Here is a 72,089-nt window from a genome sequence, read left to right as displayed (position 1 = left end):
ATGGCGGTTAAGGACCAGGAGAAGACGGCGTTCATCACTCCCTTTGGAGCCTTCTGCTATGTGTCCATGCCCTTTGGACTCAAGTGTGCACAGGCGACTTATCAGCGTTGCGTGCAGAACTGTCTTCATAAATAGATTGGGCGCAATGTTCACGCCTATGTGGACGATATTGTGGTTAAGTCCATAAAGGAGGAAACCCTGATAGATGATTTGAGAGAAACCTTTGATAATCTCCGGGTCTACAAGATGATGCTTAACCCGGCCAAGTGTGTCTTTGGTGTTCCTGCAGGCAAACTCTTGGGTTTTTTGGTTTCTGACAGAGGCATTGAAGCTAACCCAGAGAAGATCAAGGCCATCACCTCCCTGGCTAAACCGGCGTGTATAAATGACGTTCAGCGCTTGGCGGGTCGCATCGCTGCATTAAGCCGGTTTATAAGCCGTCTGGGTGAGAAGGCCATGCCATTATATCAGTTGATGAAAAAGACCGATAACTTTGTCTGGAATGATGCAGCTAATACTGCCTTCGAGGATTTGAAGAAGCAGCTGGCAGAGCCTCCAGTCCTTGCTGCTCCGGTTGATAAGGAGCCCTTATTATTATATGTAGCGGCGAACACACGAGCCGTCAGTGTGGCTATTGTGGTGGAGCGCAAGGAGGAGGGTAAGGAGCATCCGGTTCAGCGGCCGGTTTATTATGTCAGCGAGGTGCTCATTGAGTCCAAGCAGCGGTACCCGCATTGGCAGAAGCTTGTGTATGGTGTGTTCATGGCGAGCCGGAAACTTAAGCATTATTTTCAGGGTCATCCCATCACTATCATCAGTTCTGCCCCTCTTGGTGATATCATTCAAAACAGAGAGGCCACAGGGAGAATTGCTAAGTGGGCTATAGAACTTGGACCTCATGGTCTCAAATACGTGCCACGCACTGCTGTTAAATCTCAGGCCTTGGTGGATTTCATCAATGATTGGACAGAGTCACAGGTGCCCGAGCAGAAGCCGAATACCACATATTGGACTATTTACTTTGATGGGTCCAGGCAGTTGGAGGGCTCGGGGGCTGGAGTCGTGTTGGCTTCCCCTAAAGGTGACAAGTTCCATTATGTGCTACAGTTGCTGTTTCCTTGCACTAACAACGCTGCTGAGTACGAGGCCTTGCTCCATGGTCTTCGGATGGCTAAAGAGATGAGCTTAAGCCGGGTAAGGTGCTTCGGCGACTCAGACTTGGTGGCTCAACAAGTATCAGGAAAGTGGGATTCCAAGGACCCTCTCATGGCGGCTTATCGCCGCGAGGTTGATGCCATTGCTGGGCACTTTCAGGGTTACCAAGTGGAACACATCAATCGCAGGAAGAACGAGGCGGCGGATGCTTTAAGCCGGCTGGGCTCTCAGCGAAAGCCGGTGCCGCCTAACACTTTCCTGGACGTCCTGTATAGCCCTTCTGTTAAGTTGCCTACAGAGGAAGGCTTGGCTGTCCCTGACCCGGAGGCACGACTGGTGGCGGCTCTCCATATCATACCAGACTGGACAATGCCGTATCTGGCTTACATGACCCGGGGCGAGTTGCCTGAGGATGAAACTTTTGCCAGGCAAATAACCCGGCGGGCTAAGTCAATGATTGTTATCAATGGGGAATTGCATCACCGCAGTGTGACGGGAGCGTTTCAGCGTTGTGTTTCCCCTGAGGAAGGTCAAGAAATCTTGCGTGAGATCCATGAAGGGGATTGTGGCCATCACGCCGGCTCAAAGTCTCTTGTGGCCAAGGCTTTTCGTCATGGTTTCTATTGGTTGACGGCTCATGCTGATGCAGAGGACTTGGTCAGTAAGTGTGATGGTTGCCAAAGGTTCTCGCGACGGGCTCACATACCGGCTCAAGAGCTGAGGATGATCCCAATTACTTGGCCCTTTGCGGTCTGGGGGCTTGATATGGTTGGGCCTTTCAAAAGGTCCAAGGATAAGAAGACCCACCTTTTGGTGGCAGTTGACAAGTTTACCAAGTGGGTTGGAGCGGAGCCCGTTAGCAAGTGTGATGCAGCCACGGCGGTTCAGTTTATGAAAAAGGTGATCTTTCGCTTTGGTTTTCCGCACAGTATTATCACTGACAATGGCACCAATCTCTCCAAAGGCGCCATGGAAGAATTTTGTCACCGAGAGCATATCCGACTTGATGTTTCCTCAGTAGCTCATCCTCAATCCAATGGTCAAGCTGAGAGAGCTAATCAGGAGATTCTGAAGGGCATCAAGCCCCGGCTTTTGGTCCCTTTGCAACGGACGCCGGGTTGTTGGGTGGAGGAGTTGCCCTCCGTGTTATGGAGCATCAACACTACCCCTAACAGGTCTACAGGTTTTACACCTTTCTTCATGGTTTACGGGGCAGAAGCAGTCCTCCCCAGTGACATCCGTCATGACTCACCACAAGTGGCGGCTTATGTTGAGGCGGATAATGAGCAGGCGCGCCAAGATGCTCTTGACTTGCTGGACGAACAGCGTGATGCGGCAGCAGCCCGTTCAGCGATTTACCAACAAGACCTGCGCCGTTATCATAGCCGCCGGGTTAAATCCTGGGTCTTTCAGGAAGGGGATCTCGTGCTCCGGCTTATCCAAGATCAAACTGATACGCACAAACTATCCCCGCCTTGGGAAGGGCCCTTTGTGGTCAGCAAGAACTTGTACAACGGGTCATATTACCTCATTGACGTCCGGGAGCAAAAAGATTCACGTAAGTCGGAGGAAGAGACCCGTCGGCCGTGGAACATAGCTCAGCTTCGGCCTTACTACACTTGAGCCACCGGCTCTCATAATGTACATATTTCTCTCAGCCATGTATATATTATGATAAAGCAATAAAGCAGGACCTCTGTCCTTTTTCTCCTCCAAATGTGCATGTGTTTTGTTTGCAAGATCAACATGGTAACTTGAAGGAGGATCCGGCTTATGATCGTATTCGAATCTAGCCGCAGGTAATAAGGTCACTTGGGGGCTTCCTGTTCAAACATGGGTCGTATTCGAACCAAAGAGAACATAGCTGTCGATACCCATTTGATTGGCAAAGTGCCGAGCTCATTGGGAGGTTTTCTCTGATCATATTTGAATCATAGTTTAACCCCTTTGAGAACCGACGTGGATCGTATTCGAATCAGCGTCGTTAAACAATTCTTAAAATCACTTGGGGGCTTCCTGTTCAAACATGGGTCGTATTCGAACCAAAGAGAACATAGCTGTCGGTACCCTCTTGATTGGCATCGCCACACCCACTGGGCGCTATATGATCGTATCCGAATCTTAGCTTAACCCCTTTGGGCCGGGTCTCTGGTCGAATTCGAACCGGAAGCCCCCAAGTTCTTCTGCTTTATCACAAGTTTTCTCTGATTATGTCAAAGTGTGTACAGCCAGGTCTCGCTTGGCCGGTTTAAATTTTGATTTCTAGTGTTGGTTCAGCACAATAGGTGTCATTAAAACAGCTACACCGGAGTTAAGGTACCAACCTTATTACCCGGGTTATCTAAACCGGAAATGCGCTGGCAGGCCGCTAAGTGTGTTATCACGGCTATATTAAAGACATGATTAAGGGTCAATCTTTTTGATTCATAGCCGTGTTATATATCTAAAACCGACGATTTTCAGCGCGGTAAGCCGCCCAGAGACTTGTGATTTGTCCTTGTATGCAGGATAGTTCAAGGCAATTATTTGAGACTAAGGAGAATGAATGACCCGGGGAAATATCAAGATACAATTTCAATAGACTTCAGCATTCAATATGTGCGCGATGGCACGGCAAAGATAAACTGTTGCACCTACTCTATTACAAGACTCATTGAGTCCAAAAGGGTGGAGCATTGTTTGGTAAACCGGCTGCAGAAGTTAAGAAGCTTGCTGGGTGGAAGTCTCCGGCTCATCTCTTTCTTCTCCTCCGGCTGTCCCCAAGGTCTGGAAGGTCGACGACTTCCAGTCGATGCCGCTCAGCGCTTCGAATTGGGCTTCCTCGTCAATTAACCCGGCCGGGTCAATCTCCGGGGCAAAGGTGTGCTGACGAGCCGGCGGAATTAAACTCAGAGCTTCATAGCGAGGGGTTGGAATCCTTTGATTTTCCGCATTATAACCCGGCTGGTACTTGGTCAGATCCGTGTCGTTTCCAATAAGAGTTGCCACCGAGCGCACGATCTTCACGCAGGCGGCGAAGTCTTTTTGGTCGAAAGCCGTGCCATCCTCCGTCAGACTTGGATAGCCGAGGGCGATGTCTGCCGGGTCTAGCTCCGGCAGGAAAGCCTTGGCCCGGCTCAGCGCGGCGATCGCTCCGGATCTCGCAGAGGCCCGTCGCAGCTCTTGGATACGTTGCGGGAGGACGGCGAGCCGACGAAGAACCTCCGCCAAGTGAGTCGGAACCTCGTTGGATAAGGCTACCACAGCTAAGGCACGTTGTGACCCGATGTAGAGTTGCTCCACCAGGGTGTATACGGCCTTTAGCTTGGTTACCACACTCTGGTTGAGGTTGGCACTCCTGGAACCTGTTTCATAGAGCAGGACAAGCTGCCGACCAGGGTGAGTTAGGAGGCATTAAAATTTTAAACTGAATGAAAGCCGGCGGATGACTTACCGAAGATTGTAGCAACCATTTGAGACACTTGGTGCTTTAAGCCGGAGAGTTCAGCCGTCTTCTCTGACAGGGCCCTCTCCGCCTGTTCAGCCCGGTTCACCAATGCGGCATTTTCTTCGGCCCACGCTTTTCGTTCAGCGTCAAACTCTGTCTTCAGCTTCTCTTGTGAGGCGATGTTGGACACAAACTTGGCATTTGCCTTCCGGGTCTCCATCTCTTGCATCTTCAGCCGGTTCTTAAGATCGGCAAGGTCAGCCTCAAGCTTCTTGCCAACAGCCTGTATAAATGTCCGGGTTATGGCATGAACAGTTACTATACAAATTTCAAGTCCCAAGTGTTTTCCAAGCAAAGACACTTGGCACTTGGGGGCTAATGCATGTTCAACGTTTCTATTTACAACTTTCCGGTTCATGCGAATAAGCCGGAAGATAAGTCCCAAGTGTTTTCCAAGCAAATATACTTGGCACTTGGGGGCTAATTTGTATCGAAGGTTCTTATATACAAATTACCGGTTTAATTGGCTAAGCCGGAACTTCAGTCTACAACATATTCAATCATAAGTCGTTGACTTGAGGGCTAGCATGGTAAAAGTAACTAGGCAGTAAGTAAGAGGACAGAAGGATAATACCTCAGATTTCTGCTGGATCTGGGTCACCATGGCAACCTCTGCGTCCCGGCTCTTGTGCACTTGGTTGATGTAGCCGGAGACAAGCTCTCCGATGCTCAGGTTGGCATAGTCAGTTAGATCCAGACTAACCCGGTGGGGCTGCAGTACTTCCCCCTTGGCAGAGCACTTGGCCAGTGCCGTAGGCCTCCCCGGCTCAACAAATTCCGTCGGGGTGATTTCCACGTCCGGGTCATTTGTTGGCTGAGCCGAGCCGGAGGCCTCCGGGTCAGCAGAAGCTTCTACAGGTGCCTTGTCGATTGGAGCGGTGGCTTCGGGGGCGGAGGCAGCTGGCGGTTCTTGAACCGTCACCTCCGGTTCAGGCAAATCCGGCTCTCTGGACGACTTGGTTTTCTTCGCCCTCTTGGTGAGCTTTGCCTGGGCACTGAAAGAACAACAAAGGTTAGTACAAAAAGTATGAGCAAAGATCAGAACAACATGAGATGGTTATCATTACCCGGGCACGGTCTTGAAAGTTGGCAGATTCGACTGCATAGAATCGCCGGAAGAAGGGGAAGTCTCCTGATAATTTGAATCAGAGGAATTAAGCGGTTGGCGTATAACACCCGCAGAAGGATGAAAAGGGTACAATTTTGTGGTCACCTCGGTCCGGCGTTTCCTTGATGCATCAGGTAACCTGGAGGAGAGGTCAGTGTCCTTGTTGGTCCGGGTATGCCGCCGGCTTTCATGAACCTGTCGCTTCAAAATAAATTGAGGATCTTGGTAAGCTAAAGGATGGGAAAAGCTTACTTTCCGGGTTACTCTTCGGGTTTTCAGCCGTGGCAAGGGCTCCGAGTCGGAGGAAAGTATTGTTACCTCTTCAACCACCGGGTTACTGGCTCCGGTGTCCTCCTGTTGATAAACAGTATTGATAAGGCGGACAGAGCTAAAACAACAAATATAACAAGAGCTTACAAGTCTAGGAATTACCTCAGACTCGGAGCTGTCACTTAGCTGTAACAGCTCCGAAGCAGTGGGCCTACTTCCCTTCTTATGGGGGGCGGCTTTCTTGGCGGCTTTCTTCGCCTTTCTGGCCTTCTTGGCCGCGTCATGGTCATACTTGACCCGCCAGAACTTGTCGTCAGCCTGAAAAATACAATGATGATTTCTTGAAGATCCAGATGAAGGTTATCTATGGTCAAAGACAAAATGTTTAAAGCAGTGGCTTACCACTGGGGCTGGGTTGGTCTTGCAGAAGGGGGCTAGCCCGGTCCTCCCGCAGTCTGCCAGGCTCTCGTTCAAGAGAGCCTTGGTCATCTCCTCTGCAACATCTTCTGGAAGATCATTTCGGCTGTCTCTGGGGGTCATCCTTTCGTCCTGTGTACTCGCACATTAAGCCGGGGCGACGGCTTAATGGGATCACCCGCCAGGAAATCCAGACCCGGACCAGATCGATTCTGTTGAGACCATTGCCCAGGAGAGCCTTGATCTTGTTGATGGTGGGGAGCAGAGGTTGGCGCTCCGCTTGAGTCAGCTTGTCTGACAGTGGGTGAGTCGGCTCCAGACGCGAGGGGCGAAAGCCGGGCAACGGACTCTCATCAACCGGCGACGTGTCTTGGCAGTAAAACCACGTCAGATTCCAGTCCTTGGGGTGGCTGGGCGGCTCTGCGTAAGGGAAAAGGCAGTCCCTACGCCGCTGGATGGAGATGCCACCTAACTCCAGACTTGGCCTATTGGCGCACTCATTCTGACGGTTCAAGAAAAAAAGCTCTCTGAAGAGCAGCAGACTAGGTTCTTCTCCAAGGTAAACCTCGCAGAATACTTGGAAGTTGCAGATGTTGGAAACTGAGTTGGGTCCTATGTCCTGAGGCCGCAAGTCGAAGAAGTTTAAAACGTCTCTAAAAAACTTTGAGCCGGGCGGTGCGAAGCCCCGGCTCATGTGATCCGCAAAAATCACTACCTCCCCGTCCTTTGGCTGTGGTCTCTCTTCTGACGGGTCGGGGGCACGGTAGGACATGACATCCTTCTTGGGCAGATATCCAGACTTAACAAAATCTGCTAGTGTCTCACTGGTGACATTGGACCTCATCCAGTTGCAATCAAGTCAAAGATGTAATCAATTGACGATGGTCACGACACATTTGTCGAGAGATTTCATGAAGATGTAATCAATCGACGATGACATCAAGTCAAAGGAATGATGAAAGCGAAAGGTTATTGGAACCACGGGTAGTGTTGAGGATATAGACCTTAGAGTCACCCGCCAGGAGGGGCCGGGTTACTCATATGGTCGTTGCCAGAAGCCCGGAGCCAAGCTTGAAGACGATGGGCCAGAGATGGGCTTAAGACCCGGATATGGCTTAATGCCCGTAGTTACAATCATTATTATGGTAAAACTTGTAGTGTAAGCAAGAATAGTTAAGAGTCCGAGCCGGACACTCTTATGAGCCGGCCGGGACTCTGAGAGCTGCTGGGCGTCAGCCTCCCTATATAAAGGGACGACCCGGCAGCGGTTTAGGGACAGGAACAATCTCAACGAAAGCCAGGCATAGCAGTTAAAGCTCCCTGGTCATCGAAACCCTAATCAATACCACCGCAACTGGACGTAGGCTTTTACCTTCACCGTAAGGGGCCGAACCAGTATAAACCCTCGTATTCCTTGTCCCGCTTAACCCCTTCAAGCTTCCTAGTAGCGATGGCTCCACGACTAAGTCCTAGCTCGAGGACATCTGCTGTGACAATTCCACGACAGGTAGGACACAAACTCGAAATCAAGTTTTCTGTTCAAGGAGAAGTGATATGACGAGGAAGATCGACGCAAGATTAGCTCACTGTCGAAATTTGTGCGCTGGGAAGGACCAGGTAGCACAGTTAAAATCGGCACGATAATGACATAGCCGAGCAGGCTAGGGATGTCGTGATCGAGTACAAACTCGTAAGCAAAGGAGATTACTAAGAGTTGTTTAATCGTGATGCGGACTCGATTCAGTTATCGATGTCCTTGAGTGTTTAATAACTCGGAGCCCGTGAAAAATTGGAATCAATGAGAATGTAATACTTGATGGAGAACTCATAAGAGGTTATGTAGTTCCGTGATAATCTCGAGATACCAGGGGGGTAATACTCGACGACAGATTAAAATAGAGGTTGGATTGGGTATTGCTCTGCAGAAGTCAAGTGCTTAAACTTGCACGTGAAATGGTGTTTAAAGGAGAACATGGTCGAAACCACGATTGCAAAAGGCCGGATCCCAGATACAAGATGAACTTATACCAAGGTAATAATTAATTTAAGAGAAGCTTTTAATGATAAGATCTTCATCGTGTCCATGGGCATGAACACAAAGTTCAAGGTCGAGTCCCACTTCTGCAATGCATAACCTTTCATTCACTGCTCTATTAAAAATAATTTGAGTGCAAAGACCTACCTGGTGAATTACCAGAGGAGTATGAACCATGGAAAACTTTCGGGTTTACACAGATTAAGGAAGGCATAGGTTCAACCCATCAGGGCATCTTAGGAACATATACCACAAACTTCGGAGTAAATATTACAAGCTCGAAAGAAGAGCATTGTTCAAAAGCAGATGATACAATTTACCAAAGGCATTATATACCCATGGGAAGGCTCACAAGGTTATTCAATATGAAGGACACTGTCGGATAAAATCCAACAAAGGAACCGATGGTCCACAAGGGATCTGATGTGAGCATCGGTACTCAACCAAAGGAAGAAGAATGCAAGGAGATCTGATTATAGAAACAACTAACTAACTCAAAGTTCAAATGCAAAAGAATTATGATTTCCAAATCAGGGGGTCAGAAGCAACGCTCTGATCAAGGATGGATAAGTTGAGTAGGCTTAGGGGTACAATCGATGGCAATTTGATAGGTCGAGATCCAGCTCACGTTTAAAATGACGTCTGAGCCGGAAGGATGAATTCTAGGATCTGATTGAGGATTGCGAGCATTCGCAACAAATTGAATCAATAGACTCAAAATGATAATGACAAGAGATGCCAATAAGATTACGAGAATTATGGGATTAACCATAATGGAAGCAAACGAGAATTTCAAGAGCAATAGGCTCCTGAGGATTTTCGGACGATCGAATAGTATTTTGAAGACTATTGTGAAATACATGAATCAACTGGGGATGAGTCGATACTCGGTAGGTGCGAGTAATTATCCGTATGGGTATTTCTGCGGCAAGGAACTACAAGGCAGTGGTACAAGGGATTCTTAAAAGCCGGAGAGTAATTCGATGTATCTGGTAATAACAAGAGAAACTCAGAGTAATTGTATGAACAACAAGTGTATGTCGTTATCCATATGAATATATCGGTAGTAGGGAATTGAAAAGGCAGAGGGCACAAGGGTCTTGGGAATGATCGAAGAGTATCTTCAACATCTTCTGGTGCAGTCGGCGATCATCTGGCCGGAAGGGGCTCTCCGGGAGAAAGTATTTATGAGAACCTACAGTTAGTCCTTTTAGCAAAATCATTTAACCCGAATAGGAGAGAGTTCAGAGTCCCAGAGTAAAGGTCGAGGAATAAAAGATCCTACAACCACCCAATGGCGATGTGGGCCCGTAAGCCACACAACCATGTTAGTAAAAGTTTTGCAACGACTAGACTCAACTTCGGCCAAGGAGTTGAGAAGGGGGATTCCTACAGGTTGTCGGCTTTGATACCAACTTGTGACGCCCCCGATTTGACCGTACACTAATCATGCACGCAAATGTGTACGATCAAGATCAGGGACTCACAGGAAGATATCACAACACAACTCTACAACATAAATAAGTCATACAAGCATCATAATACAAACCAGGGGCCTCGAGGGCTTGAATACAAGTGCTCGATCATAGACGAGTCAGCGGAAGCAACAATATCTGAGTACAGACATAAGTTAAACAAGTTTGCCTTAAGAAGGCTAGCACAAAAGTAGCAACGATCGAAGAGGCAAGGCCTCCTGCCTGGGACCTCCTAACTACTCCTCGAAGCCGAACTCCATGTAGAATCATCCTCGGGATCTCTAGCTCCTGGACTCCAGCATCTGGTTGCGACAACCAGGTAGAAAGGAAAGGGGAAAAAGAGGGAGAAAAGCAACCGTGAGTACTCATCCAAAGTACTCGCAAGCAAGGAGCTACACTACATATGCATGGGTATATGTGTAAAGGGCCATATCGGTGGACTGAACTGCAGAATGCCAGAATAAGAGGGGGATAGCTAATCCTGTCGAAGACTACGCTTCTAGCCACCTCCATCTTGCAGCATGTAGGAGAGAGTAGATGGTAAGTTCACCAAGTAGCATCGTATAGCATAATCCTACCCGGCGATCCCCTCCTCGTCGCCCTGTTAGAGAGCGATCACCGGGTTGTATCTGGCACTTGGAAGGGTGTGTTTTATTAAGTATCCAGTTCTAGTTGTCATAAGGTCAAGGTACAACTCCGGGTCGTCCTTTTACCGAGGCACACGGCTATTCGAATAGATAAACTTCCCTGCAGGGGTGCACCACATAACCCAACACGCTCGATCCCATTTGGCCGGACACACTTTTCTGGGTCATGCCCGGCCTCGTAAGATCAACACGTTGCAGCCCTACCTAGGCACAACAGAGAGGTCAGCACGTCGGTCTAAATCCTATGCGCGCAGGGGTCTGGGCCCATCGCCCATTGCACACCTGCACGTTGCGTACGCGGCCGGAAGCAGACCTAGCCTAGTGGCGTTCCAGTCCAATCCGGTGCGCGTCGCGCGGTCGCTGACGTCAAGAAGAGCTTCGGCTAATACCGTGACGTCGAGTGCCCATAACTGTTCCCGCGTAGTTGGTTAGTGCGTATAGACCAAATGGCCAGACTCAGATCAAATACCAAGATCTCGTTAAGCGTGTTAAGTATCCGCGAACGCCGACCATGGCCAGGCCCACCTCTCTCCTAGGTGGTCTCAACCTGCCCTGTCGCTCCGCCAGAAAGCAACAGTCGGGGGCCGTCAGGAACCCAGGCCCGCCTCTACCGGGATGGAGCCACCTGTCCTTTCAGCCCCCTCATCAGAATCACTTGCGGGTACTCAACGAGCCGACCCGACTTTAGTCACCACATGTGTCATGTATATAAAGTATATAGTATATACCCGTGATCACCTCCCGCAGTGATCACGGCCCAGTAGTAGCATGGCAGATGGACAAGAATGTAGGGCCACTTATGGAAAAAACTAGCATCCTATTCTAAGCAGTAGGATAGCAGGTAAGGGTAACAACTGTAGCAACAATGACAGGCTATGCAGCAGAATAGGATTAACCGAAAGCAGTAACATGCTACACTCTTCTAATGCAAGCAGTATAGAGAAGAATAGGCGATATCTGGTGATCAAGGGGGGGGGGCTTGCCTGGTTGCTCTGGCAAGAAGGATGGGTCGTCAACAGCGTAGTCGGTCGGGGCACCAGCAGCGGCGCCGGTCTCGTAGTCTACCAGAGAAGAGGGGGAAGAAACAATAAATATAATGCAAACATAAGCATGATGATGGAAGACATGTCAATGCGCGGTGCTAGGTGTGCCCTAACACGGCAGGAGGTGGTACTGTGAAAGGGGGAAAACATCCGGGAAAGTATTCCCGGTGTTTCGCGTTTTCGGACACATGAACCGGAGGGGTAAAGTTGCGTGTTTGCTATGCTAGGGATGTGTGGCGGGCGTACGGGCTGCGTATCCAGATTCGTCTCGTCGTCCTGAGCAACTTTCATGTGCAAAGTTTTTCCATCCGAGCTACGGTTTAATTTATATTAATTTTAAAAGATTTAAATCATTTTTAGGATTTATTTAATTATTTTAAAACAACATTATCCAAAACAGTGCATGCTGACGTCAGCATGATGTCAGCAGTCAATAGAGGAGTTGACTGGTTAACTGACGTGTGGGTCCCGTTCGTCATTGACTGTTTAGTTAATTAGGATTTAGCTAACCTAATTACGGTTTAATTAAACTAACTAATTAATTAGGTTAACTAAACAGGATTAATTAAGTTAATTAACTTAGTTAATTAATTAATTAAATTTATTATTATTATTATTTATCTTTTTTTAGAAAAGGGGGCGTGGGGCCCCCGTGTCATAGGCCCAGGGGGCATATCGGGGCAGGCACGGGCATACGGGTGTGTGTGCCTGGGCGTGGCCAAACCCAACCGGGCGCCGTACAGGGGAGGGAGCCGGCCACGGCGAAGGTAGCAGGGCCCGCGGGTGGCTGGGCGCCGGCGGCCGGCGGGCGAGGCCAAGCGGGGGAGGAGCGGCGCGGGGCAGCAATGCCGGGGGCGGTCGGCACGACGGCGGCGGTTGGCTGCAGCGGGCAGTGCCAGCAAAGGCAGGCGCGAGAGGGGGGCGGCGCCTGCGGGCGCGCGCGGGGAAGGTCGGAGCGGGGCGGGCGAGCGGCCATGAGTGTGGCGGACGCGGCGGCCTGGCTGCCGGCGACAACGGGCGCGGCCACACGCGGGAGAGCACACGCGGGTGTCGCCAGGCGAGCAGGAAGTAGCGGCGGGCGCGGCTCGCGCGGTGGGACGCGGACGCGGGCAAGGACGAGGCAGGGCGCCGGCAGGGACGAGCAAGGGAGGCTGGCCGAACCACGAGTGGGCGCGGTGAGCGCGCATGCGCACGGCGGAGGAGGCTGGAGCGGGGTGAGCAGCGGCAATGGGATGTGCGGGCGAGCGGAGGTCGCCGGGGTGATCCGTGCGCGGGTGCGCACGGGCCGCGGCGAGCGCGTGGGAGACAGCGGAGAGAGTGGAGGGGCGCGGGGCGTGCTCACAGGGCCGGTAGGGGAGTGGCAGCGGGGCGCGAGGTGGTCGACGGGGACGACGGCGACGGCGCGACGGAGAGGAGGCAGACCATCGGGGAGGAGGAGGCAGTCCGGCGAGGTGCGTCGGCGACGGACGGCGTCGGGCGGCGGGGATCAAGCGGCACGGGCGCAGTTGGTCCTTTCCCCGATCTCGATCCAGATTGGGGGGGGAGGAGCGGGCGACGTGGGGGGAGTGGGAGTGGTCGTGGGTTAGGGTTCGGTGGTGGGGCAGGTTAGTAGCCCAGGGGGGTTCGGCGCGGGTGGGCTGGCTCAGTGGCCTGCTGGCTGGCTGGGCCGTTTGGCCCAGTTGGCCAGGGGGGTTCTTTCTCTCTTTTTTTTATCTTTTTCTTATTTTCTTTTCTGTTTTATTTATTTTAGTTAGCAAAACAGTTTTACAAAAATACAACCCCTACTCCTAAATTAGCATAATAACATAGGCCACCTACTCCAAAAAGTTTGGTGATTATATAAACTAGATTAACATTTGTTTAGTATTTAAAAGCATTTAAATAATTGTTTTGCTGCTGTTTTTACTTACCATAGTGCAGTTAAATACTTTACAAAAGTGTGGTTTCTTCACCAATATTTATTATGGACTATTTGGCTCACTCCGAACATTTTAGTTTTAATATTTGTAAACTTTTATTATTTGCTTTTATTTAAATTTTGAATTTGTTTCGGTTCTGAACTATCGAGAGTTTATCAACAGTAAACGGGGTGACGTGGCATCGTTAACGTGGGATTACTATAGCTTAATTATCCGGGCGTCACAATTATTTTCCCTACAATCTTCTGTTTTTGATGTCATGCAGAAGCTAGTCACTGCGAGTTTGATGCTTTTATTGAATGTCGATGCGGCATCTTTTTGTCCTGAATTCTTTTGTGCATGCGAAGTTGAAAGATGTTGAAAACATGAATTGGTGTAAATTCATTGCCGACTTCCTACATGATGCATTCTCAAATAAGATGTACCAGAAGGGTTGTCGCTTGCACCTAATGGTATTTTCCCTACTCTTCTGCAAATGCTCTTACCATGGATCATTCTTTCCTAAATCGCCCTTGCTGATGTTCATAAGGGGCAACCAAATTGTTTTGCATGTGGTATACCTGTTTGGCCATAATCTGTCAACCCTAGTCTGACAGAGCTTTAACTGATTTTTGCTTTTTTTTATGGCAACCATAGTCGATCGTGCATGGCAACTTTCATTTTTTTGTGACTTTACATGTCAAAGTGAAGTTTGTTGATCCATGGCAACTGTAGTTGGTGTCTACAAGGCAATTGCATTTTTCTGCAACACACATCGTGTTCACTTCCTCTATTCATTTGTTCCCTTTCGTTTTAATTAGTGATACATGGCAAACATACGCTCATGCCCATGGCAAATGTTTCTTCTTTCTTCTTCTTTTTTGAACTTGTGACTCAAGGGAGACTGTATTGCCAAGGACGTTTAAACCGTAGTCATTTTCCTTTTCTTTTTTCCCGCATTTTTATATGTTTTCTTTTCCTGCACAATACCGATCAGTGTCATATTCTGATTTACTTGCTCGCTTTATTGTGTAAACCAGCTCATGTACATCGATCGTCTTGATTTGTCCACTGTTGACTTTACTGAGATAGGAGGTCCACCGCCTCCACATAAGTTTGTTATCTCTGCCTGGACTTATGATGCTGTCAAGGCTGTGCTTGCTGCAGACAGGATATCTGATACAAATTATGGGAAACTGCAGGTTAGTTTTGTCTTCTTTCTTGCATGACATTCTTGAAGTTCACTGTAGGAAATAATATGAAAAACCCAAAACTGATCCATATTGGTTGTTCAGATTTTTTCTTTTCAAAGTGGTGAATATATAGCGTATACAACATGGCAAATACGTTTGGTTCTTCGTGGGAAATGCACAACACTTTACTTGGCATCCATATTCCATTTTCTTGCAGTCAATTTTGTTTGTGCATTCCATTCCACCACCTCACCGCTTTCATTATGGCTAACAAGTCATAAAGAACTTGGCAACCATGGTTGTCTCCACATGGCAACCATGTTTGTCTCCCTACGGCAACTCCGCCGTTCCCCCTCGAACTCTTTTTTCCTTGCAATCCATGATCGTAGTCACTGCTTCTTATTTCTTTTGACGTCTTAGTTGTTTTTGCTATTTTTCAGCTGATGGCCAAGCATGCCATAGACTACAGTGTGTTTGGTGGGCCACAAAACTTTGGCAAGTGAATGGATGTGCATTCAGCTCCATCTTGTCCCGCTGAGGTAATCAAGCATGTTTATTTGTTTTTTGAATGAAATTTTCTTGCATTTGATTTCTCTTTACGGTTTTTTTGCCTTCTTTTTCTTATGCACATGTTTCTAATGTGTTTGGGAGTTGTTACTTTTTGTTTTCTGATCAGGCGAGGGCACCTGTTGAGCACCTAGTCGGGCAGTTTGCTTCTAGCATGACCAGCTTGCTTGGGAAGTTGGTCGAGGGTTGGACATCACTTAATGGTTCTAATAGCGACGTGGTTGCGAGGCAGTTCACATCATTTGTTGGAGAACGGACACATCGACTGACTGGCTACCGTGGTCGGTACGACTACAACAACTCTCAGGAGCTCCCTGACACGCAAGAGGAGCTAGTCGGGGATGGTTTTGGTGGCGTGGATGCTGGTCTCAACAAGGACGGTGACCATGACATGGAGAATGTGCCACATGACACTGACCATGACGAACATCAGGAAGTTCTTGTAGGAGGTAAGAACGATAAGGCTGCACCGAAAGTTCCTCCACCAGAGGGAGGCATTGATCCAACTGTTGCGAGAGACATGGGGGTTCCGCTCTCAAAGAGGGGCAGGGCTCCAGAGGATGCTGGCTAGGGCTCTGTTGGCAAGAGGTGTAGGACCGATCCCGTTGCTGCTAGGAGGAGGTTTGATGTTTCTTTAGCGTTTTATTTGTTCTTCCTTTTTAACAGCCCGACTTTTTTTCATTGCTATGTACGCCATGATTTTGTGTCCCACACTTGGTTTTATTTTGCATTTTTTGCTCTCTTTTGCCATTTTTCTACGTGTAGTGAGGCGACGGCTGGTGGACGATCAGTTAAGAAGAAACAAGCACCCACGCCAACCCATGTTTTTGCCCAGTTGAACAAGGGGGCTCCCACTGCTGGTGCCACCACTTCCACTAGGTCGTCTCCTCACACATCGACGTCCAACACCAGGGATCCTGTCATGCTGGCAGACTTGAGGAAGACAAGCAAGAGGTGGGTTCTCCCTGTTTTTTATCTACTTATTTTTGTGATTGAGTTATCTTCATTATGTCGCGATACGAAAATGCATTCTCTATGAACTTTTTCATGGCAATTGCACATGTTGAGCTTGACAAGTTATTCATTGTACTAATGCTAAATTTGTTTGATGCATTCTAAATCATAAGCAACTTTTTACTGCACCCATTGTGGCAACTACTGTCTGCCGCTCATGGCAACTGTCTAACTTGCCACATGGCTACTCTTATCTGTCCCACATGGCAACTGCTATTTTCCGATCTAAATTTGCTGCATGGCAACTCCTGCTTCTTCTGCATGGCAACTGCTTACTAGACCACATGGCAAAACTTGTTCCACTCATATGGCAACTGGTACCTTCCACTCACTTCAACCGCTTGCATTTCATGTGTGTTCATCCATAACTTGTTTTCAAATGGCAACTCTGGCATATCACACATTTTCATTTTACGACTACCATGGCAATTATTTTGTTCCTGGCGCTCACCTTTTTGTTCTCTTCATGCGCTTTCTTGAATGGCTGTCTTATCGTTCGACACATTTTTTTGCAGGGTGAAGAAGACTACTGCAGGCTCGACCAATCACACTACCAAAGACCCACTTGAACGCATTCACTCCAAGTTGGTGACATCTGATAATGCAGATATTCATGAGCCGCGAGTTGACAAATCTGCCGCTGCACCGTCCACTGTTGCCGCTAGCTCTGATGCAAGCGGCCGCCCATCTCCGCCGGTCGCAGATGTCCAGACTACAACAGCAGACATCCGTACATCTGGGAGTGACGAGTCAGTATCTGCCAGGACTGCTGAGATAGTGCCTACCCTGGTGGCAATGAGAGATGTTTGTTTTGACCCATGCCACCCGATCAGCAAGTGTTGAAGTGGACGCTCCCGAGATCAACCTAAACAAGGAAGATTCCCGCTCATCTCATACGGATTCCAAGCGTGTGGCCGGTGGCGCCTATGTGTCCACAAAAGAAGGGGTTGCGGCCACATTTCAGTCTGATAGGACATGCACAGATGACTCTCATCGCACAACAGTTTCAGCGTCTGCCGGCGCAGAGGCTGCTACTGCAACCATTGTGCGAGCTAGCCTGCCACCTAGGCGTAGCCCCGGCAAGAATCCTGCACAGTTATCCAATGCACCAGAGGCAGTTAAGAGCATCAGAGGTGACTCTGGTTATGTGCCTGCTTCCACACTGTTCCCACCCTCTGCCAGAAGCAATGTAGTCAAGAAGACGGAAGTCCGCAATACAATAGATTCAGGTGGTAAGCGGTGCACCACTGAAGGAGGTGGACGTTCAGAGCAGACAGCGTCTTTTACCGTCGTGGAGAACACCAGCTTAAATCTGCCCACTTCTAAGCTCCCTATCAACATTGGTGTCCCCTACAGCCCAAACAGGAAGATAGGCAAGAAAGTTGTGATTGAGACCGCTGACAGCACGCCTCGCCATACTAATAAGCATGATGATCCTGCAGCAGACGAGGCAGACATGTTTGTTGATCTGTCGCCTCTAGATTCTGCTAAACAATTTGTTTGCAATCCGGCTGGTAGGCAGGAGAGACACCCCATGGCTTTCACCACACTAAGCTTTAGTCTTGGTATCGATCGCACTCAGGATGAACCAGTGCATGATCCTATGCTTGTTGCCTTTGCTTTCCCGGCAGGCACGGTCCCGATGATGGCGCAACCAATCGCTGATGGCAGGAAGGTTGTGAAGTTTGCAGAGCCTATAGTGCAAGGTAAACTTTTTTCTATTTATCATTTTGTTTCTACATTTTTTGTCTGACATTTGTCTTAAGCTTTGGTTTCTGAATTGTGATGGCAAATCTTATGGGATGCACATGTAGTTGGCATTTGCAAGTTACCTAATTTGGCCCTTGCTGTTCATATAACATGGCAACTGATTTATTATTTACGAGATGACAACCGTTGTTTTCTGTAGATGTTGTCGCATGGCGAGTGTAGTTAGTTGCACATGGCAATTGTAGTTGCTGCCACATGCCAACTTAAGTGCATTGTACATGGCAACTGCAATGCATTTGCGCATGGCTACTATAGTTGTTGCCACATGGCAACTGTAGTTCATTGCGCATGGCAACTGCAGTTGTTGCCATATGGCAACTAAAGTGCACTGCACATGGCAACTATATTTGTTGCCACATGGCAACTGCAGTGCATTGCGCATGGCAACTGCAGTGCATTGCGCATGGCAACTGCTTTGCATTGCACATGGCGACTGCAGTGCACTTTACACATGGCAAACCTTGTTTACGAATTAACATTTGACATTGATACTTTCTTACCAGCACTTACACTTCACAGTTTGAACTTTTTGCACAATAACTTGTTGTGCCCAAGTTTCTTATCCCACTGTTTTATTCTTCCAGCCACCCCTGAGGAGATTTCGCCGTCCCTCAAAGAAGCTTACCATAGGATTGAGCAGGAAGCATTAAACTACAGATCCTCCCGGAATCAGGGCCAATCAAGTTCTAACGTGCCTGCTGAGGCACTATCCGAGGATACCGTCAGAAGTGCAACCCTTGGATCTGTGAGGCAGAGGAGGGTAGTTCATGCACTACCAGTGGATGACTTCAAGCCCGATGTCAAGGCTACAAAGGATCAGACCCAACTATACGATATTTTTGAGCGTTTCGGAAATGCGAGGTCGAACAGCAAGCACATGAAGGAGCTGAAAGCGTAATGTCCACACCACATAACCCCTTACTTGCTTTTTTCCGATATCTTTTTTGCCCTTTTGGCCATGCATTGTTTATTTTTAATTTTTTTAGTAGACATGATTCTTTCATGTTATATCATTTTCATACAGCTCATGTTTGGACAGAACCAAAATCATACAATGCAAAGCGACATACGTCGACCTGGGCGATCTTGCCGAGTCTGTGAGGCCTACTGGTAAAATGTCGAAGAATGTAGTTGCGTGTGGGATTGACTTCATCAACAGGCATGTGGACATTTGTCCCAATAAGATGATCATGCAGTACATCGTGACCTGCAAAATATGGGATGGTGACTTCCACCATCGCATCCTGAGGAAACATTTTGCCGCGCATGGTGATTTCAAGCTCACACTGAAAAAATATGTGACTGTTTCTTCTCGTTGTACATTTTTTTACCATGCTATGTTTTGTCAATAGTTATACTTCATATGTGGGTTACATACTATTCGTGACAGATGTTTCATGTGGCAACAACTGCCATGTAAAATAAGTGTGAACTTTTAATGCAACTTGTGTGGCAACTTCACTTAAAATATTGGGCAACTTTGTTTACCCATGGATGGCAACTTGTTATAATTACACATGGCAAATGAACCTTTTCCATGTGTCCACTTGGCCACTTGATGCTTGCCTTTTCATATATCCCTTGCTGCATCTGGCAATATTTTTACATATCATTTCTGGCAATATTTTTACATATCATTTTTCCAACTACATCATTCTGTTTTGATGCGAACTATGTTTTTTCTTTCTTCTTTTTTACTTGCAGGTCATGTTCCCCATGTTCTAGCTGCTTGCACCAGACAACCCAGATGACAAGTGTGGTCACCACTACGCGATTTGCCTTGACCTGAAGAACCAACGATTTGAGGTGCTTGATTCAATCCATTCAGGAGATGACGAAGACCTTACTACACATGCTGAATTCTTTATCAACAACCTGAAAGAGACATGGAACTGTCATTACGAAAACTCAAAGGTCCAGATCAGTCATTTCCCAATTGAGTATGTCACGACTGAGAAGCAAGAGAACGGGTAATTACTATCTTCTTTATGTGTTCTCCACCTCAATTTTAACCCTTTTCATCTCTTCATCAAAGTTTATCATGTTTCTGTTGTCACGTGTTCACCTGTTTGTTTCGTTCTAGGCATGACTGTGGGTTTTACATGTTGGAATACCATGCAAAGTGGGAAGGTCAACGGGTCCTTGTGATCACAGCTGCAATGGTCATCGAGCTCCTTAAAATATATACATGAAACTGGTTGATGAATGAAGATTTCAACAAGCGGGCTTCAGCACGAGAATTCATAGAGGGAGCTGTCAAATCCGCGAACAAGAAGTACAAGTGATCACGTGATGCTTGATACGTCCATTTTGCATCATGCTTTTATATCAATATTTATTGCATTATGGGCTGTTATTACACATTATGTCATAATACTTATGCCTTTTCTCTCTTATTTTACAAGGTTTACATGAAGAGGGAGAATGTCGGCAGCTGGAATTCTGGGTTGGAAAAGGAGTAAATATTAGAGACCTATTTTGCACAACTCCAAAAGTCCTGAAACTCCACGAAAGTCAGTTTTGGAATATATTAAAAATATTGGGTGAAGAAATCACCAGAGGGGGACCACCCACCGTCCACGAGGGTGGAGGGCGCGCCCTACCCCCCTGGGTGCGCCCCCTGCCTCATGGGCCACCTGGCAGCCCCCCGATGCCCATCTTCTGGTATAAGGTGTCTTTCACCCTGGAAAAAATTAGGAGGAAGCTTTCGGGACGAAGCGCCACCGTCTCGAGGCGGAACCTGGGCAGAACCAATCTAGGGCTCCGGTGGAGCTGTTCTGCCGGGGAAACATCCCTCCGGGAGGGGGAAATCGTCACCATCATCGATCCTCTCATGGGGAGGGGGTCAATCTCCATAAACATCTTCACCAGCACCATCTCCTCTCAAACCCTAGTTCATCTCTTGTATCCGATCTTTGTCTCAAAACCTCATATTGGTACCTGTGGGTTGCTAGTAGTGTTGATTACTCCTTGTAGTTGATGCTAGTTGCTTTATTCGGTGGAAGATCATATGTTCAGATCCTTTATGCATATTAATACCCCTCTGATTATGAACATGAATATGATTTGTGAGTAGTTACGTTTGTTCCTAAGGACATGGGAGAAGTCTTGTTATAAGTAATCATGTGAATTTGGTATTCGTTCGATATTTTGATGAGATGTATGTTGTCTTTCCTCTAGTGGTGTTATGTGAACGTCGACTACATGACACTTCACCATTATTTGGGCCTAGGGGAAAGCATTGGGAAGTAATAATTAGATGATGGGTTGCTAGAGTGACAGAAGCTTAAACCCTAGTTTATGCATTGCTTCGTAAGAGGCTGATTTGGATCCATATGGTTCATGCTATGGTTAGGTTTACCTTAATTCTTCTTTCGTAGTTGCGGATGCTTGCGAGGGGGGTTAATCATAAGTGGGATGCTTGTCCAAGGAAGGGCACTACCCAAGCACCGGTCCACCCACATATCAAATTATCAAAGTAACGAACGCGAATCATATGAGCATGATGAAAACTAGCTTAACGATAATTTCCATGTGTCCTCGGGAGCGCTTTCCTTTATATAAGAGTTTGTTCAGGCTTGTCCTTTGCTACAAAAAGGATCGGGCCACCTTGCTGCACCTAGTTTACTTTTGTTACTTGTTACCCATTACGAATTACCTTATCACAAAACTATCTGTTACTGATAATTTCAGTGCTTGCAGAGAATACCTTACTGAAAACTGCTTGTCATTTCCTTCTGCTCCTCGTTGGGTTCGACACTCTTACTTATCGAAAGGACTACGATAGATCCCCTATACTTGTGGGTCATCAAGACTCTTTTCTGGCGCCATTGCCGGGGAGTGAAGCGCCTTTGGTAAGGAAAAATTTATATAGTGTGCTGAAATTTACTGTCACTTGTTACTATGGAAAATAATCCTTTGAGGGGCTAGTTCGGGGTATCTTCACCCCGACCAGTAGAGCAAAGAGTTGCTCCTCAACCTACTGAACCTACTGAAAATGTTTACTTTGAAATTCCTTCGGGTATGGTAGAGAAACTGCTAGCTAATCCTTTTACAGGAGATGGAACATTACATCCCGATATGCACCTAATCTATGTGGATGAAGTTTGTGGATTATTTAAGCTTGCAGGTATGCCCGAGGATGTTATCAAGAAGAAGGTCTTCCCTTTATCTTTGAAGGGAAAGGCATTGACATGGTTTAGGCTATGTGATGATACTGGATCATGGAACTACAACCGATTGAAATTGGAATTTCATCAGAAGTTTTATCCTATGCATCTGGTTCATCGTGATCGTAATTATATATATATAATTTTTGGCCTCACGAAGGAGAAAGTATCGCTCAAGCTTGGGGGAGGCTTAATTCAATGTTATATTCATGCCCCAATCATGAGCTCCCAAGAGAAATTATTATTCAAAAAAATTATGCTCGGCTTTCTCTCAATAATCGCTCCATGCTCGATACTTCTTGTACTGGTTCTTTTATGATGAAGACTATTGAATTCAGATGGGATTTATTGGAAATAATTAAACGCAACTCTGAAGATTGGGAACTCAATGAAGGTAAGGAGTCAGGTATGACACCTAAGTTCGATTGTGTTAAATCTTTTATGGATACGATTGTTTTTCGTGAATTTAGCACTAAATATGGACTTGACTCTGAGATAATAGCTTCTTTCTGTGAATCATTTGCTACTCATGTTGATCTCCCTAAGGAGAAGTGGTTTAAATATCATCCTCCCATTGAAGTAAAAGTAGTTGAACCCATTAAAGTTGAAGAAAAAACTATCACTTATAATGTTGATCCTATTGTTCCTACCGCTTATATTGAGAAACCACCTTTCCCTGTTAGAATAAAGGATCATGCTAAAGCTTCAACCGTGGTTCGTAAGAGTAATGCTAGAACACCTACACCCTCTGAGCAAATTAAAGTTGAACCTAGTATTGCTATGGTTAAGGATCTCTTGGTCGATAATATTGATGGGCATGTTATTTACTTCTGTAATGAAGCTGCTAGAATTGCTAGACCCGATACTAAGGGTAAACATAGACCTATTGTTGGCATGCCTGTTGTTCCTGTTAAAATAGGAGATCATTGTTATCATGGCTTATGTGATATGGGTGCTACTGCGAGTGCAATTCCTCATTCCTTATATAAAGAAATTATGCATGATATTGCACCTGCTGAGATCGAAGATATTGATGTTACAATTAAGCTGGCTAATAGAGATACTATTCACCAGTTGGGATTGTTAGAGATGTTGAAGTCTTGTGTGGGAAGGTTAAATATCCTACTGATTTTCTTGTTCTTGGTTCCCCACAAGATGACTTTTGTCCCATTATATTTAGTAGACCCTTCTTGAATACTGTTAATGCTAAGATAGATTGCAAAAAGGACATTGTTACTGTTGGTTTAGGGGATATGTCTCATGATTTTAATTTTGCTAAATTTTGTAGACAACCCCATGATAAAGAATTATCTGGTAAAGATGAAATTATTGGTCTTGCTTCTATTGCCGTGCCTCCTAATGATCCTTTAGAACAATATTTGCTAGACCATGAAAATGATATGTTTATGAATGAAAGAAGGGAAATAGATGAAGTATTCTTTAAACAGGGACCTATTTTGAAACACAACTTGCCTGTTAAAATTCTAGGGGATCCTCCTCCACCCAAGGGTGATCCCGTGTTTGAGCTTAAACCATTACCTGATACTCTTAAATATGCTTATCTTGATGAGAACAAGATATATCCTGTTATTATTAGTGCTAACCTTTCAAAGCAGGAAGAAGAGAAATTATTGAAAACTCTGAAGAAGCACCGTGCTGCTATTGGATATACTCTTGATGATCTTAAGGGCATTAGTCCCACTCTATGCCAGCACAAAATAAAATTGGAGAAAGATGCTAAACCAGTTGTTGATCATCAACGACGGTTAAATCCTAAGATGAAAGAAGTGGTAAGAAATGAAATACTAAAGCTTCTGGAGGCAGGTATAATTTATCCCGTTGCTGATAGTCAGTGGGTAAGTCCTGTCCATTGTGTCCCTAAGAAGGGAGGCATTACTGTTGTTCCTAATGATAAAGATGAATTGATCCCACAAAGAATTGTCACGGGTTATAGAATGGTAATTGATTTCCACAAATTAAATAAAGCTACTAAAAAGGATCATTACCATTTACCTTTATTGATCAAATGCTAGAAAGATTATCCAAACATACACATTTTTGCTTTCTAGACGGTTATTCTGGTTTCTCTCAAATACCTGTGTCAAAAGAGGATTAGGAAAAGACCACTTTTACTTGCCCTTTCGGTACCTTTGCTTATAGACGTATGCCTTTTGGTTTATGTAATGCAGCTGCTACCTTTCAAAGATGTATGACTGCTATATTCTCTGACTTTTGTGAAAAGATTGTTGAGGTTTTCATGGATGATTTCTCCGTGTATGGAAATTCTTTTGATGATTGCTTAAGCAACCTTGATCGAGTTTTGCAGAGATGTGAAGAAACTAATCTTGTCTTGAATTGGGAGAAGTGACACTTTATGGTTAATGAAGGTATTGTCTTCGGGCATAAAATTTCTGAAAAAGATATTGAAGTTGATAAAGCCAAAGTTGATGCTATTGAAAAGATGTTGTGTCCCAAGGACATTAAAGGTATAAGAAGTTTCCTTGGTCATGCCGGTTTTTATAGGAGGTTCATTAAAGACTTCTCTAAAATTTATAGGCCTCTGACTAATCTCTTACAAAAAGATGTTCCTTTTGTCTTTGATGATGATCGTGTAGAAGCATTTAAATACTTAAGAAAGCCCTGATTTCTGCACCTATTGTTCAGCCACCTGATTGGAATTTACCCTTTGAAATTATGTGTGATGCTAGTGATTATGCTGTAGGTGTTGTTCTTGGACAAAGAGTTGATAAGAAATTAAATGTTATCCAATATGCTAGTAAAACTCTAGACAGTGCCCAGAGAAATTATGCTACTACTGAAAAAGAATTTTTAGCAGTTGTATTTGCTTGTGATAAGTTCAGACCTTATATTGTTGATTCCAAAGTAACTGTTCACACTGATCATGCTGCTATTAAATATCTTATGGAAAAGAAAGATGCTAAACCTAGACTTATTAGATGGGTTCTCTTGCTACAAGAATTTGATTTGCATATTATTGATAGAAAGGGAGCTGAGAACCCTGTTGCAGACAACTTGTCTAGGTTAGAGAATGTTCTTGATGACCCAGTACCTATTGATGATAGCTTTCCTGATGAACAATTAGCTGTCATAAATGCTTCTCGTACTGCTCCATGGTATGCTGATTATGCAAATTACATTGTTGCTAAATTTATACCACCTAGTTTCACATACCAGCAAAAGAAAAGCTTTTTCTATGATTTAAGACATTACTTCTGGGATGACCCACACCTTTATAAAGAAGGAGTAGATGGTGTTATTAGACGTTGTGTACCTGAGCATGAACAGGAACAGATCCTACACAAGTGTCACTCTGAAGCTTATGGAGGACACCATGCTGGAGATAGAACTACACATAAGGTATTGCAATCCGGTTTTTATTGGCCTACTCTCTTCAAAGATGCCTGTAAGTTTGTCTTGTCTTGTGATGAATGTCAAAGAATTGGTAATATTAGTAGACGTCAAGAAATGCCTATGAACTATTCACTTGTTATTGAACCATTTGATGTTTGGGGCTTTGATTATATGGGACCGTTTCCTTCCTCTAATGGGTATACACATATTCTAGTTGTTGTTGATTATGTTACTAAGTGGGTAGAAGCTATTCCAACTAGTAGTGCTGATCATAACACCTCTATTAAGATGCTTAAAGAAGTTATTTTTCCGAGGTTTGGAGTCCCTAGATACTTAATGACTGATGGTGGTCACTGGTGCGCGTCGGTCCTAAACAAACGGTTTTTAACCCCTTTCTGCGACGGCCTTCGGAACCGTCGCCAAGTGAGTGTGTGCGATAGGGGGTCCTTCCCACACGACCCAGAAACCGTCGGGAATATGGAACAATGATCCCGAGGCCTTCCAAAATGTAATCGTGTGCGATGCAGCACAAACTAAATTCTTTCGCACGTGTGGTATCGGTGATTAAGCGTTTCTAATGACACAGTGAAACCATACGGTCTGTCGTAACGAACCGTTTGGGAAACAATATGTAAGGCACACGGGCCAACATATGAACTATGTGTGATTTGTGCCATATCACACACGAGTTTTCTGTGTAACCCGTCTGCCATGCTAGACTCCATCGCACACGTTTTCCAACAATTACCATCTGCGATAATGTTCTATCACAAACGGTTCAGGAGCCCCTTCGCACACATACAAGTGTTGCAGACCGTTTGTGATTTGTTAGGTATCACCGACGGTTGCTGCAAGAGTGACGTGTGCTTTTCGTTTGGGATCCCACACGTTTCCTGAAAAAATACGACTGGGATTGTATCTTGCATTGGGCACGGTTTACTCCCAGTTCTCGTGTGCGATAAAGCGATATCACAAACAGTTCTGGAGAACCTACGCACACATAGTAGCGCTGCAAATCGTTTGCGATCTGTTGTGTATCACCGACGGTTCCAATACGATTGATGTATGCTTTCCGATGTGGATCGCACACACTCATTTAGTTGAACCGTGTGCGTAGCAATTGCCGTGTTAAAACAAAAATATCCCATTTTGAATCGGCACGCAAAAAGCAAATTCACCACAATATTCAATTGAACAAATAAACAAAAATATCCCATTTTGAATCGGCACGCAAAAAGCAAATTCGCCACAATATTCAATTGAACAAATAGTGTCCACAGGAAGAACATTCATCAGATTTCGCAACAATTGCAATTGAACATATGGTAGCTAAATTCCAATGATTTGTCCACACATATATGCATTACATAATTAATCATAGTGTACGAAATACGAAGACCTCATCAGATGGAAAACAATGGATCCATGTGTTATATGTTTAGCGGCTAACTCTTACTCAATGTTTCAGGAGAACGCATCCTGAAATCTTCATTATCACCAGTGGGATTGATGTAGTGATCCAGGAAGAAGTCGCTGATAAATCTCCGAACCATCAGCAATTCACCAGCCGGGAGCAGTTCAGGGGTCCTCGGTTTTAAGATGAGCTGCAGTATTTTTAAGATCAGAATGTGCCATATGAGTGGTGTAGAAGATATTAATTAAGATAGACTTACTGGTACTAATTCACGAGGATCGTCAAAACTATCAGCAGATTTGCACATGGAGATCATGTGTCTGCAAACATAGTATCCACAAAGGTTGGTCCCTGCTTCTTGCTGAGGACACTGAAATTTTTTGTACAACATGAGTCATGTATTTGTCCTGTTAGGAACAACCTAACCGGTGTTAGATGTATTATTTTTTCTTTGGACAAAATAGAAAGAGGTTTATTTAGAAGCTTGAACATTTGACTAGCGTAAGGAAAGGTATTTGCAGACTGTTGGATAAATTTTCCAAAAATAATGGATTTCGGCGTGTTACCGGAGAAACGATCTCGTGCTGCAGAGGTAGTTTCCTCTTGAACAGGTTCCCTGTTTTAGTTTCCCACAATGCGAGCACACTACAAATGATGATGAATTTTGACAACATCAATTATTGAACCAGATATGAATGCAAATTAATTTCAACATCATAGAATTCAATACCTATCAAAGAATTGTTGAAGATGCGTCAGATCCTGAGCGTTTGTTGACTCTCTGAGAGAATCGATGTAGTAAACTGTGTTCTTGTTTGGAACAATGAATACCAATATCCAGTGATTGCTACATATTAAGAAAGCCATGAACTTACGAATGATGTCGAGATCTGAAAGACAATCAGTGTATGCGTGGTTGTTTACTTGACTTACCCTTCATGATATGGCCAGAGAAATGATTCTGCATGGGACGTGTTTTCGAAGATATGGATGGCCGTGTTAACGGCCCAGTCCCGTCGGTTCTTTTCATGTAATGTTGTGCCATTTGCTAATGCAGGATCTGTGAAATACACACTCTCACTTTGTCTTCTCTGCGCGTTCAATCCCCTGAGAGGAATAAAATGCAGTTAGTTGTTTATCATTTACAACCTCGTATGGAGAAGTTGATCAGAGTTTCTTAAGTACTTACAAAATCACGCATCTAACAAGAGTGGCATCGAGCACGTCGAAGTTGAAGAAGAGATGTAAGTCCTCGAAACTCACAATGATGGAAGCAGCATCGTGTTGGAAATGATCTCTGTTGTAGTGGACTAGAAAATGGTGATGACCTTCTGACATTTGATCCATGCAATATTCATGTAACTCGCGGCAACTGGAGCTGCACTCATCAAAGTATTCGCCAACAAGAAATGGTTGGCCATGGACGTAATTGTGTGCTTCAAGTACGTCTGCTTTTCTTTTAGCAAGCAACAATGCTACTTGTTCATCATCCATGGCGTCAGAAATAATATTACTCCCCGATTCGAACAAGCTGCTGTTAATTTGGTTCTGGGCGATGAGTGCTTTAAGTAAGAGGCAATCATTCTCTTCCCTCTTCAGTTTCCCACTGCGCTTCCTCGTGGTCGTGGGTGTAGCCTCTATGGCCACTTCCTTCTTGGTACTTGAAGCATTTCTAGCAGAACGTCTAGTTGCCTGCACGATAGACTGCCGAGCAGACGGTGAAGCTTGGATGGACTTCTTAGCAGACTGTTTATCTATGCCGGACCGCTAAGCTGGTGGTGCTGCAGTGACGGACTGTTGGGCTATAGGAGCAGAGGCATCGGACTACTGACCATGCGTTGAAGCTATGTCGGGTTTCTGCGCAGGTGGTGCCAACTTGTCGGTGTGCCGAGGAGGCCGTGCCAACCCGTTGGTTTGCTCAGCAGGAAGTGCTGACGCATTGGTATGCTGATCATGCACCTGCGGACCGACGGACTGATGAGTAGTCGGTTCTGGACCTATAGACTACTTAGCAGGCGGTTCCGAAGCATCTGACTGCTTAGCAGTCTGTTCCACCAGGTTGGTCTGCTGAGCATGTGCTGTAGCTAGGTCTCCCCTGCTGCTTCAGCGGCCGGCATCTGAACCGGTGGTGCGTCATCAGCAGTTGTAGGCCTTGCCACTGGCTGCTTTGGGGCGGAGGATGACATGGCCTGTACGCCACAAAGTCAGTCCGACTGATCACAGGTTGATGCATCAGCCCGCGAGGGCTGCTCTGGCAAGGAGAGCGTCACCGGTTGAGGGGCGACAGTGGTTGCTCTTGGCGGGGCTTCAGGAATCTCATCGATGAACTCTATTTCCTTTCGTGGCCACTGGATGTGATGTAACAGTGTTTCTCCCAAGGTCCTTTGCTCATCCAAGTCTCCTAGGACATTCTTCAGGGCAAATTCATTGAATCCAGGCTTTACTTCAGTCACGTAGCACTTCACACAGCCCGGCTTCAATGGCACATTGTCCAAGAAGAGGCCATCTTGCAAGAAGGGTGGGCAAACCCAGGTTGTTGCACATTTTAATGTACCTTCATAATGTGTAAGCACGCCCTTCAGTTTGTCTTTCATTCCAGATAGATCAGATATAGCATCATCACGAGCAGCTGCAGTCTCATTGTCGCTGGGGTCAGCTGATGCACAGCTACTCTTGTGCAGTGTTGTCGCGCAATAAGCAGCATCATCCATGCCCGCCTCCCCTCCCATCTGCTGGCTATCTGTCAATGTTGGAGTCTTCTGAATCATCATTGACTCCTCAACATCCTTTCGAACAGCCGGATAAATCTCCTTCTTCAACTTTTCAAACAATGCATTCTGCTTCATTTCACTCCTCGCTTTTTTCATGCTGAGCCTCTCTTCTTTGCTGAGTGTGAAAGCCCTCTTGTGTGGGACATTAACACCTATACCCCTTGCACGGCCAGGGGCTCTTTTGTCTCCAGAGCAATGGACAGAATGTCACATGGCCCTGAGTTCCTGTAGAACCTTCCAGGGATCTTGGAAGCCTCTACCATCACTTCATACAGTTTGGCGTCATGTGCGTTTTCAAAGTAATAAGTTCCGTCATCACGCCTCTTTGCATGTGCCCGCAAGTAGTCTTTGGCGCGTTCGCCCTTGATTTCACTAAAGGCCGGATTCCCACCTGTCGCTACTGCTTCTTTGTCCTCCTGTTCCCATATCAGTTTCATGCTGTAGTATCCTTCCACACCCATACGGTGGGGGTGTATGTTCTTCTTCTGAAGTTCCGATTGCTTGAAACTCTTCGCAGCAAACTCTGGAGTTGCCCTGACCCTTTTGAATTCTGCCCAGTCTGCCTTTGTAATTTGGGGGTATGCGGGGATTGGGTCCTTGCCTTCACTCAAGTACTTCTTGTACAGCACGTGCTTCCAGTTTCTCCAAGCATCCCTAGCCTTCTTCAGTGCAGCGTGTTCCACCTGCATTCTCCACTGCTCTGGAACGTTGAAGTGATCCATGATCTCCCGGACTATCCTTCGCCGTGTTTCTATGTCAGCCTTCCGAAACCCCGGCAGATTAATGTTGAGCCTTGCCCTGCCAACAAATCCACACACACTCCTGAACCTCATGTGTGCTTTATCTGGTTTAGTTGGAGCCCGGGACTTTAAATCAATCTCGGTTACTTCATATACACCTTTAGGCTGGTGTGTGGGCTTCCTTGGAGCATTCCTCCGTGTCCTGACCGGAAGGGTAATTTTTGTAGCTCTATCCCGTTCAAGACTACTTGATCCCTCACAATCTGTTGAAGACCTAGGGTTGTCCGAATTAGATGAAGACACATGGCCTGAATGAGTGTTGTCGCTGCTACTCGGCATCTACAGAGAACACATGTGAAACTCAGGAAAGGAGGATAAGCATAAAACTAACAACTTGGTATCAAGCTTTCTAAACATGCCATGCAATAATTTAGAAAATGTACGGCTAATTTGTTAAGTTTGTGTGACTCGGGCGCCCGCGATCTGTAAATAGGCAGTAATTTAGATAATGAACATATATACGCTCTCCGTTATTTTATAGCCAATTTGGGAACATACGGAACGAAATTGGAAGAGGGATTGCGAGAAAATATGCCTCACCGTGATGGAGAGCAATAACTATTAGGCTTCTTAATGCAAACCCGGCCGGACCATAAGAGAGGCGAGGGTTACTGCATCCATATGCTCAAGGGTGGCTGGCGAGCAAATGAAGACGGCGAGGCGCGGGCCGCCACGTGTTGGGAACGGCAGTGGAGGTAGGCTTGACGCCGAAGAGCGGGCACACGGCCGGGGTGAGCACGGCGGCGCCGGAGAGGGTTCTGGTGTGGATCTGTGTGACGCCCCCGATTTTTGACCGTACACTAATCATGCACGCAAATGTGTACGATCAAGATCAGGGACTCACGGGAAGATATCACAACACAACTCTACAACATAAATAAGTCATACAAGCATCATAATACAAGCCAGGGGCCTCGAGGGCTCGAATACAAGTGCTCGATCATAGACGAGTCAGCGGAAGCAACAATATATGAGTACAGACATAAGTTAAACAAGTTTGCCTTAAGAAGGCTAGCACAAACTGGGATACAGATCGAACGAGGCGCAGGCCTCCTGCCTGGGATCCTCCTAACTACTCCTGGTCGTCGTCAGCGGGCTGCACGTAGTAGTAGGCACCTCTAGTGTAGTAGGAGTCATCGTCGACGGTGGCGTCTGGCTCCTGGACTCCAGCATCTGGTTGCGACAACCAGATAGAAAGGAAAGGGGGAAAAGAGGGAGAGAAGCAACCGTGAGTACTCATCCAAAGTACTCGCAAGCAAGGAGCTACACTACATATGCATGGGTATATGTGTAAAGGGGCATATCAGTGGACTGAACTGCAGAATGCCAGAATAAAAGGGGGATAGCTAGTCCTGTCGAAGACTACGCTTCTGGTCATCTCCATCTTGCAGCATGTAGAAGAGAGTAGATTGAAGTCCTCCAAGTAGCATCGCATAGCATAATCCTACCCGGCGATCCCCTCCTCGTCGCCCTGTTAGAGAGCGATCACCGGGTTGTATCTGGCACTTGGAAGGGTGTATTTTATTCAGTATCCAGTTCTAGTTGTCATAAGGTCAAGGTACAACTCCGGGTCGTCCTTTTACCGAGGGACACGGCTATTCGAATAGATAAACTTCCCTGCAGGGGTGCACCACATAACCCAACACGCTCGATCCCATTTGGCCGGACACACTTTTCTGGGTCATGCCCAGCCTCGTAAGATCAACACGTCGCAGCCCCACCTAGGCTCAACAGAGAGGTCAGCACGCCGGTCTAAACCCTATGCGCGCAGGGGTCTGGGCCCATCGCCCTATGCACACCTGCAAGTTGCGTACGCGGCCGGAAGCAGACCTAGCCCCCTTAATACAAGCGCGAGCTTACGGTCCAATGCGGCGCGCGCCACTCAGTCGCTGACGTCAAGAAGAGCTTCGGCTGATACCACGACGCCGGGATACCCATAACTACTCCCGCGTAGATGGTTAGTGCGTATAGACCAAATGGCCAGACTCAGATCAAATACCAAGATCTCGTTAAGCGTGTTATTTATCCGCAAACGCCGACCAGGGCCAGGCCCACCTCTCTCCTAGGTGGTCTCAACCTGCCCTGTCGCTCCGCCATAAAGTAACAGTCGGGGGCCGTCAGGAACCCAGGCCCACCTCTACCGGGATGGAGCCACCTGTCCTTTCAGGCCCCTTATCAGAATCACTTGCGGGTACTCCTCGAGCCGACCCGACTTTAGTCACCACATGTGTCATGTATATAATGTATATATTATATACCCATGATCACCTCCCGAAGTGATCACGGCCCAGTAGTATAGCATGGCAGACGGACAAGAGTGTAGGGCCACTGATGGAACACTAGCATCCTATACTAAGCATGTAGGATCGCAGGTAAAGGTAACAACAGTAGTGGCAAAGACAGGCTATGCAGCAGAATAGGATTAACGGAAAGCAGTAGCATGATACACTACTCTAATGCAAGAGTATAGAGAAGAATAGGCGATATCTTGTGATCAAGGGGGGGGCTTGCCTGGTTGCTCTGGCAAGAAGGAGGGGTCGTCAACTCCGTAGTCGAACTAGGCAGCAGCAGCGTCGGTCTCGTAGTCTACCGGAGAAGGAGAGGGGGAGGAAACAGTAAATACAAAGCAAACAAAGCATCACAAAACATAAGGAGGCAAAACGCGGTGCTAGGTATGCCCTAACGCGGTAGGAGGTGATACCGACGAAGGGGGGGGAACATCCGGGAAAGTATTCCCGATGTTTCGCATTTTCGGACAGATGAAACGGAGGGGGAAAGTTGCGAGTTCGATATGTTAGGGATGTGTGGCGGACGAACGGGCTGCGTATCCGGATTCTTCTCGTCGTTCTGAGCAAATTTCATGTACAAAGTTTTTCCATCCGAGCTACGGTTTATTTTCTACGATTTTTCAAAGGTCCAGCAATATTCTGAAATTCGTTTTAATTACTAAATTCGTCAGAAAATGAATTGTGACGTCATCCTGGCGTCAGCCCTGCATCAGCGGTCAACAGACCAGTTGACTGGTCAACAGGGCCCACGCGGGGCCCACAGGCAGTGACTGGGCGCTGCCCAGTCAGCATCTGACTCGGTCAACGGGACCCATGGGCCCAATGGCAGTGGCTGTGGGGGGGAGTCCACGTGGTCAGCCACGTCAGCAACGCCGGAAACGGCGCCGGAGTTGTCTCCGGCGACCATATTCAACGGCGGCGCGCTCGGGAACGGCCGGAAATCGGCCACAAGGGGTCGCTCAGCCCGCGCGTAGGCTCGTTTGAGCGAGCGTCGAGCCGCGCATCCAACGGTGCTGATGGGATGGCTCGGGGGCGGCCGGAGCATCGCCGGCGACGAGCAAGGCGGCGGTGGCGTTCGGTGGCGCAAGGAGAAGTGGGTTGTGGGGGCTCTTTCGGCGCGGAATCTGGTGCATTCGAACGCGGGCATCGCACCGTGTCGAACGGCGGTAATGGTGGCCGTTGAAATGGCCCGCAGCGTCGGCTGCGGAGTCTAACGACGGTGGCCGGAGCTCGAGCACGCGTGGAAGCTAACTACGGTGCACGGGGAGGAGAAGGGAGAGGGGGGTCGAAGCGGCTGCTCACCGGGCCCTGCAGGTGTGCACAAGTGGGCTCGGGGAAGGCTTGCCGGAGTCCGATTCGTCAGCGAGGTCGACATCGCCCGAGGAGGAAGAAGAAGGCCGGCTCGGCGATGGAGGGGCTTCCGGCTCCTGCCCGTGGTCGTGGACGACGATCCTGACGGCCGTGAAGCTCCGGGACGCGCTGAAGAGGGTTGGGAGCAGCGGTCTCCGCGGTGGGCGCCGGTGGGCGGAGACAGGGGCGCTCGGCGGAGGGGGGATCTGGTGGGGAGTGAGAGAGAGGAGGACAGGGGGAAGTGGGCGAGTGGGGAGGGGCCAGTGGAGGCGGGGGCGCTGGCGATCTTATCCCCTCCTCGACGCCGGCGAGGGGGGTCCGGCGGGGACGCGCGCCTGTTCCGACCCTGGTCGGGGGAACAGGGAAGGGGAGAGAGCGACCGGGGGGAACGGGCCGGTTCGGCGGATGGGCCAGGTGGGCCGGCCTGGCTGCGAGCTGGGCCGTCTGGTCCAGGGGGGTCCTTTTCTTTTCTTTTTGTTTTACTTTCTCTTATTTTTCCTTTTCTGTTTTGGCTAATTGTCTGGGCACCAAGTGAGTTTTGTAAAATATGATAGCTGGCCCACAAATCACAGCACAATATACCTTACCACCAAAAACTAGTTTGGGGTAAATATCATTTCATATTTATTTTGTATTAATAAAAAGGTTATTAATTAATGTTTTTAGCCACTGTTTGAGGATGTTTAAGTCACACATCAAATTTCAATAATGTTCTTTACAATTTTATCATAGCCTCTGATTTATCTACTATTTATTGAACATTTTAGTTTTAGTATTTGAAAACTTTTATTATTTGCTTGATTTTGAACTTTGAATTTTGATCCGGTTTTGAACTAACGCGAGATTATCAACACTAACAGAGGTGACGTGTCATCACTAGCATAGGTTTACTGTAGCATAATTATCCGGGCGTCACAATTCTCCTCCACTACAAGAAATCTCGTCCCGAGATTTAAGAGGGAAGTAAAGGGGGAAGGTTCGGGTTACGAAATTCTAGGGAGTGTTCTTGGTCTTGGTTGTCCTTCTCGAAGAGGTTGATCCATTACATTGATGTCTTCATTCTGCTGTTTCAGGTCATCATGATAAAGTTGTCGTCCTTTCTTCGGGAACTCCATCGTACTTACGACAGAGTAAGGGGGGTATTCTAGAAGAACGGACCTCTGCAAGGTTTACTATCTGGTCAATATCATCGGGGAAGGTGGCAGAAAGTAACTCTCGAACTAAATCTTAAGAAAAGCCGAGAGCAAGTAAGAAAGTACCATGAGAAGTTTCAAACGGGTAGGCAATCGTTCGAAGCCTGAAACAAAGTGTGAAAGGGGTTCAAAGCAATCGGAATAAGTATTATGTCTGATGCCAGTATAGATCAGTAGGACGGTGGTCCGTGAATTACATACGAGGCCACGCGCGATGAATAAATTTGGGAACAGGGGGTGCACAGGAGAGTCAGTTTCGATCCTGTGGAACTGTGGGTTATGGGCCCACCATGTGGGTTAAAAGTAGGAAGGGCGGTGACATCTTGCATGATTATGATAGCAAGGCATGTCAGAGGGTAGCCTGTCAGTTATATGTCAGCAACATCGTCGGTACCAAGGGCGAGGGACGAAGAGAACCATTTTCCTGCTCGTTGAACAAGGCGGACCAATAGGCAAAGTTCCCGTCCATCGGTGGCTACCGGAATGTCATCAACAATAGTAACAGGGTCTACTGAGAGAGTGGTACAACGAGGTGCTCAACTAAGCAGGGAATTATCTCTGCTCAGTTAAGTCAGATTACAAGAAAGGTTAAACAAAACAATGGAGAGGAAAATATGATTATCAGAGTAAACAGAACAATGGAAAGGAAAATGCGTTTAAACACATATTTCAAGGGTATATCCTTCCCAAGGACAAGCAGAGCATGATATCCATGACAGGATATAATGTAGAAAACCCTTTAGGTAAGGGGAGAGCAATTTCATGACATTACCCATACAACGGTGTTTGGATAATTGAGCAAGAAAACATTTAGCATTGGGCTTCAAATGTTCTTGTCGAAAATCGGAGTACCATAGACATGCTTCGAGATAGCATTGACATGGTCATTAGGTAAGATCAGGCTATGGATACACAAAGGATCCATCAGGAACAACTTATAGAGTATGTCTTACAATTTCCTCATGGAAGAATAGCTAACCTTGCTAAAAAGGGAAAACTTATAACAATAGGTCCTCCGGCCAGGTGGGTTAGGCATGACATTACCTTATCGGGTCATAAAATAGACCAATGTTGTAACTCTTGGAAATATGTTCCAACCATCATATTTGACCGAGATTCAGATCTGATTGGTGTCAGGATAACTCAGACTCAGGATGCCTGAGAAGAAAGGTGCAACACAAATTGTCGAAACGACATCGAAGATTCTCGGGAGATGAACTATGGAAGCGAGTTCCGAACAAGGGTTCATCATTACATCAAGGAGAGGTGAGGAGGTGACTGATTGACTCAGCGACAATCCATTGAGATTTCCAAAAGATGGATTTCCACCACTATGTGAACAAGGAGATAACATTAGCTAGATCGAATGACTTAATGATGTATGCTCGAGGAAAACATACACAGTTAAACATTGGTTGAAATGTGCACCCGAAATATAGGTAGCACAATCAATGTTCGAATGATGATTCATTAAGCCATAGATGTAGAATGAAACTATAGACCAATAACTTCAAAGCAATAGGGTTGCTAGAAGTTTAGAATTTACACATCACAGACCATTGGTCGATATTCCTTTTAGAAACAACACGGGGACCAAGAAAGAATGGTGATGGGGAGAAGTATCACTGTACCAAGATGTCATACGAGGTGGTGAAATTCTTACGACATACTTGACATAAAAGATGGTAATACTCCAAGGTAGAACATATCATAAGCTAGATAGCAAGGAAATCAAGGTACAACACAAAACACGAACAAGTTTGTGTTGAATGGAAGGCGATAAAATGGTCGATGATAAAACAAATCATCGAGGGCAAGGATGGTATTTCTCATCCAGAATTCGATAGATATCTTGGAAGAGCTCAGAATGTTGATGATGTTCACGACACATTTGTAGCGAGAATTTATGAAGAGGTAATCGATCGGCGATGACATCAAGTCAAAGGAATGATGAAGCGAAAAGTTATTGGAACCAGGGGTACGACACAAACTCGAAATCAAGCTTGCTGTTCAAGGCGAAATGATATGACGAGGAAAATCGACGTAAGCTTAGCTCAGCGTCGAAGGTGGTGCTCCGGGAATAAAGACCAGGTAGCACAGTTAAAATCGGCACGATAATAACATAGCCGAGCAGGCTAGGGATGACGTGATCGAGTACGAACTCGTAAACAAAGGAGATTATTAAGAGTCGTTTAATCATGATGCAGACTCGATTCAGTTATCGATGTCCTTGAGTGTTTAATAACTCGGAGCCCGTGAAAAATTGGAATCCATGAGAATGTAATACTTGATGGAGAACTCATAAGAAGTTATGCAGTTCCGTAATAATCTCGAGATACCAGGGGGTAATACTCGACGACAAACCAAAGTAGAGGTTGGACTGGGGTATTGCTCTTACAGAAGACAAGTGCTTAAACTTGTACGAGAGATGGTATTTAAAGGAGAACATGGTCGGAACGACGTCCACGGATACCATATGAACTTATTACAAGGGGACAATTATTTTAAGAGAAGCTTCCATGATAAGGTATACATCGTGTCCATGGGCATGAACACAAAGTTCAAGGTCGACTCCCACTTCTTCAATGCATAACCTTTCATTCACTTCTCGCGTTTGAGGAAGTTGTAGTGTGGAAAAATTTTATCTGGCAAAATACCAGAAGAGTATGACTCATGAAAACTTTCGAGTTCACACGTATTATGAAAGGCATAGGTTCAACCCATCAAGGCATCTTAGGAACATATACCACAAACTTCAGGAGTAAATAACACAAGCTCAATAGTAGAGCATGGTTGACAAAGCAGAGGATACATTTTACCAAAGGCATTATGTATCCGAGGAAAAGCTCACAGGCTTATTGAATATGAAGGACGCTGTCGGATAAAATCCAACAAAGGATCTGGTGGTCCACAAGGGATCTGACGTGAGCAACGGCACTCCACTAGAGGAAGAAGAATGCAAGGAGATAAGATTATAGAAACAACTGACTAACTCAAAGCTCAAATGCAAAGGAATTATGATTTCCAAATCAAGGGATCAGAAGCAAACGCTCTGATTAAGGATGGATAAGTTGAATAGCCTTAGGGGTACAATCGATGGCAATTCGATTGGTCGATACCAGCTCATGTTTAAAATGACGTTTGAGCCAGAAGGAAGAATTCTAGGATCTGATTGAGGATTGTGAGCATTCGCAATATTTTGAATCAACCGACTCAAAATGATAATGACAAGGAATGACAATAAGATTACGAGACTTATGGGATTAACCATAATGCAAGCAAGCAAGAATTTCAAGAGCAATAGGCTGCTCAGGATTTTCGGAAGTTCAAATAGTATTTCAAAGGCTTATGTGAATTACTTGAATCAACTGGGGACGAGCGGATACTCGGTAAGTGCGAGAATTATCTGTAGGGGTATTCAGGTGACAAGGAACAGCAAGGCAGTAAGCTCAAAGGATTCTCGGAACAACAGAGAGAATTTTGGGGTATCTTGTAATAACAAGATCAACGGGGAAACATTATATGAATGGCGAGTATACGTGTTTATCCATAGGAGTTTATCGATGGAAGGGAATTGCAAAAGTGACGAACACAAGTTCTCGGGTTAACAGCGAAGAGTGTCTTCAGGGTCTTCACGTGCAGCAGACGATCATCAGTAATAAGGGGCTCTCCGGGTGAAAGTGATAACGAGATCCTAATGTTAGATTTAGCAAAATTCATTTAACCCGAATAGAAGAGAGATCAGAGACCCAGAGTATAGACAAGGAGTAAAAGATCCTAATACCACCCAATGGCGACGTGGGCTCGTAAGCCACACAGCCATGTTAGTAAAAGTTTTTCACTGACTAGACTCGACTTCGGCCAAGGAGTTGGAAAGGGGGATTCCTACAGGCAGTTGGCTCTGATACCAACTTGTGACGCCCCCGATTTTTGACTGTACACTAATCATGCACGCAAATGTGTACGATCAAGATCAGGGACTCACGGGAAGATATCACAACACAACTCTACAACATAAATAAGTCATACAAGCATCATAATACAAGCCAGGGGCCTCGAGGGCTCGAATACAAGTGCTCGATCATAGACGAGTCAGCGGAAGCAACAATATCTGAGTACAGACATAAGTTAAACAAGTTTGCCTTAAGAAGGCTAGCACAAACTGGGATACAGATCGAACGAGGCGCAGGCCTCCTGCCTGGGATCCTCCTAACTACTCCTGGTCGTCGTCAGCGGGCTGCACGTAGTAGTAGGCACCTCTAGTGTAGTAGGAGTCGTCGTCGACGGTGGCGTCTGGCTCCTGGACTCCAGCATCTGGTTGCGACAACCAGATAGAAAGGAAAGGGGGAAAAGAGGGAGAGAAGCAACCGTGAGTACTCATCCAAAGTACTCGCAAGCAAGGAGCTACACTACATATGCATGGGTATATGTGTAAAGGGGCATATCAGTGGACTGAACTGCAGAATGCCAGAATAAAAGGGGGATAGCTAGTCCTGTCGAAGACTACGCTTCTGGTCATCTCCATCTTGCAGCATGTAGAAGAGAGTAGATTGAAGTCCTCCAAGTAGCATCGCATAGCATAATCCTACCCGGCGATCCCCTCCTCGTCGCCCTGTTAGAGAGCGATCACCGGGTTGTATCTGGCACTTGGAAGGGTGTATTTTATTCAGTATCCAGTTCTAGTTGTCATAAGGTCAAGGTACAACTCCGGGTCGTCCTTTTACCGAGGGACACGGCTATTCGAATAGATAAACTTCCCTGCAGGGGTGCACCACATAACCCAACACGCTCGATCCCATTTGGCCGGACACACTTTTCTGGGTCATGCCCGGCCTCGTAAGATCAACACGTCGCAGCCCCACCTAGGCTCAACAGAGAGGTCAGCACGCCGGTCTAAACCCTATGCGCGCAGGGGTCTGGGCCCATCGCCCTATGCACACCTGCACGTTGCGTACGCGGCCGGAAGCAGACCTAGCCCCCTTAATACAAGCGCGAGCTTACGGTCCAATGCGGCGCGCGCCACTCAGTCGCTGACGTCAAGAAGAGCTTCGGCTGATACCACGACGCCGGGATACCCATAACTACTCCCGCGTAGATGGTTAGTGCGTATAGACCAAATGGCCAGACTCAGATCAAATACCAAGATCTCGTTAAGCGTGTTATTTATCCGCAAACGCCGACCAGGGCCAGGCCCACCTCTCTCCTAGGTGGTCTCAACCTGCCCTGTCGCTCCGCCATAAAGTAACAGTCGGGGGCCGTCAGGAACCCAGGCCCACCTCTACCGGGATGGAGCCACCTGTCCTTTCAGCCCCCTTATCAGAATCACTTGTGGGTACTCCTCGAGCCGACCCGACTTTAGTCACCACATGTGTCATGTATATAATGTATATATTATATACCCATGATCACCTCCCGAAGTGATCACGGCCCAGTAGTATAGCATGGCAGACGGACAAGAGTGTAGGGCCACTGATGGAACACTAGCATCCTATACTAAGCATGTAGGATCGCAGGTAAAGGTAACAACAGTAGTGGCAAAGACAGGCTATGCAGCAGAATAGGATTAACGGAAAGCAGTAGCATGCTACACTACTCTAATGCAAGAGTATAGAGAAGAATAGGCGATATCTTGTGATCAAGGGGGGGGGGCTTGCCTGGTTGCTCTGGCAAGAAGGAGGGGTCGTCAACTCCGTAGTCGAACTAGGCAGCAGCAGCGTCGGTCTCGTAGTCTACCGGAGAAGGAGAGGGGGAGGAAACAGTAAATACAAAGCAAACAAAGCATCACAAAACATAAGGAGGCAAAACGCGGTGCTAGGTATGCCCTAACGCGGTAGGAGGTGATACCGACGAAGGGGGGAACATCCGGGAAAGTATTCCCGATGTTTCGCATTTTTGGACAGATGAAACGGAGGGGGAAAGTTGCGAGTTCGATATGTTAGGGATGTGTGGCGGACGAACGGGCTGCGTATCCGGATTCATCTCGTCGTTCTGAGCAACTTTCATGTACAAAGTTTTTCCATCCGAGCTACGGTTTATTTTCTACGGTTTTTCTAAGGTTCAGCAATATTCTGAAATTCGTTTTAATTACTAAATTCGTCAGAAAATGAATTGTGACGTCATCCTGGCGTCAGCCCTGCATCAGCGGTCAACAGACCAGTTGACTGGTCAACAGGGCCCACGCGGGGCCCACAGGCAGTGACTGGGCGCTGCCCAGTCAGCATCTGACTCGGTCAACGGGACCCATGGGCCCAATGGCAGTGGCTGTGGGGGGGAGTCCACGTGGTCAGCCACGTCAGCAACGCCGGAAACGGCGCCGGAGTTGTCTCCGGCGACCATATTCAACGGCGGCGCGCTCGGGAACGGCCGGAAATCGGCCACAAGGGGTCGCTCGGCCCGCGCGTAGGCTCGTTTGAGCGAGCGTCGAGCCGCGCATCCAACGGTGCTGATGGGATGGCTCGGGGGCGGCCAGAGCATCGCCGGCGACGAGCAAGGCGGCGGTGGCGTTCGGTGGCGCAAGGAGAAGTGTGTTGTGGGGGCTCTTTCGGCGCGGAATCTGGTGCATTCGAACGCGGGCATCGCACCGTGTCGAACGGCGGTAACGGTGGTCGTTGAAACGGCCCGCAGCGTCGGCTGCGGAGTCTAACGAAGGTGGCCGGAGCTCGAGCACGCGTGGAAGCTAACTACGGTGCACGGGGAGGAGAAGGGAGAGGGGGGTCGAAGCGGCTGCTCACCGGGCCCTGCAGGTGTGCACAAGTGGGCTCGGGGAAGGCTTGCCGGAGTCCGATTCGTCAGCGAGGTCGACATCGCCCGAGGAGGAAGAAGAAGGCCGGCTCGGCGATGGAGGGGCTTCCGGCTCCTGCCCGTGGTCGTGGACGACGATCCTGACGGCCGTGAAGCTCCGGGACGCGCTGAAGAGGGTTGGGAGCAGCGGTCGCCGCGGTGGGCGCCGGTGGGCGGAGACAGGGGCGCTCGACGGAGGGGGGATCTGGTGGGGAGTGAGAGAGAGGAGGACAGGGGGAAGTGGGCGAGTGGGGAGGGGCCAGTGGAGGCGGGGGCGCTGGCGATCTTATCCCCTCCTCGACGCCGGCGAGGGGGGTCCGGCAGGGACGCGCGCCTGTTCCGACCCTGGTCGGGGGAACAGGGAAGGGGAGAGAGCGACCGGGGGGAACGGGCCGGTTCGGCGGATGGGCCAGGTGGGCCGGCCTGGCTGCGAGCTGGGCCGTCTGGTCCAGGGGGGTCCTTTTCTTTTCTTTTTGTTTTACTTTCTCTTATTTTTCCTTTTCTGTTTTGGCTAATTGTCTGGTCACCACGTGAGTGTTGTAAAATATGATAGCTGGCCCACAAATCACAGCACAATATACCTTACCACCAAAAACTAGTTTGGGGTAAATATCATTTCATATTTATTTTGTATTAATAAAAAGGTTATTAATTAATGTTTTTAGCCACTGTTTGAGGATGTTTAAGTCACACATCAAATTTCAATAATGTTCTTTACAATTTTATCATAGCCTCTGATTTATCTACTATTTATTGAACATTTTAGTTTTAGTATTTGAAAACTTTTATTGTTTGCTTGATTTTGAACTTTGAATTTTGATCCGGTTTTGAACTAACGCGAGATTATCAACACTAACAGAGGTGACGTGTCATCACTAGCGTAGGTTTACTGTAGCATAATTATCCGGGCGTCACAATCTGGGGGAGGGGGGAGCTGGCGAAGGAGATTGGGTGGACTAGTTGAGTGAAACGCGGGCGGACGGTGGGGGGTGTTGGCGGCCTAGGTGAAAAGGGTGAAAAATATCCCCGGTCGCTGTGCGCGTGGAAAGGCCTATGCAAACGGTTGCCTCTAAGCGCTCATGTGCACAAACAGAATAATTTTGTTTGAAATGAAGACGTGCTAATTTTGAAATGAAGACGTGAGTTCATCATTTCTCATCTAAATTTTTCGCACGTAAACCAATCACAATTTTACCACGGGTTTGATTTGCTGGCGCATTTCAGGTCTCGTGTGCTATATGTAGGACATTTTTTGGCATTTACGGTGCATGTTGGCATATAAATCAATTCCTAGCCGGACTGCATTTCCTGTCGAAAGGGATGAGGATTGCCGTTCGATCTGGGAGCATCCAACGGTGCAGACGTACGATCCGTGGGGTTTGGGTTCTGGCCAATCAGAACGCACGACTCAGATCGCGCGCGTGGCAGAGGAGTGGGGGGATGCATCGGCCACGGTTTAGTGGACACACGGCTTTCATGAGTGAACTGTGTGCTCTTTGAAAACATTTACATTACCTAACATCATATTTTTGTTCGAATGAAAACATGAGTTCATCATTTCGCCTCCAATTTTTTCCACGGTAAGAAATCATGAGTATAGTGGAGAGTGTCATATACTAGTATCATGAATATATAGTACATATGATACTATCTTTAATTAATTATAGCGCATAGTATAATACATAGAGTATAGTATCATATATAGATCACATTTATTGCCATGCATGACACAAATTAGCATCGCATTTAACATGATACGGTATCTGCCTACTATATGTTACTCTAACCCTCTTTATATATATTTAATTCTTTGCCACATCAGCATACTTGCTATTTCCGAGTGCATGACATCGTCGGCTATGATACCACCACTATGGCCAGCCTTATATAGTGGGGAGTATCATATACTCCCTCTGTCCCAAAATATAAGAGCGTTTTTGACACTAGTGTAGTATAAAAACGCTCTTATATTATGGGATGGAGGGAGTACTATATATATAGTATCATGCATATGATATATACTAGTGTATGATACTACATACGTACCTTCATAGTGGTATCATGCATATATATGATAGTGTAGCATTAATTGGGTGTTTTTGCAAACTACAAAGGGTATTCCACCACTCACCATCTACCTTGGTTGGTGAGATTTTTGAATTGAGCCCTATAAGGCTGGTTGTAATGGGGAGTATCATATATACTAGTAGTATCATGCATATATATGATAGCTAGGATACTAGCTACTTCCATAATGCATAGTATCATAAGTTAACATCTTAGGTTGCCTTACTAATCACACAAAGTAGTAGTACAACATTTAATATGACACGGTATCATGATATGATACCACATCCTCTCTTGTGTGCCACATCATCCAGAAAGTCTAGTTGGCATGCATGATACCGCTTATGATAATACCATTACAACCAGCCTAAACCGGAAAGGAGGGAGTATGAGACTAGCCACAATGGAGAGTAGTACACTAGTAACATACACATATCCCTAGACTATAATTGTTACTACATTCATAGTGGGTAGTAACATAAGTGTAGTGTCATGCAAAGCTTCATTTCTTAGGTTACAGACTCATATTGCATTGGGACATGTGATGCTACAGTAACTATCTAAGTTACTGACACTATATCTCTCCTCATTAACTTATTGCCACATAAGCAAGTTTGCTGAGTTGGAGTCGGTGTTACTGCTGAAGTTACTCCCACTGTGGCTAGTCTGATACTAGCTAGTCGTCTATGATATACTAGCTACCTCACTAAGAGCATGGTTAATAATACAGCCAAGCGTCGGCTATAAGAAGTTGCCATGTCATATACAGCCAACCTCTTAGCGGGTATGTACAATAATAAGTTTATATACGTACTAGTTTATCAATAGTTGGCCCACCTTACATCCTCACAAAGTGTCTTGGGTCTCGTGTTGCAGCTGGCTCTACTAACCAAGAGCCCGCTTCTCTTCTCTTTCCTCGAACTAATAAGCACATATATATTATTCTATCTCTTATAGCCAGACTACCCACAGTGGGAGTAACATAGGTAGTAACATCACACATATCTAGATAAAATAGATGATGTGGCAAGCAATAAATGAAGAAAGGGAGGAAAGTGGATCTGTGTGATGTTACTACCTATGTTACTCCCACTGTGGGTATAGTCTTACTATAGTATGAGACTACCCACAATGGGAGTAACATAGGTAGTAACATCACACATATCTAGATAAAGTAGATGATGTGGCAAGCAATAAATGAAGAAAGAGAGGAAAGTAGTAACATAGCTAGTTACTAGTAGTATGAGTAACATCACATGTACATATCAAGGCAAGATGTGTCCATAGCCTAATAAATGAAGTGTTGCATGTTACCACACATATATGTTACTCCCCCCTATAGAGGTAGTAACATAGACTAGTAACACATGGGCATGTTACTAGTCTATGTTACTACCCATTGTGGCTAGTCTGAGTAACATCACACATCTCAAGGCAAGATGAGTCTATAGCCTAATAAATGAAGTGTTGCATGTTACTACACATATGTTACTCCCCACTATAGAGGTAGTAACATAGACTAGTAACATTCTATGTTACTACCCATTGTGGCTAGTCTTATGTCACTCTATTGTGTACTTACTTGCTCTAATAATGCATAGTATCATAGAGTAGCTAGTATCATATGTAGTACTTTATTTATATTCTCATGCATGACACATAGTAGCATAACATTTATTATGATAAGGTTTCCTGATATGATACTTAACCCTCTCTTTCTTCGTTTAATTAATTCTATGACAGCTCATCAAAATTTCCTAGTTGGCATGCATGATACTAGCTATGATACCCCCTTACTATCAGCCTAGCAAAGGTGTACAGATCATTTGTGCATCACTTTGTGAGTTTTCATCCGTTTGTTCTAGAAGCGGGGAGAAGTTTCAAACATTTCGGACGCGAGGTGCGGCCACCGGCGTAGGCCTAGTTGGTATTTTAATTACAGAAAATTCAGATGGAGTTCGGTCATCATCAAAATCGATGTGTCCCTGTGGCGTGCTCTCATGACCCCATGGAAAATAATTGGTAAAGTTTGGCACAAGTTTTGATGACCGCTCCTTCCAAACCGGAGCATCTCACATGAAGGATCATGGTTTTCCAAAAGGAGACGTGTCAATTCAAACTCCTGTGGCTGGTGACTTCATCATTTGGCCTCATAAAAAATTTCACGGTACGCAATCACCATTATACCACGGGTTTGATTTTCTGGCGCATTTCAGGTATTGTTAGCTATATTTAAGACATTTTTTGAGATTAACGTGCATTTTGTGCATAATAGTTAAATTACAACCGGAACTGCATGTGTTGTCGAAAGGGATGAGGATCGTTGTTCTATCTAGGAGCATCCAATGGTGCAGACATACGATCCGTGGGGTTTAGGTTCTGGCCAATCAAAAAGCACGACTCAGATCGTGGGCGGCGTGGCGGGGTTTGGTCGGCACACGGCTTTCATCAACGAATCGTGTGCTATTCGCAAACCAGATTGCATATTTTTGTTCACACATACTATAGTGAGATCGATTGAGTGTGCTACCTCTATGATATACTAATAATAATAATAATAATAATAACAAAAAATAGTTCATATTCATTGCCTGAGCTGACATCATATCAAGGTCAACATATTAACGGTTCTTACATCAATAGAAAACTTGGCATAACTCACAAATTCAGTACACACGATAGTTCTAAATTGAACGAATTAAGTTGCAGGGTAGGCATAACTTGTCTTACAGCTTAATTCCCATGTACATGGGGGAACTGGGATCATTAAGTTGACCCCGAATGAACTTGGGGTTTTTGATGATTTTATGCTTCTTCTCTGTTGCACCGGTGCGTGATCCCTTGGCTGGCAACTCATCAAATTCATCATACTCGTCCTGATCGGCAAAATCGTCGACACCCAGTACCCTTCTCTTCCCATGCATCGCTAAATGGCCGTTCTTATGCAAGGGGTCTTCCACAAAGAAAATCTGGGTAGCATCGCTGGCAAGAATGAAAGGGTCCGCGTGATATGCCATTGTTGTCCTGTTAACACAGGTCTTCCTGTACTCATCAATCCTTAGCTGACCAAGAGGGATTCATGCGCACCTGAATAATGCCACCTTAACTTTCACATAGTCAAGCTCCCAAATCTCTTTGATGGTTCCATATTATACCCTTTTATCAGCTTCATTTACAGTCATGCATTCTATTCGAACAGAGTTGTTCTGATACGAGGTCTTCTTATCACGTTCCTTAGTGTAGAACGTGTATCCATTTATGTCATATGCTTGATACGTCAGCATCGTAGGTGATGGCTTTTGAGCCAACCACGTAGCAATTTCATCGATGGATCCTTGTGCCAAACGATTCTTCAGCCATTCGGTGTAGTTCTTAGTGTGCTCCTTCATCTCCACATCCGATGAAGGCACCATTGGCAAGAATCTTTGGCGTATCTCCGCCAAGTGTTCTTCGGCATAAGCGATAGAACTGGGCTGTTAAGCAGTACCGTCAAATGGGCTTTCTCTGCCAATTCTCCGGGTGTAGCCATTTGCGTGCCAGCAAGGACTGGCTTACCTTTCAGCCTTCCCTCGTGGCGAGAGAGGAGCAAACCTATAGGTCTTTGTTTCATGTATTCGGTGCAAAAATCAACCACCTCCTCCGCGGTATAACCTTGTAGGATGCTTGCCTCTGGATGGTTTCGGTTCCGACAAAAGCGCTTCAGGATTCCCATGAACCGCTCGAAGGGATACATGTTGCGAAGAAGCACAGGACCACAATACTTTATCTCGTCTACAAGGTGCACAGTGAGATGGACCATGATATCAAAGAATGATGGTGGGAAGAACATCTCTAGGTTGGACAATATTCTTGCAATATCATCTTGCATATGATCCAACTCTTCAGGATCTACAACTTTCTGCCATAGTTGGTTGAAGAAATCACAAAGGTCAATGAGTGTGTTTCTTATATCTTTGTCCATCAGATTCCTGATGGCCACCGGGAGGATTTGTGTCAACATTACGTGGCAATCATGTGACTTCATGTGTCCCAACTTCATTTTACCCGAGCTCACATCCACGAGACTTCTGATGTTTGCGCAGTAGGAAGAGGGTGTCTTAACTGACAACAAATAGGTGAAGAACTATGTTGCTTCTTTTGTACTAAAATTGTAACTCTGGCAAGCTTTGATGAATTTGTCATCATCTTCTGCTTCACTCTTGCGTTGTGATTGATCAGCAAGCATATCGAGCCATGAACCGTCACCATCCTTTCTTTTACCTTTAATCTTGAGCAGAGTACCAAGGATGCTTTCACATACGTTCTTCTCTACGTGCATGACATCGATGCAGTGACGTACACGTAGAATCTCCCAGTAAGGTAATTTCCAGAACACTGATTTCTTCTTAAACACTTGATCCTTGGGTGTTAGTTTCACCGTCAAAGGGTGGTTCTTGCCAAGCAGAACATTAATTTTTTTAGCCATGTTGTGGACCACCTCCCCTTCATAGGGTCTTAGGGCTATAGCTGCATCTGTCGTACCATCAAATTCAGCTTTCATCTTTTGGTATGGGTGATTTTTTCGTAAGAACCTACGATGACGCAAATACACTGTTTTGTGCTAGTTGGGAAGTCTTCTGCTAGCTGTCCTATCCATGCATGTGACACACCCTACTTCTCCCCTTGCTTTCTGCCCCGATGTGTTGCCTAATGCCGGCATATCTTGAATGGTATGCACCAGCATCGCATGTAGATCGAAAATCTCCTTTCGGTAAGCATCATAACATTTTACAGCAGGCGCATCTATCCACACTGTCAGCGGTTCTTCTACCAGTAGCTGAAAGTAAATGTCGATGTCATTTCCAGGTTGCTTCGGGCCTTGGATAATCATTGACATCATAATGTATTTTTTCATCATACACAACCAAGGAGCTAGGTTATATATGCACAGAAGCACCGGGCTTGTGCTGTGATTGGTGCTCATATCGCCAAAAGGATTCATCCCGTCAGTACACTCCCCGAGCCTTATACTTCTAGGATCCTTGGCAAATTTTTCAAACTTTTTGTCGATTAATTCCCACTGAGCCCCATCTTTTGGGTGCCTCATATACCTATCCGCAATTCGCTCATCATGATGCCATCGCGACCTCTTTGCCTCTCTAGGGTTTGCAAACAAACGCCTCAACCTTGGAATTAAAGGCAAGTACCAAACAACCTTGAACGGGACTCCTGTCTTGATCTCGTCATCCAATTTGTACTTGTCCTTTGCTCTCCTGCGCTTGTATCGTGCATGCTTGCATGTGGGACATGCACGAAAATCTTTGTACTCACCACGGTACAATATACAATCATTCACACAAGCGTGTATCTTCTGTACTTCAAGTTCCAATGGGCAAACAATTTTCTTCGCTTCATTCGTGCTTCTGGGGAGCACATTATCTTCTGGAAGAATTTCCTTCAAAAGACCTAACATCTCTGTGAAGCCCTTGTTTGATAGACCGTTTGCTGCTTTAAATCTGAGAAGTGCCAGGGTGGCACTCAACCTGGAATATTTCTTTTTGCAACCTAGATACAATTCTTTCTTGGAGTCCGCATCAATGGTTGGCAGATCCTTGTACCCAATCATATGCTTATCTGGGCCCTCGAAATCTGCAATCATAGCAGCAAAATCTGGCATATTAAGATCGTCGTCATCTGCGTCGACGTCTTGGTTTTCCAGTGGGCGTTTCGGCTTTCCTGTGTTCCATTGGTAGCTTGACGCCTCTGCCCCGATGTTAGATTCAACATCCATGTGACACTGGTCGGGGTTTGGCATCTCGCTGCCCTGGGTATCTTCATCCATGACCTCCTCTTCACCATGTCTGGTCCAACGTGTATATCCATCCATGAATCCCCTATAGACTAAGTGAATCTGGACATCTGCAACTTCATGTGACTCTGTATTGGCACAATCAGTACATGGACACAGGATGTAATCCGCATCACCAATTCTCCTCTTTGTACTTTCAGCCAAATTCATGAACTCTGTCACGCCACTGATAAAATCTGCAGTTTTTTTATTCTTCATCCATCGAGATCGTTCCATCTGCAGCACACAAATGGTAATTAAAAACAAAACAACAACATTAATACATGGATTAACTGCTGTCCAAGGATGCGTGCATAAATCACAAGGTTTTATTTTAATAATCACTGAGGGCGCTCCATGTTGTTATCCAGACGTGCTATGACAAAAATTAATGGCCAGTCAATTTACACGCAGAGTACTAGTACAACACTACACTTAGGAATTGAATACCTAAATTTAGCCACTCACGAAAATAATACCTTAATTAATTAGCCATGCGGCGACCTCCACCCAGCAGACAGACAAGCGCGATGCGGCGGCACGCCAAGACAGCAGGGTCGAGGAGCAAAGCTTAGTGCGGCTGCCGCCTGAAGTTTGACCTCCACTATCCCGCCATCGACCGCGATGGATGTGCTCGAATCACGCCGCCACCGACCTCGATGGTTGAGCTCCTCTTATCTCCCACCGTAGAACAAGGATTGACCTCCTATGACGCTACCACCGCCCACCGACCGAGGATTGACCTCTTCTCCGGTAGCCGCTGCCTAGGCCGCCGCCGCCATCTCTATATCCAGAGCGGCTGTTTTTTTACGGATATCCGTGGAGCGGCTGTTTACACGGTATCTCACCGTAACTCAATTATATGGACAGGGTAGTACATCACATACGGTTATGTAATGGCAACCGTGTCTAACCTACGTTATCTTCTCACACGGTTTGGTGCGGAAATCGTGTGTGACGTTGTAATACCTAACACAAACGACATGTACAAACAGTGTGTCGTATACAACATATATATAGTGCCATTAGTAGTTCCCGACCGTTAGCTTATGTCCACAGTTTCCCCATTTCCCCCAAATACCTACATAGCCTCCAAATTTCCTCTCGTGGCGCTGACATTGGGGGAATGCGGACGAGTGGTTCTGATGGTTTTGGTGCAGTTGCTCCTGCTCGTATCGCCGCCACGACGGCGCTCGCCGCCGAGCACTTGCCTAAGGTCATCAGAAGGCAGGTGTACTACGGATCTGAATCGTCCTGTCAGATTCCAATCTATCCTGACCTTTTTTAGCATGTCCAAAGTATGGCTCCTTGCTGAATCCGTCCTGAATGACCCCCCCCCCCCCAGGAAAGCGATCTGCCGCCGGATCCGGAGCTTGACTCCAGACTCCCGCAACACGAGTTCGACTCCGAGTTTTGCACCACCAAGAAGTACCAAAAGCTGAGTTGTGTGCACGGGCACACTCCCGCTCGACGTGTATGCACAGAGGGATTCGACATTGGCAGACGGTTTCTCAGTTGCCCCTTAGAGGTTAGTGCTAATTAAGTTCATCATTTTACTTCAGTTAATGCCACCGCTCATCCAGAATACTATTTAACATTGGCAGGGATATGAGGCTTGTGCCTTTGTTAACTGGCTGGATGAAGAATGGCATGGCAGGGCTCGGAGTGTTATCACCAAGCTCGCAGAAGATAATGTAAAGCTGAAGAAGAAACTGGCTGATCTGGAATGTACAATCAGTACGATGAAGCAAGAAAGAATCAATCACAGGCAACAGATGAAAGCAAGAGACAAGAAGGAACTAGCATGTGTAGTTGTGGTTGTCGCATTAGCCATGTTCTATGCGCTGTTTGCAATGATGATTAGGGGTTTTGTTTGACAGTATTGCTAAAGCACATCTAGATGTGCTCTAAGTAATGCACATCTAGGTCCTATATATGCCATTGATGTTACGCGAAGATTCGTGCAGATATTTTTCTTTGTCTTTTTTTTCTTTTCCTTTCTAGTTTGATTATTACTGGTTTTATCAATAAGAAGAGCTCAATGTATTGCTTGCCAACTGTCCTACTCCGTTCGTACCGGTACCGGTGCATAATCCCAAAACTTGTTCCTTGTTTTTGTCTTGAAAAAGGAAACCAGCCAAATAGCCAATAGGAGTCCCGCGCAACCCCGGGAATTTGGAGCGACTGGGTACAAATAATTACGGTTGATTATATCAGCGGTTAGATAATATGTCAACCCCCACTTCAATCCCCGCTTCAATTGGCAGTTCCTCTTCTCTGTACCCCGCTTAAGTGTCCACCATCTTCATCGTCCCCGGCAGGCCGCGCTACACACTGGCACACACTCTACAGCCATGTCGAGCGATAGCGAGGACGACAGTTCGGCCAACAGTCTGATGCCCGATGATAGGTCAACATCGGAATCATCCCGCTCGTCTTCCATGAGTCCGGCGTCAAGCCCAGACCTCGATTATATCTGGTTCATGGAAGGGATGCCACCTCCGAAGTCGTCAGACGACAACCAGACGGACGAGGAGCCGTTGGAGGACGAAGAAGAGGACGACGATGATGAGGAGGAGGAATGGTCGAAAGAGGAGGAGGATGACGACGACAGCAACGACGATGACGACGGCGGCAGCGATGAAAAGCCAACGGTCAGCGGCAAGAAGCGTCCTCACCAAGACGATGTCGCGGGGCCATCCAACAAGAACAACTAGAAGAAGAAGGACTAAATTAAGCAGACTGTATATATCTCTATTTATCCTGTCAACCTCATCGCAGACGGTTAGTAATATGTATTCGACAGAGATCTTCTACATTATCGCCAACAGGTTGATTTGTTGAACTGTGTGCCCTAACGAGCACACAATTCACACAAAAAACCGTATGGGCTGTCTTAATGATCGCACACAATTCTGATTACCGACCTGTTTGCCGGGTATCACACACATCTTTATCGGTGTACAAAAAGAGGGGTGTGTTTTTGTACCCCTATACCTGTGCACGGGCAGTCGGAGCCACGCCTACGGTCACGCCAAGCAGAACAGGGGAGGTGAGCCAAGGTAAGACCAAAGCCCAAGATAATAAGAGCAACGCCAAGGCCAAGACCACAAAGAGCAGAGGGACGAAGCAGGTTCTCCCGGCAAGACCCTTGCCGGGGCAGCCCCGGCAAGATCCTTGCCAGGACAGCTCGCCCCACACCAACAGAGCGAGCCACCCTTGAGCCCACGGTCCCCGACGCCATCATCCACGTTGGGCCAGGGCTCGGGAGGCACCTCCGTGGTGGAATGCAGATCTTTGTGAAGACATATTCAAGATCAGATGAGGATTAGAAGACGACGATCCTCGGCAAGATCCTTGCCGAGGAAGACCACCAAACCCCCGGCAAGGCCCTTGCCGGGGACGACAGCGTGCCACGGCAAGACCCTTGCCGGGTGATGTCTACTACGCAACCTTCTCCTTGTAGACGTTGTTGGGCCTACAAGTGCAGAGGTTTGTAGGACAGTAGCAAATTTCCCTCAAGTGGATGACCTAAGGTTTATCAATCCGTGGGAGGTGTAGGATGAAGATGGTCTCTCTCAAACAACCCTGCAACCAAATAACAAAGAGTCTCTTGTGTCCCCAACACACCCAATACAATGGTAAATTGTATAGGTGCACTAGTTCGGCGAAGAGATGGTGATACAAGTGCAATATGGATAGTAGATATAGGTTTTTGTAATCTGAAAATATAAAAACAGCAAGGTAACTAATGATAAAAGTGAGCACAAACGGTATTGCAATGCTAGGAAACAAGGCCTATGGTTCATACTTTCACTAGTGCAAATTCTCTCAACAATAATAACATAATTGGATCATATAACTATCCCTCAACATGCAACAAAGAGTCACTCCAAAGTCACTAATAGCGGAGATCAAACGAAGAGATTATGGTAGGGTACGAAACCACCTCAAAGTTATTCTTTCCAATCAATCCGTTGGGCTATTCCTATAAGTGTCACAAACAGCCCTAGAGTTCATACTAGAATAGCACCTTAAGACACAAATCAACCAAAACCCTAATGTCACCTAGATACTCCATTGCACCTCAAGTATCCGTGGGTATGATTATACGGTATGCATCACACAATCTCAGATTCATCTATTCAACCAACACAAAGTACTTCAAAGAGTGCCCCAAAGTTTATACCGGAGAGTCAAGACGAAAACGTGTGCCAATCCCTATGCATAGGTTCATGGGCGGAACCCACAAGTTGATCACCAAAACATACATCAAGTGAGTCACGTGATATCCCATTGTCACCACAGATACGCACGGCAAGACATACATCAAGTGTTCTCAAATCATTAAAGACTCAATCCGATATAACTTCAAAGGGAAAACTCAATCCATTACAAGAGAGTAGAGGGGGAGAAGAAACATAAGATCCAACTATAATAGCAAAGCTCGCGATACATCAAGATCGAATCACCTCAAGAACACGAGCGAGAGAGAGAGAGATCAAACACATAGCTACTGGTACATACCCTCAGCCCCGAGGGTGAACTACTCCCTCCTTGTCATGGAGAGCGCCGGGATGATGAAGATGGCCATCGATGAGGGATCCCCCCTCCGGCAGGGTGCCGGAACAGGGTCCCGATTGGGTTTGGTGGCTACAGAGGCTTGCGACGGCGGAACTCCCGATCTATTCTGCTCTCCGATGGTTTTAGGGTATATGGATATATATAGGCGTAAGCAATACGTCAGTGGAGCCATGAGGGGCCCACGAGGGTGGAGGGCGCGCCCCCCTGCCTCGTGCCTCCCTTGTTGCTTTCCTGACGTGCACTCCAAGTCTCCCGGGTTGCTTGCTTTCCAAAAATAACTTCTCCAGAAGGTTTCATTCCGTTTCGACTCCATTTGATATTCCTTTTCTTCGGAACACTGAAACAAGTGAAAAAACAGGAACTGGCACTGGGCTCTGGGTCAATAGGTTAGTCCCAAAAATAATATAAAAGTGCATAGTAAATCCCATAAAACATCCAAGATGGATAATATAATAGCATGGAACAATCAAAAATTATAGATACGTTGGAGACGTATCAGCATCCCCAAGCTTAATTCCTGCTCGTCCTCGAGTAGGTAAATGATAAAAACAAAATTTTGATGTGGAATGCTACTTGGCATAATTTCAATGTAATTCTTCTTAATTGTGGTATGAATATTCAGATCCGAAAGATTCAAGATAAAAGTTCATATTGACATAAAAGTAATAATACTTCAAGCATACTAACTAAGCAATTATTTCCTCTCAAAATAACATGGCCAAAGAAAGTTCATCCCTACAAAATCATATAGTTTGGTCATGTTCCATTTTCGTCACACAAGAATGCTCTCATCATGCACAACCCCGATGACAAGCCAAGCAATTGTTTCATACTTTAGTAATCTCAAACTTTTTCAACCTTCACGCAATACATGAGCGTGAGCCATGGATATAGCACTATGGGTGGAATATAATATGATGATGGGGGTTATGTGGAGAAGACAAAAAAAGAGAAAGTCTCACATAAACGAGGCTAATCAATGAGCTATGGAGATGCCCATCAATTGATGTTAATGCAAGGAGTAGGGATTGCCATGCAACGGATGCACTAGAGCTATAAATATATGAAAGCTCAACAAAAGAAACTAAGTGGGTGTGCATCCAACTTGCTTTCTCACGAAGACCTAGGGCACTTGAGGAGGCCCATTGTTGGAATATACAAGCCAAGTTCTATAATGAAAATTTCCCACTAGTATATGAAAGTGACAAAACAAGAGACTCTCTATCATGAAGATCATGGTGCTACTTTGAAGCACAAGTGTGGTAAAAGGATAGTAACATTGTCCCTTCTCTCTTTTTCTCTCATTTTTTTGGCCTTCTCTTTTTTTTTATTCCTCACTTGGGACAATGCTCTAGAAAAATGATGATCATCACACTTCTATTTATTTACAACTCAATGATTACAACTCGATACTAGAACAAAGTATGACTCTATATGAATGCCTCCGGCGGTGTACCGGGATATGCAATGAACCAAGAGCGACATGTATGAAAGAATTATGAACGGTGGCTTTGCCACAAATACTATGTCAACTACATGATCATGCAAAGCAATATGACAATGATGAATGTGTCATGATAAACGGAATGGTGGAAAGTTGCATGGCAATATATCTCGGAATGGCTATGGAAATGCCATAATAGGTAGGTATGGTGACTGTTTTGAGGAAGATATAAGGAGGTTTATGTGTGAAAGAGTGTATCATATCACGGGGTTTGGATGCACCGACGAAGTTTGCACCAACTCTCAATGTGAGAAAGAGCAATGCACGGTACCTAAGAGGCTAGCAATGGTGGAAAGGTGAGAGTGTGTATAATCCATGGACTCAACATTAGTCATAAAGAACTCACATACTTATTGCAAAAATCTACAAGTCATCAAAAACCAAGCACTACGCGCATGCTCCTAGGGGGATAGATTGGTAGGAAAAGACCATCGCTCGTCCCCGACCGCCACTCATAAGGAGGACAATCAAAGAACACCTCATGTTTCAAATTTGTTACATAATGTTTACCATACGTGCATGCTACGGGACTTGCAAACTTCAACACAAGTATTTCTCAAATTCACAACTACTCAACTAGCACAACTTTGATATCACTACCTCCATGTCTCAAAACAATCATCAAGCATCAAACTTCTCTTAGTATTCAACACACTCATAAGAAAGTTTTTACTAATCTTGAATACCTAGCATATTATTATTTAAGAAAATTACCATGCTATTTAAGACTCTCAAAATAATCTAAGTGAAGCATGAGATATCAATAGTTTTTATGGAACAAATCCACCACCGTGCTCTAAAAGATATAAGTGAAGTACTAGAGCAAAAACTATATAACTCAAAAGATGTGAAGCACATAGAGTATTCTAATAATTTCCGAATCATGTGTGTCTCTCTCAAAAGGTGTGTACAGCAAGGATGATTGTGGTAAACTAACAAACAAAGACTCAAATTATACAAGACTCTCCAAGCAAAACACATATCATGTGGTGACTAAAAATATAGCTCCAAGTAAAGTTACCGATGGAAGTAGACGAAAGAGGGGATGCCTTCCGGGGCATCCCCAAGCTTTGGCTTTATGGTGTCCTTATATTATCTTGGGGGTTCCATGGGCATCCCCAAGCTTAGGCTCTTGCCACTCCTTGTTCCATAATCCATCAAATCTTTTACCCAAAACTTGAAAACTTCACAACACAAAACTTAGCAGAAAATCTCATGAGCTCCGTTAGCGAAAGAAAACAAAAGACCACTTCAAGGTACTGTAATGAACTCATTATTTATTTATATTGGTGTTAAACCTACAGTATTCCAACTTCTATATGGTTTATAAACTCTTTTACTAGCCATAGATTCATCAAAATAAGCAAACAACACACGAAAAACAGAATCTGTCAAAAACAGAACAGTCTGTAGTAATCTCTAACTAACGAAAACTTCTGGAACTCTAAAAATTCTAAAATAAATTGGTGGAGCTGAGGAACTTGTCTAGTAATCATCTGCAAAAAGAATCAACTAAATAGCACTCTCCAGTAAAAAGTTTTAGCTAATCTCGTGAGCGCTAAAGTTTCTGTTTTTTACAGCATGATCATAAAGACTTCACCCAAGTCTTCCCAAAGGTTCAACTTGGCACCGACACTAATTAAAACACAAAACCACATCTAAACAGAAGCTAGATGGATTATTTATTACTAAAAAGAACCAAAAGCAAGAAACTAAAATAAAGTTGGGTTGCCTCCCAACAAGCGCTATCGTTTAACGCCCCTAGCTAGGCATGATGATTTCAATGATGCTCGCATAAAAGACAAGAATTGAAACATAAAGAGAGCATCATGAAGAATATGACTAGCACATTTAAGTCTAACCCACTTCCTATGCATAGGGATTTTGTGAGCAAACAACTTATGGGAACAACAATCAACTAGCATAGGAAGGCAAAACAAGCATAACTTCAAAACTTTAAGCACATAGAGAGGAAACTTGATATTATTGCAATTTGTAGAAGCATATGATCCTCTCTCATAATAATTTTCAGTAGCATCATGAATGAATTCAACAATATGACCAGCACCTAAATCATTCTTTTCATGATCTACTTGCATAGAAATTTTATTACTCTCCACATAAGCAAAATTCTTCTCATTCGGAATAGTGGGAGTATCATAAGAGACTTGAATACTATAAATTGTTTCCACATTAAATGAGTAATGTTCAGAAAAAGGGTAATCATAATCATGACAAGTTTTATAAATATAATCATCACTACTTTTTATAGCATAAGTTTCATCACAATAATCATAATAAGTAGCAACTTTGTTCTCATCATAATCAATTGAAACCTCTTCCGAAATAGTGGATACATCACTAAATAAAGTCATGACCTCTCCAAATCCACTTTCAGAAATATTATAAGATTCAAAATCCTCCAAAATAGTGGGATCATTACTTCCTAAAGTTGACACTCTTCCAAACCCACTTTCATCAATATAATCATCATAAGTAGAAGGCATGCTATCATCATAACAACTTTGCATATCAAAACTTGGGAGGCTAAAAATATCATCATTATTAAACATAGCATCCCCAAGCTTGGGACAAACATTAATTTCAGCAAATATATTCTCAAATATGTCATCCTCATCAAACATAGCTTCCCCAAGCTTGGGCCTTTTCATATCATAAGCATAATCACTCTCATCATTAATAGTATGGATAGCACCAATAGTATAGCAATTATCATATTCTTCCAAGCAAGTGCCAAAGAGGTTTTCAAGATCATAAGAAGTATCATTATCTTCCCAATCATAATCATCACAACAAGCAATAGGCATAACGAGATCATCATAAAGTGCATCATCTTCCATAATTATTTTTGATTCATTTTCATGAGGCACAACAATAATAGGAGCAACATTATTTGGGAGAGATATCTTTTTACCTATCTTCCTTTTTCTTTTCTTCTTCTTCACCCCATCATGTGTGGGTTCAATCCTCTTTTTGGAGCTCCTTATTAATGAGATTGGTTCAATAGAAGGCTCCTCCTCGTTACCTGAGTCATCATAAGAAATAATAGGAGGATATTGGGAAGTCTCTTCCCTTTCATTAGTATTTTCTTCATCTTCTATTTGTTTTATTTTCTTTATCTAGTTTGCAATATAAGGATTTTCAATGCAATTCACCGCGCAATACATATACATTTCTTCTAGATCAATATCGAGGAATTTCTCGAGGTTATATTCTGGAAAAATCTTAGTTTGACGTTTCATTTCTTCATAACCCAAAAGCAAACTAAGTTCATTATAATGTGCAAGGGAAATCAAGTCATAACAATATTTGAACACGATTCGATCATGAAACAATTTGCATTTGATATTTAAATGACCATGTTCATTGCAAAGTTCACAAGTATGGCTAAGATATTTTAAATTTTCAGCACTAACATTTAGCCTTTCTTGCAACCATTTAGTTTCTAAGTGCTTATGCCTCTTGCAATATCTATCTTCCCTATTTGGTGTATACTTGCAAACCCAATACATTCCACAAAAATCGACATGCTTATAAGAGATATTTTCATCATGACTAGTGCAATCATCATTAGTACTATGGATATTCAAGGAGTTCATACTAACAACATTGCAATCATGCTCATCATTCAAAGATTCAGTGCCAAACATTTTAATGCATTCTTCTTCTAACACTTTGGCACAATTTTCCTTTCCGTCATACTCACGAAAGATATTAAAAAGATGAAGCGTATGAGACAAACTCAATTCCATTTTTTTGGTAGTTTTCTTTTATAAACTAAACTAGTGATAAAACAAGAAACTTAAAGATTCGATTGCAAGATCTAAAGATATACCTTCAAACACTCACCTCCCCGGCAACGGTGCCAGAAAAGAGCTTGATGTCTACTACGCAACCTTCTCCTTGTAGACGTTGTTGGGCCTCCAAGTGCAGAGGTTTGTAGGACAGTAGCAAATTTCCCTCAAGTGGATAACCTAAGGTTTATCAATCCGTGGGAGGTGTAGGATGAAGATGGTCTCTCTCAAACAACCCTGCAACCAAATAACAAAGAGTCTCTTGTGTCCCCAACACACCCAATACAATGGTAAATTGTATAGGTGCACTAGTTCGGCGAAGAGATGGTGATACAAGTGCAATATGGATGGTAGATATAGGTTTTTGTAATCTAAAAATATAAAAACAGCAAGGTAACTAATGATAAAAGTGAGCACAAATGGTATTGCAATGCTAGGAAACAAGGCCTAGGGTTCATACTTTCACTAGTGCAAGTTCTCTCAACAATAATAACATAATTGGATCATATAACTATCCCTCAACATGCAACAAAGAGTCACTCCAAAGTCACTAATAGCGGAGAACAAACGAAGAGATTATGGTAGGGTACGAAACCACCTCAAAGTTATTCTTCCAATCAATCCGTTGGGCTATTCCTATAAGTGTCACAAAGAGCCCTAGAGTTCATACTAGAATAACACATTAAGACACAAATCAACCAAAACCCTAATGTCACCTAGATACTCCAATGTCACCTCAAGTATCCGTGGGTATGATTATACGATATGCATCACACAATCTCAGATTCATCTATTCAACCAACACAAAGTACTTCAAAGAGTGCCCCAAAGTTTATACCGGAGAGTCAAGACGAAAACGTGTGCCAACCCCTATGCATGGGTTCATGGGCGGAACCCGCAAGTTGATCACCAAAACATACATCAAGTGAGTCACGTGATATCCCATTGTCACCACAGATACGCACGGCAAGACATACACCAAGTGTTCTCAAATCATTAAAGACTCAATCCGATAAGACAACTTCAAAGGGAAAACTCAATCCATTACAAGAGAGTAGAGGGGGAGAAGAAACATAAGATCCAACTATAATAGCAAAGCTCGCGATACATCAAGATCGAATCACCTCAAGAACACGAGAGAGAGAGATATCAAACACATAGCTACTGGTACATACCCTCAGCCCCGAGGGTGAACTACTCCCTCCTCGTCATGGAGAGCACCGGGATGATGAAGATGACCACCGGTGAGGGATCCCCCCTCCGGCAGGGTGCCGGAACAGGGTCCCGATTGGGTTTTGGTGGCTACAGAGGCTTGCGACGGCGGAACTCCCGATCTATTCTGCTCTCCGATGGTTTTAGGGTATATGGATATATATATAGGCGGAAGAAATACGTCACGGGAGCCACGAGGGGCCCACGAGGGTGGAGGGCGCGCCCAGGGGGTGGGTGCGCCCCCCTGCCTCGTGCCTCCCTCGTTGCTTTCCTGACGTGCACTCCAAGTCTCCCGGGTTGCTTTCTTTCCAAAAATAACTTCTCCAGAAGGTTTCATTCCGTTTCGACTCCGTTTGATATTCCTTTTCTTCGAAACACTGAAACAAGGGGAAAAACAGGAACTGGCACTGGGCTCTGGGTCAATAGGTTAGTCCCAAAAATAATATAAAAGTGCATAGTAAAGCCCATAAAACATCCAAGATGGATAATATAATAGCATGGAACAATCAGAAATTATAGATACGTTGGAGACGTATCACCGGGCCACCCGGTGAGGCCCTCACCAAGGACGCCAGCAGGGCCACCGCCAGGCCCACGCCAACCAAACTTCCACCGCTGTTCACATGCAGCTGCCAGCCCAACCAGCTGGGTGGGCACCTGCGTGGCAACATCCAGCTCCCAGGCCAACTCATCGAGCACCAGCGTGGCGGCATGCAGATCTTCGTGAAGGCTCCGCCACTGCGCCACCTCAGCTGCCTGCCTGCCTACATGGCACCACACGCCTCACTGGCCAGGGCGCGTGTCAAAGCAAGGAGGAGCAGGGACGGACGGGACGGGCCTCGCCCCCGTCCCCAATAAAGCAAGGGGACACCTAAGCTACGCATTAAATGCGTCTTGTCCTATAATACGAGCGATAAGCTCAGGGCACTGTACGCCTTTCCACCTCCTGTGTGCCACTGTGGCAGCCCCTTTCGACTATAAAAGGAGGCCCATGGCATACTGGAGAAGGATTCGGCTCTTTCGAACCACGCACTGACCACAGCTAGTTCGAGAGCTCAAGAACCCTCTGAAATACACCCACCAAAGCAGGACTAGGGTTTTACGCATCCTCGTGGCCCGAACCTGGGTAAACGATCCTTGTGCTGGCTACTAACCCTGCTCTTCTCGCAACCCCGCGCCCCGGCAACCGTAGTAGGGATTCTTGTGATCCCATAGGTGTCGTTCCACACCGACATCTTTGGCGCGCCAGGTAGGGGCGTGCGTAGTTGTGAGAATCTGGTCTAGTAATCAGCCTAGCAGTTCTTCGTCGCGAAGGCTCCTAAGAAGAAGATGGCCATGACGGTCGGCTCGTTGGGAGCCGAACGGCCCGTGCCGGTGCGGGCGAGCAGTGGACCGGTCGCAGACAGGACCCGGGCCGCGGTCCGCGAACACCAGCATCACCCTGGTAGTCAGAGCCTGGCGAGCAGCGTCGTTCGCGCACCAGACGACCGGCCAAACATCGCCGGATCCAAAGACGGAGCTGGGGCCCCCGCAGGCGACGCAGGGCCCTCCAGGGGTGTCGTTGTGCCACCTCCGGGTGGCGCAGCGACCACGGCGCGCTCTTCCCATGGTGTGCGCGCCGAGCAGCGTCACCACGTTGGTGACCCTGAGCACCGCCGTGGGAAGAGCCCCGTGTGTCGTCCGCAGGATGAAGGGGTTCAGCACGCCCGCCGAAGCGCTGGCGAAAACGGCACGCAGCCGCTGGGTCGTAACGGAGCTCCTTCTAACGTAGTTAGAAGTCGAAGCGCACCGCGATCCACGCAGCTGTCGCTGCCGCCCACGCCAGCGGAAGCTTTGGCGCGCGCGCAGCTGCTCCTCGACTTCCCTCCTGCTGCGGAGAAGCTTCACGAGTGGAGGGCCACCATCCGGAGCCTCGTCGTCATCGCCAACAAAGACGATCCGCGACCAGCGGGACCCTCGGGTCGGCGCTCCACCGAGCCACCGCATGCGGGCGCTGGGAGGACCGGGGGAGTTGCGGCCACGGTGCACTCTCCTCCTCCGCGCCAGCCGCCGCGGGCGTCGGCCCGTCGTGACGACGCTTGTGATAACATCTCCATAGCGTCGTCCGACCCGCGGACCCTCCGCGACCAGCGCCAGGTCCTTCGGGAACGAGCTCACGAAGACGCTCGAACCACCGTCGAGCGCCGGCACGAAACGCGCTGCCAGTCGGACAAGCGGGCGGGACCCGCTATGGACCACCCGGCACCGGCGGCTCCGGCGGCCTACCTTACGAGGTGGGCTGCCCGGCCTTTACCCGTGAGCTGCGGCAGTTCCAGTGGCCGTCCTACCGCATGTTCAAGCCCGACGTCGGCGAGAAGTACACTGGCAAGACCCATCCGTCCGAGTTCCTCAGCATCTACACCATCGCGATGCAGGCTTGTGGGGCTCGCGATGACAAGGTGCTTGCCAACTATTTCCCGCTGGCGGTCAAGCCCAATGTGTCACGACCGGTTTTCCAATAAAAATATTTATTGAGAAATCGATCCCTTTACGGACCAGTAGAGAAGAATCCTTCTTACTGGTAGACAAAATCTTGGTCACAGAAGAAAAATACCAGGAGTACTGAATATAATACAAGGTCGAGCGGGGACTGCTCAACAATTTATTACAAACACGCCAATAAAACATAACGGCGGATAGGGTGGCATAACTACTAACTCACGATAAAAGCGGTGGTGGATATATCACAGCGAAGTGGGTGATATGACTCCTGAAAAACTAACAGCTCTTCGAGCGTCGGAGTGAGGCTCGAGGAGACTTATTGTGGGTGGCGGAAGCGTATATGATACAAGTGACCAATATCCAGGATCGCACGGGACTGACTGGGATTCCTCTAGGCGTCGGACTCACTATCAAACTCTTCATCCATGAGATCGCCTTCGTCAACATCTGGCCAAATCAACAAGCCAGGTGAGTACTATGAAAGTACTCGCAAGACAGTTCGGACATAAGATATAACCAATGTAAACATGATGCATATGAACAGATTAGCAAAGCGCACTCAGACAATGAGATAATAATGCAAGAGAAATAAAAAGGGAAGTCGGGCGGTAGTCCTCCCGAAATCCCAAAGTAATACTGGGGCCAATCGAGTGTCTGAAAGACTCCTCGGAAGGGTAAAGATAAAATAACAATGCCGCAGTTGGGCGTCAAGGCGACACCACATAAAGGGCTTATAATAGAATATAAATGACAGTACGTGCCACAGTCGGACGTCTGAGCGACATCACATAAAGGGCTTATATTGAAAGTAAAAGACAAGCATGCCACGGTCGGACGTCTGAGCGACATCACCTAAAGGGCTTATATCAAAAATAAGTAAAAAGAGTGCCACAGTTGGACGTCTGAGCGACATCACACAAAGGGCTTATATCAAAAGTAAATAACGAGAGTGCCACAGTCGGACGTCTGAGCGACATCACATAAAGGGCTTGTATTCACAACTTAAAATTTAGTAGCTCATGAATTTAATATCACAACAAGGGAATATTCAGATATGAAATAAACAACAGGGTTAGTCCATCCACAGGAATAACGTTCAACCAAGTTTACTACTCAAGCTTGTTCGCCGAGATTTACCACGAGGACGTGACATAAATATGGATACACTGGTCACGGTCCTTGACCATGGATACGATGACTCTGAAGGATTTGACTCTGCAGAGTTTGTACTTTAACCACAGCCAACGGATTTCGGTAGTCACGGGGACTAGTTCTGTTTACGATGTTTTAGGAGAAACACATCTAACTAGTACACACCCATTCAACATTCCGAAGCCAAGAATCACCCTCGGCAATGTTCAAGAAAAACCTTGAGACGGGGAGGCTACAACCTCGCGTAGCATGGGATCAAATTTATATACGCGCGCTCTAAGGGGTGCCCCCCTCTCGGTCCCAACCGGAAACACCCATGCCCCCTGACCGGATGACTGGCTTTAATCCAGGGCCATGGAACCCTCATCCCGGCCCCTCTATTTGGTGTGTACACGGAAAGAGGTTAACAACTTACTAAACCGTATTCTTGGCAGAAAACATGTGGCGGCACGGAAGGGGAAGAACGATAACGTGACTCAGTCCACGTTAACGTTGGAGTTTATCGGATGTCGTAAGGCTGGCATGCTACAACAATACCACCTTACTGCCTTTCATGTCACCACATGACTAGGCCATCTCTCATCAGAGATCACAGTAACTTCGGAACACACGGATAGTTGCCTCACATGCAACGAGATACTCACCGATGCTCATATGCCATGCACAACCATTCAAGAAAACATGCAAAACACCTATCATACCAAAGGTTTAAACATGCTTGCCTGGTTCGGAGAAGTCGGAGTCTAGCTCGGCGAAGTTCGCGGCTCCGTCACCTCTTCCGGAACCTACGGTATAGCGAAAAAGTACACTAACGTGAAAATCATCGCGTGCATAAAAATTGTTCCAATTTTTTTCCAAATAAATACTATAAAAAACTAGACAAAAATACAAGACTGACAGAAAAAGAAGCACTCAAAAATCATCTTTTATTAAAAAGTTATAAGGGTTTTAGTCCAGGGACTAATCTGTGATGAAATAGAAAAGATCCAGGGACTTAACTGAGAAAACAGAAAACGGTTCGGAAAGAAACGCGCCAGCCCAAAGGGAAAGCGTATTTGCCCGAAGGCGCCAACAGAAAACGGTTCGAGGGGAAAAAGAAGAGAGGCTGACGGGGGGTCCCACATGTCAGGTTTAAAAACCTCGCCGGCGCCCGAAGGCTGCGGTGGTCGCCGGCGTCGAACCACGGCGAGTCAGGGGGATCGGAGGGTACCGAGAGGTTCAGCGTGTTCTTCCGCGTCGGTGGGTGGTGGACTTGGTCGTCGGAGAGCACCACGTCGACGGCGACACTTTCTCCGGCGGACGGTGGCTCGCGCGATGGTGGAGAACTCCGGTGGGTGCTGCAAACTCCGAATTGAAGCGCGGGTCAGGAGAGTGGATGCACTAGAGGGCTGCTGGCACGAGTTGAGGGGTAGGGGTGCACGCACGGGAGCGAATCGAGCTGGGTCCCGTGGCGGGTCGCGGCGGCCGGAGTTGGGGAAGAAGGCTTCCTCGGGGCTCTCCCAGTGGCTAGGCGTGGTGTTGGAGGTGTGCAGAGGTGGTGTGGGTTCGAGTTCGAGCTCGGGGCCTCTATTTATAGGCGGTCCGAGGGAGTGGCCGTGAACGGGATCGCTCCGGCGAGCAATTACGGCGAGGTAGTGGTTGGGCAGTGGGTTTAGGTGGCCAGGCAGCATCAGGGGGGTTCACTGGTGCCGTTCCACTGCTAAGCTTGGTCGGGCTTGGCGTAATTGCGCCGGTCCTCGACAGGGCAGCCGTACGGGCACGGCGGCGGCAGAGAGCGCGCTCCGTGCCTAGCAGTTCACGACGAGGGTGGCAGCGCGCACGGAGGAGTGGAAGGCCACGCGGCGGCCTCCGGTGGCTTGGACGGCACGCTAGTCAAGTCATAAATTTATGATGACCAACAGAAAATAACTACATTTGCAAAATGCTGAAGAAACGCTAAAAACGCTAATAACCGATTAGCGATCGCACCTAGTGGCTTCCTACCGTTAGCCTGGCTCTGATACCAAGCTTGTCACGACCGGTTTTCCAATAAAAATATTTATTAAGAAATCGATCCCTTTACGGACCAGTAGAGAAGAATCCTTCTTACTGGTAGACAAAATCTTGGTCACAGAAGAAAAATACCAGGAGTACTGAATATAATACAAGGTCGAGCGGGGACTGCTCAACAATTTATTACAAACACGCCAATAAAACATAACGGCGGATAGGGTGGCATAACTACTAACTCACGATAAAAGCGGTGGTGGATATATCACAGCGAAGTGGGTGATATGACTCCTGAAAAACTAACAGCTCTTCGAGCGTCGGAGTGAGGCTCGAGGAGACTTATTGTGGGTGGCGGAAGCGTATATGATACAAGTGACCAATATCCAGGATCGCACGGGACTGACTGGGATTCCTCTAGGCGTCGGACTCACTATCAAACTCTTCATCCATGAGATCGCCTTCGTGAACATCTGGCCAAATCAACAAGCCAGGTGAGTACTATGAAAGTACTCGCAAGACAGTTCGGACATAAGATATAACCAATGTAAACATGATGCATATGAACAGATTAGCAAAGCGCACTCAGACAATGAGATAATAATGCAAGAGAAATAAAAAGGGAAGTCGGGCGGTAGTCCTCCCGAAATCCCAAAGTAATACTGGGGCCAATCGAGTGTCTGAAAGACTCCTCGGAAGGGTAAAGATAAAATAACAATGCCGCAGTCGGGCGTCAAGGCGACACCACATAAAGGGCTTATAATAGAATATAAATGACAGTACGTGCCACAGTCGGACGTCTGAGCGACATCACATAAAGGGCTTATATTGAAAGTAAAAGACAAGCATGCCACGGTCGGACGTCTGAGCGACATCACCTAAAGGGCTTATATCAAAAATAAGTAAAAAGAGTGCCACAGTTGGACGTCTGAGCGACATCACACAAAGGGCTTATATCAAAAGTAAATAACGAGAGTGCCACAGTCGGACGTCTGAGCGACATCACATAAAGGGCTTGTATTCACAACTTAAAATTTAGTAGCTCATGAATTTAATATCACAACAAGGGAATATTCAGATATGAAATAAACAACATAGTTAGTCCATCCACAGGAATAACGCTCAACCAAGTTTACTACTCAAGCTTGTTCGCCGGGATTTACCACGAGGACGTGACATAGATATGGATACACTGGTCACGGTCCTTGACCATGGATATGATGACTCGGAAGGATTTGACTCTGCAGAGTTTGTACTTTAACCACAGCCAACGGATTTCGGTAGTCACGGGGACTAATTCCGTTTACGGTGTTTTAGAAGAAACACATCTAACCAGTACACACCCATTCAACATTCCGAAGCCAGGAATCACCCTCGGCAACGTTCAAGAAAAACCTTGAGACGGGGAGGCTACAACCTCGCGTAGCATGGGACCAAATTTATATACGCGCGCTCTAAGGGGTGCCCCCCTCTCGGTCCCAACCGGAAACACCCATGCCCCCTGACCGGATGACTGGCTTTAATCCAGGGCCATGGAACCCTCATCCCGGCCCCTCTATTTGGTGTGTACACGGAAAGAGGTTAACAACTTACTAAACCGTATTCTTGGCAGAAAACATGTGGCGGCACGGAAGGGGAAGAACGATAACGTGACTCAGTCCACGTTAACGTTGGAGTTTATCGGATGTCGTAAGGCTGGCATGCTACAACAATACCACCTTACTGCCTTTCATGTCACCACATGACTAGGCCATCTCTCATCAGAGATCACAGTAACTTCGGAACACACGGATAGTTGCCTCACATGCAACGAGATACTCACCGATGCTCATATGCCATGCACAACCATTCAAGCAAACATGCAAAACACCTATCATACCAAAGTTTTAAACATGCTTGCCTGGTTCGGAGAAGTCGGAGTCTAGCTCGGCAAAGTTCGCGGCTCCGTCACCTCTTCCGGAACCTACGGTATAGCGAAAAACATACACTAACGTGAAAATCATCGCGTGCATAAAAATTGTTCCAAAAATTTTCCAAATAAATACTATAAAAAACTAGACAAAAATACAAGACTGCCAGAAAAAGAAGCACTCAAAAATCATCTTTTATTAAAAAGTTATAAGGGTTTTAGTCCAGGGACTAATCTGTGATGAAACAGAAAAGATCCAGGGACTTAACTGAGAAAACAGAAAATGGTTCGGAAAGAAACGCGCCAGCCCAAAGGGAAAGCGTATTTGCCCGAAGGCGCCAACAGAAAATGGTTCGAGGGGAAAAAGAAGAGAGGCTGACGGGGGGGTCCCACATGTCAGGTTTAAAAACCTCGTCGGTGCCCGAAGGCTGCGGTGGTCGCCGGCGTTGAACCACGGCGAGTCAGGGGGATCGGAGGGTACCGAGAGGTTCAGTGTGTTCTTCCGCGTCGATGGGTGGTGGACTTGGTCGTCGGAGAGCACCACGTCGACGGCGACACTTTCTTCGGCGGACGGTGGCTCGCGCGATGGTGGAGAACTCCGGTGGGTGCTGCAAACTCCGAATTGAAGCGCGGGTCAGGAGAGTGGATGCACTAGAGGGCTGCTGGCACGAGTTGAGGGGTAGGGGTGCACGCACGGGAGCGAATCGAGCTGGGTCCCGTGGCGGGTCGCGGCGGCCGGAGTTGGGGAAGAAGGCTTCCTCGGGGCTCTCCCAGTGGCTAGGCGTGGTGTTGGAGGTGTGCAGAGGTGGTGTGGGTTCGAGTTCGAGCTCGGGGCCTCTATTTATAGGCGGTCCGAGGGAGTGGCCGTGAACGGATCGCTCCGGCGAGCAATTACGGCGAGGTAGTGGTTGGGCAGTGGGTTTAGGTGGCCAGGCAGCATCAGGGGGGTTCACTGGTGCCGTTCCACTGCTAAGCTTGGTCGGGCTTGGCGTAATTGCGCCGGTCCTCGACGGGGCAGCCGTACGGGCACGGCGGCGGCAGAGAGCGCGCTCCACGCCTAGCAGTTCACGACGAGGGTGGCAGCGCGCACGGGGGAGTGGAAGGCCACGCGGCGGCCTCCGGTGGCTTGGGCGGCGCTGGACGGCGCCGTCTACGCTGCGCCTCTCTTTGGCGGCCACAAAGCCGCCGTTGCCGTCGGTCACGGGGTGGCGCACCTCCTCCTGCTCGTCGCCGACGTCCGCAAGCCTCCAGGTGATCGTGCGGCTCAGAGGACAAGAAGGAAGCACAGGGCGCACGGCGACACACCGGCTACTGGCGAGATTGAGAACGATCTCTGAAGAAAACGACAGTGCTCACTGAAACTGTTTGACTGAATTTACTGAACATGATAGCAACAGTGTCCAGCAGGTGTTCGATGAAATGATTTGGCATGAAGAAAAAAAATCTGGAGCTGGGACTTGGTGAGGTGACCTCTCAATGCACCCAGAGGCTGCCTGAATTTTCTCAGATTTTTAGGAGAAGAATTCAAATGAATTTCATCAAATTTGGCAAATCTGGTTCAAACTTGCAGCAAGTATAGTTTGAAATATTTGAACTGGAGACCAGTGGATCTTCATGGATCCTGGTTGAGGGCTGAAAGGACTAGCTAGGGAAATTGGTTTGGAGGCAAAACTCAAAGTAGAAAGGGTAGCTCCTTTGCAAATCTCCAAGAGCTAGAATAGAAGGAAGAAAATATTTTTGATAAGAATTAAATGGAAACAAATATATGGGGAGGTTCAACTTGCTGGATTTGAAGTATATCATGATCCAAAGATGGGGAAAGGCTTATGGGAGGGGATTTCCACTTAGGTCATGGCAAGAGGGATTTTTGAAAGGGGAAAAAGATCACTCAAATACCATAGGGCCATTAAAAATATTTTTCAAAAGAAATTTTTCCAAGTGAAAAGCATTTGGTTTTGAGTCCAAACCAAAAGGAAAAACCTCCAAGACCAAGAACCAAGTCTTGGGTGAATCCAAAATAAAACACTTGCCATAAAAGAAAATATTTTGAGAGGGAGAGTTCTTCAGAAGAAAATTTTGAATAATCTTCCTCAATTTAAATAAAAGTTTGAAAAAGCCAAATAAAATTTTGGGTGTCACACAATGTGATGTCTTGGTTGATGCACTTGCCGGTGGATTCCGTTTCTTCTTGGTCGGATCTGTGCCATGAGTTCGTTGGCGCCTTCACAGGAGGCCACCAAGCTCATGGCCAGGCTAGTGATCTGCACATCATTCCCCAGAAAGAAGGGGAAACCCTGCGCAAGTATATCCAGAGGTTCAGCCGGGTGCAGTACAACATCCCCGACGTTCATCCCGCCGCTGTGATTAGCGCGTTCCACCAGAACGTGCGCAATCGCAAGATGCGCGAGGAGTTGGCGATGACCAAGGTTAAGGATGTGGCCGACCTCTACGTTCTGGCCGATAGGTGCGCCGGGCTGAAGAGGGAAGGAAGTACCCCGGCGAAGACGCCGGCGCGGAAACCGACTCTACCGATGAAGACGCCGCTACCCCGATGAAGAAGGGCCGGTGTCGCAATAGGAAACGCAAAGGCAAGGCCATGCTTGCCGTTGAGGGATCTGACGACACCGGTGCTGGCAAGAAGGTCAAGGCAGGTGCCCCCGACAAGGAGATTGCCGGGTGCGCCGCCTGCCGGGCCTTGGCGGCTACCGACAAGCCAGGAAGCTCCGGCAAGCAATACTGCAAGATCCACCGCACCAAGGGCCACGACCTCCAGAACTGCTGACAAGTCGAGCCGCTTGCTGAGAAGCAAAAGGCCGAGTACGAGAGGCGGGACAAGGAGAAGGACCAGGATGGTGCTGAGGGATCCGGCAAGAAGCGTGGCGGCCAAGGAAGCCGCCCCGGCAAGGACAGCCAGCAAGAGAGGCCCGCCCGGGGCCGCGACAAGAAACAAGAAGATGATGATCACGACGAGGACGACGAGTCTGGTGAGCGAGGGTTCCAGAAGGCTACGGAGGCCATGTGCGTCGATAGCGGTGCCTCGCTGCATACCTCTCACCGCCAGCTCAAGTAGTGGGCGCGTGAGATTACAGCAGCAGAGCCATCGTTCGACGCTCAGAAGCCGCTGAAGTGGTCCAGCACGCCCCTCATCTTTGACGCCCAGGACCACCCTGACCGCACTACCGCGGTCGGGTGTTTGCCATTGTTGGTCTCACCAATGATATGCAACCTCAGGGTGAACAAGATGTTGGTTGACGGCGGGGCCGGCCTGAACCTGATCTCGCCTGTCATGATCAAAATGTTGCAAATCCCTGATGGAGACCTCGAGGAAACGGGCAT

This window comes from Aegilops tauschii, chromosome 3 (assembly GCF_002575655.3).
Source record: "Aegilops tauschii subsp. strangulata cultivar AL8/78 chromosome 3, Aet v6.0, whole genome shotgun sequence".
Classification (NCBI taxonomy): Eukaryota; Viridiplantae; Streptophyta; class Magnoliopsida; order Poales; family Poaceae; genus Aegilops; species Aegilops tauschii.
Note: the sequence above shows the minus strand (reverse complement) of the source record.